Source organism: Dipodomys merriami, unplaced genomic scaffold (assembly GCF_024711535.1).
Source record: "Dipodomys merriami isolate MVZ:Mamm:240054 unplaced genomic scaffold, mDipMer1.0.p SCAF_100, whole genome shotgun sequence".
In the NCBI taxonomy this organism is placed as follows: domain Eukaryota; kingdom Metazoa; phylum Chordata; class Mammalia; order Rodentia; family Heteromyidae; genus Dipodomys; species Dipodomys merriami.
Window position 1 is genome coordinate 1,916,982 of NW_027202272.1, and position 72,089 is coordinate 1,989,070.

Sequence of the window (72,089 nt, forward strand, 5' to 3'; positions counted from 1 at the left end):
TGCCAACCTTTCTAACAAATATATATATACTTCCTTCAACTTTGAGAGATGAGCTAAGTACCTAACGATGCCTCAGATATATAATCCTAACTACTCAGGAAGGTGAATTGTGAAGATTGTGGCTCAAAGCCAGCCTGAAACTTGTCCCCTCAGGAGCAAGTTGTATGACAGCTGTCCTTGAGAAGAACGGAGGCCTTTTTGCCATGTCATTGCTGGAACAAGATATTGGATAATGTGTCCATCAAGAATGAAGGCTTTTGGATAGTGTCTCCATAGAAGCAATTTATGAGACTCAGAGGTCCTCTAGAAGTCAGAGGACTTTTACCACTCTCCTAGTAGTTTCAGGAAAGGCATAATAATGAACAGAGCAACCTAGAGCCCACATGGAGTCCTTAGCAGCAGTCTTTGAAACCTATGGGATAAAGTATCAATGCTGGCAAGCTATGATTGGTCCACTTTTTCTCTGACCTCACTGGCCCAGACTCTGATTGGTCCATTTCCTCTATGATGTCACAATGCCAGGCTGTGATAGCTCCATTTGAGAGGTCATGCAGAGTTTATAGGAAGCCAATGTGCTCCAACCTATGTTAACATCTCTAGGAACTCTTGATTGGTGACCCACTGGATTGACTCAAAGCTAAATTCATGATTTTTTTTGGCTGGGGGGGGGCGGGTTGTCATTTGGATTTTGGTATTTCGTTTTACTTTTTCTGGGGTTTTAATTATTTTATTTAGTTAATTTTAGGTAGACTTGCTACCTGCCATCATTTCAGAAGGATGGAAGAATACAGCGAATACAAAGAATAATCCTCCAGATCCTGGAAGGAGGAGATAATCAAACAATACCAGATGAAAGAGCTCATCGACCATGGTACCAATGGCAAGTGAAGCTGGCCCATCCTTGCCTCACACACATGGAAGTGGCAGTTAAAATACTCCTGAAGGGAGAGTTCTCCAGTCATCAGATAAAGAATGAGATGGACATTTTTAATACGGTTTGGCACAGCACATCATCAGTTTGTACCAGGGGATGGAGAAGGAAGAGTATGTGTATCTCATCATGGAACTTGCTGGTAGGGGATACCTCCTGGGGTGGATCTGAATATCCTGCTGCCTATATGAGGATGACACCAAGAAGCTTTTCACACAAATTGTAAGTGCTGTTCACTACCCACACCAGAACAGAATCACACACTGAGACCTTAAGTCCAACAACATCCTGTTGGATACCGAAGGCAATATGAAGGTCAGTGGTTTGTTCTGAGCATCTAGTTCACCCTGGGGCATTTGCTATTGAATGTATGTGCTGCTGTGCTTTTCCACCCCACTAAATTTTCCTGGAAGAAAGAAATGATGGCTGGGTGTAAGTGGCTCACATCTTTAATCCTAGCTATTCAGGTGGCTGAGATATGAGGATCATGGTTCAAATCCAGCCCAGGCTGGTTCTACCCTCGAGCAGGCTCATACTGATACCAAAGACTAATTTGAGGAGCAGATGGCAGTTGATAGAGGTGACTAGCAAAATAGTTACCACTCTTCTCAGAACAAGCTGCTCAATGTCACCCAGGACCAGAGCAGTTCCAGACAAAGGGGAGGAGAGCCCTAATTGATATCAAAGATAACTTCACTTGAAAGCCAGAAGGCACTCTTACTGAGATGGGAGATATTTCTAGGTAGTCTACTAAAAAAAAGTTGTAAGTGGGATCCTAGAATGAAGATCAAAACACTGTTTGCCCAGCAACACCCATAGTCCAGCCAAGAAGACAGGTGAATCAACTGCCGTAGGTTTCCTCAGGAGAGATTCCAGCCAAGGGGCATCTTGCAGTGAAAACTGAACGTTGTAGTTATCAAAGCATGTAATTCTTGTGCATTGTATCAGTTCTTTGCACGTACAAAACTACTTGACTTACACTTGAGCTACACCCTAGTTATTACAAATATAGTTTTTTTTATTCTATGTTATTCTTTAAGATGCAGTCTCATGTAGCCAAGTCTGATCTTAACTTCATAATTCTATTGCCTAGTCTCCCAAATGTTGGGATTACAGGTGTGTACCTCTATGTTATCCATCATACTATTACCTGCATGTTTCCTTAAGTTTTAATACTTTATTTTATCCCTTGCAAGTACTGTGGTTTTGATTAAGATGCTGGTGCTGGGCAAGCAAGTACTCTACCCCTTGACTCCTGTCTCCAGCCATTGCTCTTCATTTTACTTTAGATGAGCTCTTATAGTATTATTTTTTGTATTGTGTTTATTTTCTTGGGTCAGAATTAGACTGTGATTGTAATGTGTTTTCCTGATCAGAAGCCTTTTTTGTCTTTGTATATGATTTGTAAATATAATTTTTCTTATTAAAAAGAAGGTGGCCAGGAACAGGTGGCTCATGCCTGTAATCTTAGCTACTCAGGAGGCTGTGCTCTGAGGATCATGGTTCAAAGCCAGCCCAGCAGGAAAGTCCGTGAGACTCCTATCTCCAATAAACCACTCAGAAAACCGGAAGTGGCTGTGGCTCAAGCAGGAGAGCGCTCGCCTTGAGATGAAGAGTGCAGGGACAGCACCCAAGTCCAGAATTCAAGACCCACGACCGACCAAAATAAATAAATAAATAAATAGAAAATGCACAGAGGTGTTACAATATATGTCATTTTAAAATTCAAAACCTTATTTTAAAAGAATAAAAATGCATATAATCATTAAAATTTATCTGTAGAATAAAAATGACTACCAGATTACATGTTTTTGGAGGGTGTGTCAGTGGCACACTGTGTCAGCTCTAGACAATGCTACATAGTTCCTGGCCTGAATTGCCTAAATAAAAACAAGTAAAAAGTAAAATAAATGATACTTTAGGGCACAGCTGTGGAAGATTTGAAATATTCTTGTATATTTTATTGACCTTTTGTACATTTTTGTGCTGATGAAAAGTGATATATCAATTATGGTAGAATTTGACACAGTCTTCTAACATAACAGAGCATTACCTCATTACCGAGCAATTCCCTTGTTCATTGCATAACCAAAACAACTGAAGAGAAAAAACTAATAGCTCATATGCCAATGATAACAGCAAATTTCACAATAGAAGTTGGAAATACCTGGAGTGTCTATCAGATGAACAGGTTTATAAAATATGAGGTATGCATAAATGGATTATGACTTATCCACAAAAAGGCTGCAATTAATATATGTCTGTCACGGATGGACACAAAAAAGAATCTACTATTTATGTGAAACATATTGGCTAAACCATTTCATAAGAGAAAATGGAAGATTAAAATTTCTGGGAGAGGTCATTGGGGTGATTGTTACTCAATGATTGTGTGGATTGCATCATCATTGAAAACATAGTTCACAAAAGAGGTAATGGTTACAAAGCAGTGTGGATATAATTAATGTCACTGAATTTTATACTTGCCTAGCAAGCATGAGGCCAAGCGTTCAACCCCCAGCACATCCAAAAATGCTAAATCTTCCTTCTGTTTCCTACCTTGAGTGGTAGATGCTTTTCTACTTTTGATTGTATTCCTCAGAGGATCTCTGGTGGCTCTCTGATGTTTAGTCATGCTTTACAGATAATCCATTATTTGAACATTATTTCTGAGTTTTAAAGGAAACCTCCTATATTAAAATGATCGCAATGCCTGCAGTTCTAATTCAAGAGGCTAAAACAAGAAGACCCTTACACAGTCTAGTCTGCATAGAGAGGTCATGTCTAAATCCCCACTGTAGCTGCTGAAACTGGAGGGACAATTATTTGTAAGCAATTACAAGTGAGAGATAAGTTTCTGATCACATTATATTTTGGTCATATCAGCTTGTATTTAATATTTACATGAATTTAAAAAAATTTTCCATTTTACCTTACTCTTAGTATGTCATTTTGAAGCTTTGTACTATGTTCTTGTTTGCTACATTTAAAAAGAAACATAGTTTTCCTTTGTATCATATTAAACATTGTTTTTGATTTTTTCTATATTGCAACTATTTATTTTTCACAGTTTTTATGTTTTTTTCTGCATGTAGGGACTGCTTCATTCTTTTGAAAATTATCAGGTAAAGCCCAGCACAACTAAGGAGGCTGAAATCTGAGGATCTTGGTTTGAAGCCAGTCAGTCTGAACTTTAGCCTTGAGTAAAACAGGGAAAGTTCAAGCCATAGTACTGGTAATTACACAAACAAGTCTCTTGGACTTTCTTGCTTGGGCTGGCTTTGAACTGCAGCCCTTAGATTTCAGCCTCCTGGGTAGTTGGGACTCACAGGCATGAGCAAACAACTGCTGACTTATTTTAATTTTTTGTTGTTGTTTTTCATGGGGCTTAAACTCTGGGCTTAGGTGCTGTCCTCGTGCTCTTCCCCTCAAGGCAAGAACTCTACAGCTTGAGCCATAGAACCACTTTCAGTTTTCTGGTGGTTTATTAGAGATAAGAGTCTCACAGACTTTCCTGCCCAGGCTGGCTTGGAACTGTGATGCTCAGACCTCAGCCTCCTGAGTAGTTAGGATTACAGGCATGAGCCACTGGTGCCTGGCTTATTTTAATATTTTTAACCAGCTATTTCTTGCTTTCAAATTCAATAATTTTATTTTGTCCAGTAGACCTGATCTTTGGGACACATTGCTGTTTCTTAGTAGTTTTGAAGGGGGGTAGGGGTTGAACTCTCGGTATGGGTGCTGTCTTTGTACACTTCAGCTTAAGGCAAATGCTATACCAGTTCACCCACAGAGCAACTTCAGGTTTTATGGCTGGTGGTTAATTGGAGCTAAGAGTCTCATGAACTTTCCTGACCAGGCTGGCTTTGAACCGTGATCTTCATATCTCAGCCTCCTGAGTAGCTAAGATTACAGGATAGAGCCAGCAATGCCCTTCTGTTTCCTAGCTTTTTGACTCAAGTATCATGTTTTACAACTTCAACCACAGCTCCACTTGTAGCTTTTTTTGTTTATTGGACATAAGTTTCTAATGTACTTTTCTGGGCAGTCTGGCTTCAAACCATTATCCTCAGATTTCAGCTTCCTGAGGTGCTCCAATTATACACATGAACCACAAACCCATTGGTCATTTAAAAATATTAATATGTTTTTTCCACTTTTTAAAAATTTCCTTGCTTTTTATTTTTGTGTATGTTCTAGTCCTGGGGCTACAAATCAGGGCCTGGATACAATGCCAGAGGTTTTTCTTCTGCTAGTGGCTTATCACATGAGCCAAAGTATAGCCTGTGGTTATAATGGTTTTGTCTTGGTGCTTGAACTAGAAAGTGGGTGCTGTACTAGAAAGTGATTGCCCAGTTTGCATCTTGGGTCACAGCTCAACTCTAGTTTTTGGTTTTTGTTTTAATTGTTGGTAGTTAATAGGAGATGAAACTTATGCAAAGCCCATCATGTATCAATTGGCTGAAATCTGAGGATCATGATTCAAAGCCAACCAGGGCAGGAAAGCCCATGAGAATCTTAGCTCCAATTAATCACTGGAACCTGGGAGGTGTAGAGTTCTATTCTTGAACAAAACAGCATAAGTTCAAGACACAAGATAGCACACAGATGCACACACAGAGAAAGTGTCATGAAATTTCTTGCGTGGGCTAGCTTTGAACCATGATTCTCAGATTTCAGCCTCTTACCATCCTCTATCCTTTGAAAATTTTATTGGTCCTGTGGCTTGACCTCTGACTCTGGGGCCTATGTCGTAGCTTTTACACTCAAGGATTTTTACAGCTCAAGGATTTGTGCTGTTTAGCTGGGGATAAGAATCTCAAGCACGTTCTTTCCTAGGTTGACTTGTCTCTGCAATCCTCAGTTATCAGCCTCTTGTGTAGTAAGGATTACACATCTGACCAGCAACATTTGGGTCATTTTAAAACTTTAATATGTGCTTGCTACTACCTTTTTTCTTTTTTTTTCATTTTTGCTTGTCCTGGGAGTAGAAATTGAAGGTCAGATGTTGTCTCACAGCATATATGGGACCAAACATAATATTTGGCTTTTAGGGGGAGGTTAATTGTAGAATTAAATGTAAGAATCATGTAAATGTAAGAATCATGTAGAGTTAGGCCAGAATCAGGAGGCTGAAAATTGAGGAAAGTCCATGACACTCTTTTCTCCAATTAACCACTAAAATCTGAGAGTAGTCAATCATTGAGCAAAATAGTGCGAGTTCAAGCACCAGGACTGGCACACACACACACACACACACACACACACACACACACACACACACACACACACACACACACACACACACACACACATCTTATGAACACCTGAGCTGAGCTTTAAACAGTATCCTCAAATTTCAGCCTTAGTATCTAGAATTACAAATATGAGCCACCAATGATTGGCTCAGCGAAACCTCTGTTACTTCATCTCTTCTACCCTTCTTTTCATTTATTTCGTTGTTTTTGTGTGTGTTGTTCCTGGAGCTTGAACTCATGCAAGGCCTGGCCTTATTCAGGAGGCTGAAATCTGTCCATCATGGTTTGAAAGCAGCCTCAGCAGGAAAATCCATGAAATTCTTATCTCTAATCAATCAACAAAAACCTATCCCCACTGTGGCCACCACACACAAAACAGTCTCCTGGAATTTTTTCATTGGGTTTGCCTTTACACAGGATCTTATATTTCAGCCTCCTGCATTTCTAGAATTACAGACCTGAGCCAACAGTCTTGGGTTCTTTACTTCCAACCATTTAATTTTATTATTGTGATCCTGAGGCTGGATCTCTGAGCCAGGGCATTGTTTCAATAGGTTTTTTGTTTAAGGCTGGTGCTTTACAACTACAACCACAGCTTGATTTCTGGCGTTTTTTGCTGGTTAGTTGCAGACTTGTGTACTTCGCTGTCCACGCTGGCTATGAACAACTTTCAGATTTCAGCGTTCTGAGTCATAGGATTACACATATTGACCAAAAATTCACTCATGGCTCATTTTGAAATTGTAATTGGATTTTCTCAGTTTTTCTTCTTTTTATTAATCCTGGGGCTTGAACTCAGGCATTGGACACTGCCCCTGAACTTCTGATACTCAAGGTGAGAACTCTACTACTTGACCACAATGCCACTTCCAGCCTTTTTATTTATGAGGTACTGAGGAAACAAACCCAGGGATTTAAACATGATAGGCAAGCATTCTGTCACTAAGCCACATTTCCAGCCATTCTTTCACCTTTTTATTTGTAATTTTTATTTCCTTGTGTCCTACGTCCTAGGTCCTAGGTCTAAAAATCTGCCCATGTACAGTTCCAGAAGATTTTATTCAAGATTAGCACACCAACGCATGAGCCACCGCACAACTTGTGGCTATTAGTTTTTGTTTTGTTTTAAGTAGCTACTTAGAGTTGAGTCAATGAATTCTCCTACCTGGGCTGGTTTTCTACTGTGATCCTCACATTTTAGCCTCCTGAGTGGCTACCATCATAGGTGTGTGCCACCTATGCTTGGATCATTTTAAACTCTGAAATTGGCTCTTCTAACTTCTCTACATTTATTTATTTTATTCCTTTTTGTGTGTTGGTCTTGAAGTTAATATCAAGGTCTGAATGCTGTCCCAGAAATTATTTTCTCATTTCTGCCATTGGAGCCACAGCTCAATCACCAGGTTTTATTTTTCATCCTTTTGGTGATTAATTGGAAATAAGAATCTCATGTAAAGCCCAGCAAGACACAGGAGGCTGAAATCTGAGGATTGAAGTTGAAGCCATCCTGGACAGGAAAGTGCATGAGACTCTTCTCATCAACTAACTACAAAGCCTCTAGGAGTGATAGAGCTGCTACACAAATTAAAGCCACAGTTTGGCATTCACAGTATAAAAGCTCCATGGACTTTCCTGTTTGGACTGGACTTAAAATGTATCTTCAGACTTCAGCTTTCTGAATAGTTAAAATAATAAGCAGGAACCACTAGCCCCAGGCTTATTTTTAAATCTCAAATGGTCATTTCTTCTCTCAGTTTTGTCTTTGGTCGACTTTGGGCTGAATTATGGACCAGGGAACTGTTTCCCAGGTTTTTCACCAAATTTCAGTAGTTTATAACTACTCTCACACCTTCATTTCCACCTTTTGCTGGGTAGTGGGGGAAAAGAATTTCAATGACTTTTCTGTCCAGGTTGGCTTTGAGCTGTGATCCACATATTTCATCTTTCTGAGTAGCTATGAATATACGCATAAACCAACAACCCATGGCTCACTTTGAAACCAATACTTTCACTTTCTCCCATCTTTTATAATTTGTGCACTTTATTCTTTATTTTTGTAAGTGTCTGTGCTAGGCCATCAGCACCAGGGCATGTGTGCTGTCCCAGAGCTTTCTGTTTAAGGCTAGAACTCTACCATATGTGCCAGAGCACAGCTAGTGGCATATTTTTGGAGACAAATGAGACATGAGAGTCTCATAGATTCTCCTACCTGGGCTTGCCTTCAACTGTGATCCTAAGATTTCATCCTCTTGAGTAGCTGATAGATCATCAGTGAGCAACCAATGCTTGATTTATTTAAACCTCTGTCATTGGATCTTCCTTCTGCACTTCTCCCCTCTTTTCTTTAATTCTTCTGTGATTGTCCTGGGGATTGAACTCAGGGCCTGGTTGCTGTCCCAGAAATTGATTGCCCAGTTCTGCCACTTGTGCCATAACTCCATTCCCAGTTTCTTTTCTTTTCTTTTTGACAATTAATTGGAGATAAGAGTCTGAGAAAAAGCCTAGCATAAATCAAGCCAGCCTGGGAAGGAAAGTCCATGAGACAATGACCTCCAATTAACCACTGATTAGCTGGGAATGGTAGAGCTCTATCCTTGAACAAAGCAGCACAAGTTCAAGGATGGCACACACAAGCCGCAAGATGGCACACAGATGCAAACACACAGAGAAAATCTCATGGATTTTCTTGCTTGTGTTAACTTTAAACTGTGATCCTCATATTTCAGTTCCTCTTCTTCCACTGCCCTTTTTATTTATTGTTTTTTTGTAATTTTTAGGGGTCATGCAGCTTGACCTCTGGCTCTGGGAATTATTTCTTAGCTTTTTAACTAAAAGCTGCTGCTTTACCACCTCAGTTGCAGTTCAGGGCTTTGTGCTAGTTAGCTGGGAAAAGCATCTCAAGCACATTCCTGCCCATGCTGACTTGATACCACAATCCTCAGATGTCAGTTTCTTATGTAGTTAGGATTATACACAGGACCAACAACCCTTGTGTCATTTTAAAACTTTAATATATGCTTACCTCTACCTACTGTTGTTTACTTTTTATTTTTTACATGTGTGTGCTGTTCCTGGGCCTACAAATTGGGGCTCATATTCTGTCTCAGAAGTTTTTATTCAAGGTTATCCTCTATTACATGAGACATACCATAACTTTTGGGCCCTTTTTGGTGGGGGGAAGATTAATTACAGACAAGATTTTCGTGGACTCTTCTGCCAGAGCTGGCCACGAACCATCATCCTCAGCTATAAGCCACTTGAATAACTAGTAAAACATGTATCAGCCACAAATGCTTGATTTATTTAAGACTTTGTCACTCACTCTTCCTTGGTTACTTCTACTCTTCTTTATTTCTTCTGTGCATGTCCTGAGGCTTGAACTAAGGGTTTAGGTGCAATCCCAGAAAATATTTGCCCAGTTCTGCCACTTAAGCCAAAGCTCAACTTACAGCTGAATCAGGTGGCTGAAATCTGAGGACCATGTTTCAAAGCAGCCTGCACAGGAAATCCATGACACTTTTATCTCCAATGCACCACCCAAAATCTGGGAATGCTAGGACACAAACACACACACATCACACATACAAACACACACACACACAAACATACAACACACATGCACATACACATACACCCAAAGTCTCCTGGACTTTGCTTCTTGGGCTGCCTTGAAACTTGATCCTCATATTTCTGCCTCATGAGAAGGCCTAGAGCCATGATCAACAAGCACCAGGTTTATGTTTAAATTTACAATTGGCCTTTCTTCTCTTCTCCTACAATTTTTTAGCACCAGGAATTAATCTCTGGGTCAGCAAACAGGTTTTTTTTTAGCTTTTCCGCCAAATACAGTGCTTTACAACTACAATCATATCTACACTGGGTAGATGGGGGTAAGAGTTGCATTTACATTCTTGCCCAGTCTAGCTTTGAACCTTGATCAACTAGGAATACACATATGAACAAAAACCCATGCTCATTTTGAAACTTTACTTTTCTCTTTTCCCATCATTTTTAGTTTGTGCTTTTTTGTTTTTTGAAATGTGTGTAGAGGACTTCAACTTAGGGCTTAGGTGCTGTTCCAAGATTTCTGTTTGAGACTACCACTCAACAGCATGAGCCAAAGTACATATTGTAGCTTATTTTTGGTGGCAAATTATATATATATATGACTCTCCTGCCTGGGATGGTCATGAACCGTGATCCTTAGATATCATCCTCCTGAGTACCTCGTATAGCATGTGTTATACCAAAAGTACTTCTCAAAAATAAAAGAAAGGAAAAGGAAAAAGATGAAAGGGAGAATAAACCATTCCAACCAAATATTTCATGGGCAATTTTGTCAAAGAAAATACCTTCTTTTTTTTTTTCCTTATTGGCAGGTATCAAACCCGGAATATTGCCCATTGTAAACAAGTCCTTTACTACTTGAGTATGTCCCAAGCCTTTTTATTCACATGGTGTTTTTTAGTTTGTTTGGTTGGTAGTTTTTATTTTGTTTTTTTTTTCTTTTTCTTTTCATTTTTTGCAAGGATAGACCATGTTTAGCTAAGGTTAGTCTTCTACTTGTGATCCTCCTGTTTTCATCTCCTGAGTAGCTGAAATAATTGGTATATACCACCTCACCCAATGTAGCTCATATTTTACTACTAGAGAAATTTTAAAAAAGAAGAAGCACCTCCTAATTATCTTCATAATCGCCATGACAAAAATGAGAATGTATTTATAGTAATTTTATTCATGAAGAGAAAGGCAAAAAATCCTAAACAAAAGAGATTATGTATCGAAATGTAGGACCATTTATATTAATCCTTTTTCCCTCTTTCCTATGTGTGTGTTTTCCTGAAGATATAACACCAGCTTCACCAATGATAATCAAGTTATTCTAACACCAAGCTGCAACCCCACTTACATAGATAAAATTTAGAAAACCTAATGTAATTTATCACACTGAGAAACGAAGAAATCCCATATATTCATCTGAACAGATGATGATACAAAAGTATTTAATATTTTTAATATTACTGAAAACTCTAAAACTGAAGGAAAATAGCTTTAGCGTATGTAGAATATCTATCAAACTCATACACTGTTTTCTTTATTTAGCTGACGTATTTTTGATGTAATCAAGAGATAAATTTGTTTTCAGTGATGAATAGGATGACACATTTGATGTTTTAACGAAGAAGAAGAAGAAGAAGGAGAAGAAGAAGAAGAAGAAGAAGAAGAAGAAGAAGAAGAAGAAGAAGAAGAAGAAGAAGAAGAAGAAGAAGAAGAAGAAGAAGAAGAAAGAAAGAAAGAAAGAAAGAAAGAAAGAAAGAAAGAAAGAAAGAAAGAAAGAAAGAAAGAAAGAAAGAAGGAGGAGGAGGAGGAGGAAGGAGGAGGAGGAGGAAGGGGGAGGAGGAGGAGGAGGAGGAGAAGGAGGAGGAGGAGAAAGGAGGAGAAGGAGGAGGAGCTGGAGGAGGAGCTGGAGGAGGAGGCTGAGAAGGAGGAGGAGGAGGAGGAGGAGGAGGAGGAGAGAAGAAGAAGAAGAAGAAGAAGAAGAAGAAGAAGAAGAAGAAGAAGAAGAAGAAGAAGAAGAAGAAGAAGAAGAAGAAGAAGAAGAAGATCACAATGGAAGGAAAACACTAATTTGTAAGCAAGATGACATGGTAGTCTTCATAAAAATTCAAACATGTTTACAGGTATACACTAATAACTTTTCAGTAAGTTGGTTTAACATGAAGTCAACCAATGAAGAAATAAAAAAAAAATCTCTGCAAGGAATTTGTAGCTCAGTGGCAGAATATTTGCCTATTATATGTGAAGGGACCTTGATAAATCTCATGCAAAATTCAATACAGAACAAAAATTTAAAAAAAAATAATGAAGGAAGGACAATAACGCACAGGGTTTGGGGCAAGTAAGTGGTTTACTTCCAAAATAGAAGTAGCAGCAGATGATTTTGGTGGCACATACTTGGAATCAAAACTTCCATTTCTTTGGTGGTTCAAATGTTCAAGGCCAATCAGCTAAAAAGCACAACAAATAAACAGGAGGACGAGGAGGACCATGAGAGAAGAAAAAAATAGAGATCTGAAACAAATTAAACTTCATCTGGATGGTGGAAAGAAGTCTGTCAACTATATTGTTTTCTTTAAAATAAGTTTCTACCTTTTACACCATATGAGGACACAGCAACAATTGAGCACATTAAAACTGGTGAAGCCGACCTCTCTGTACCTTGAATTTTCTAAGTTCTAGGTCTTGTCCTTCAGAGTATCTGTTGACTACAAATAACTTGCTCTAAGCTATTGGACCTGGTCTTAAGGAGTTTTGTTATAGCATCACAATGGAATTGAAACACCCAGATACACCTTTTTCCCTAAAGGAAATACTCTTCCTGTAGCTGTAGGAAATACGGATGTATTTGATAGTCAGAGAGTTCAAGCTGAGGGCCTCCAATTTGCTAGGCAGTGGTTCAACCATATAAGTCCCCTACTCCAGCCCTTTTCCTTCACTTTGAACATATCAACAAACTGCCTTATGTATTTCAAGCTTTCTGCTGTTGACTATCTGATAAGAAACTATCATGGGTATGATGATGCTCTATTTTCTCTCACTCCTATAGATGTTAGTAACCCAATCCATGGTGCTGTATGGCATAGGGCATTTTGACATTATCAGAAGATTCTGAAGCGATACCATTATTCTTTTGACACCAGTCACTCCAGGTTTAAACAAAAAAGTTATTGAATATCTTGAGTAAATTGAAGAGGTCTTTAAAAGCCAAAAGTTAGAGCAGCTTTTCAGATTATGAATGGTATGTAGCATCCTACTAGATTTAATTTCTAAGTGAGAAAACAGCAGCTTGCATGACCTAACCTAAGCCAAAAACATTCTTGGTCTTAGTTTCTTTGCATTTTAATGTAAATAACAAAAGTGCCAGTTTATTGATGTATAAGAGGACTCTTCATATTTAAATATTGTCAAAATTCACTGAGTTGAATAGAAAACATGCTTAATTTATATTAAAGTAGTAATGTGTTATCATTAATACATGGATGTATTGTATTAGTAAATACTGAAAAGGAAAAACTTATTTCTACAGAGGATTCATCTTGGCAATAGTCATTTTATAGGAGGCTAATACTACCTACCTTCTTTCAACCACATGCTATTGTTGAGTGTGATATTGTTTTAGCTCTACTCAAGAGCTATGGGGCTCATGTTGTATTTCATTAAGAAAACACCAAAAAAGCCAGAAGTGCAGATGTGACTCCAGTGCTTGAGCACTAGCCTTGAGCTGAAGAGCTGAGGGACAGCGCCCAGGCCCAGAATTCAGTCCCCACGACTGACCAAAAAGAAAAAGAAAAAGAAAACACCAAAGTGCATAACGATCTTATAACTTTTTAAAGACCAGAAATGACCTTTGTGTGGTCCTAACAATAACTCAAGTCCATAAAAAATAAGGACTTTAATATTATTTTAAGCTGGTGTGCAAGGGGGTTATAAGTAAACAAATATGGACATCTCATATGCCTTAATTACTTCTTTGAATTATTGTCAAGTTAAAAAATATCTGGATCCACTTTACTGAACTTTTCCAATTGGACACTCTGTCATGTGCCCCTTTCTTCTAGAAATACGTAGGAATCTATTTTGTTTTTTGATTGTTGGAGCAAGCTCCAAAACCTACACATGTGGTGAATGGAAGCCACTGGTGGGTATATGTTTGGTTCCTGAACATGGCCAGGGATCTAGCAGGAGCAGGCCTAAGGACATGGATTGTACTCAAGGACAATGTCTAATGGCTGATGTCCCCCTGGGAGCAAACCCTAGGACCTGGCAGCCACCAAGGACACAAGGCATTGGCTGATTCCCTTGCACTTCTTGCAACACTGCCATGGCAGCAGCAGTGGCATCCTATTCTACCCTCGCATCCCTGTGGAAAGCTTGGCAATAGTCCTCCAGGCTCAACACTAAAAGAGCCAGTGGGCTCATGCCAAGCTGTGATTGGTCTATTTCAGCAAGTGTAAACAGTCTCGGCAGTGTATTACAGTGCTGGAAGTTCCTGGTTACCTGCTTGACTCAGTGCTACGTTGACAATTGTGTGTGTGTGTGTGTGTGTGTGTGTGTGTGTGTGTGTGTGTGTGTGTGTGTGTGTGTAGTTTTGGGGGGGGCAGTGGGAACTTTGTGTTGTTTGGGTTTGGGTATTTCCTTTTGGTTATTGCTCTGGGGTTTTTATTTTCTTAGTTAAGTTTAGGTAGATTTACTACTTACCATCCTAGCAGAAAGATGGGAGAACACAGTTAATTATTCTTAAACTCTTTAGAGGAGGAGACCTTAATTGAACAATACATTATGAAGAAGATCACTGGCTATGGCAGGAAGAGATTTTCATTGAATAATACAGTGTGAATGCGCTCGTTGGCTATGGAAGGAGGAGGTTTTCACTGAACAATACAGTATGAAGGAGATCATTTGCTATGGTAGCTATCCATATGTAAATTTGACCTAGCACTACCTCATAAACCTCAAAGTGGTAGTGATGGGAGAGTTCAACAATTGTCAGATCAAAATTGAGATGGATATTATTAAGACTTCCTATCACGCACACATGATTAGGTCATACCAAGTGAGGGAGAAGGATGAGCACCAATACTTGGTAATGGAACTGGCCACCCAGAGACCTCCTGAGATAAATGTGAAAATCATAAGTTGTTAAAGCAGACTGTGTGTATTGTGCATTACTTTAATGAAGATAGAAATGAACACGGAGACCTTAAACAAAATAACCTCCTGTTGGATGACAAATGCAATGTGAAGGTCAATGACTTTGGCATGAGCACAAGGATTACCCAAGGGCAGTTGCTGAAGGACATATTTGGTACCTTGATTTTGTCCCTATAAAATATTCCTGCAGGACTGGGAAGGTGGCTCAGTGGCAGAGCGCTTGACTTGCATGCATGAGGCCCTGGGTTAGATTTCTTAGCACCACATAAGCAGAAAAAAAGCCAGAAGTGGTGCTGTAACTCAAGTAGTAGAGTGCTAGCCTTGAGCTGAAGAGCTGAGGGACAGCTCTCAGGCCCAGAGGTCAGGCCCCACGACTGGAACCCCCCCCAAAAAATATTCCTGTATGAAAACTACAATGTCTGCAAAGTAGACATCTGGTGCTTGGGAGTCATCTTTTGTATTTTATGGAGATGGTGAGTTTCCCATTTGAATACATGAATTTTAGCCAGATACAGGTAATTGTCTTGGAGGTCATGTACATTGCTCCATTTACCTGTATCCAAAAGGACAAAATAACATCTTGACACTGTAAAGTGCAGACCCAAAGCAGAGGCACAGTATAGAACAAATAATGGAGACTAGCTCAACCAAGTTGAGGAATATTTCCTATGTCTTGATGAGCCACTATGTAATGAGCTGAACCCTATTATTCTTGCACTCATGTGTGACATGGGTTACAGCCTGTTTGATACCCACAAATCAATATTGGACAGGACGTTCAGTGAAATCATGGCCATCTATTTTTTTATTAAAAATGACTTAAAGTAGCATGCCAGCAGCAAAATTAAGTCAATGCCTTCAATTGTTCCAGTATGCCCGTCTCCTGTTCCTCTACAATGGAGAACCTGTTTTCCTGCCTGTCATCTGAATTTCAATTGTCCAATGATGACAAACAAACAATACTGAAGAGAATTGCCACTCTTCCATCCATTCTCTTCTGCTTCCTGCAGAAGAACTCCCGTTCCAGCATGATCACACACAATGAATCTATGGTTGCCTTTAGTTCCTCTTTCTTCCTGAGGAACAATGAGAGATGCTGGTAAGAGGAAAAAGCCCTTCCCTTTAGGTAGCTGGACAATAAGATCACAAATTCTATCTCAAATGAGAGACAGGATTGGAGGAGGGTTGCTATCAGGATAGGTACCACTATTTGCAGAACATAATGCCATGTGCAGGCCTAAAAATAACATTCACAGATTACAAAGAAGTTTTTTTTTTTTTTTCCAGAAAAAGTGTTCAGAGCCCTTTCATAACAAAACAACAGTACCAGTTCTTCAATTCAATTTCACGCTGGGGAATTCCACTTTGAATCCTTATCTACAAACTTGGACACTTCATCTAACAATCATTCATCATTTTGGATGACATTGACAATACCCATTGTTCATATAGGCATTTTAGTACTTTAAATTTTGGAGAAAAAAGGTCTAGGATGGGTCAAAAATTAAGGTTTTCCTTTTTGGTCAAAGATTTACCTTTTTAGACTACAACCCACATAGTATTTAAAGAAAGGATGGATATGGGAGGAAATCGTGCAGTTCTTAGTTGTTTTCAAGTATACTTATTGAATCTTTCAGCTACTGAACCTGCTTAATTTGTGAGGTATACACACACACAAAAACACACACACATACACACATATATATGCATAGTATGCATGTATTTCACAAATATATTACATATTAAATATATCATATAATATTTTATATGTAAAATATACACAATTTTGGAGATGGTATTTCATGGAATTCTCCGCCTTTGCTTTAAGACAATATTCTCCTCATCTCAACTTCCTAAGAAGCTAGGATTATAGACCGGGGCTAGGTAAAAAGATTTCCTTTAAAATGCTGCAGAGAACCTGTCTTTAACTACCAAGAAACAGCAAGATACCAAGATAATAGAATGACAAAGTGAAATAGAACACTTCATTCACTGGAAAACTTTCAAAATTTATTTTAGACAAAAATTAGAGTCAGTGTTAAGATCTATCCTTGAAAAACATTAATAAAAAATTAAAGACATATATAGATCCCAGTTGGAAGTGTGGAAGTAAGAGGAAGGCCCATCAGTTCAAGGCCTAGTACTGGTCCATAACCATACATTAAATGAAAATTAAATTTGTAAGCTAGAACTTGTTTTTTATCTTTTGTGTTCAGAGGAATGTCAGCATTATGTGTAAACAGACTGCTATACAAGGAATCCTTCTGGGTAATACAGTAGTTATTAAATGGCTCTGTGTAGACATTCAGCTTTCTAATGATTTTCTTACATAAATCAATCAATATTAATTAAGTGCCATGAAGAATGCTAAACCTCAATTTTGTGCCCATCTCCATCCTTGTTCTCCCTATTGCCCAGCAGTTTCTGTCACAGTCAGCATAACTGTAGCTGGCACATGGAACAGACATGGACTCGATGGATCCTAACTGTGATATGATCCCAAATATAGCAAATACCAGATTCAATGAAATCCAAGCAGCTGTTCAAGGTGCCTAGTTGTATGAATGTCATCAGCTTCCAATGGTCTCACCTGTCTCTGCCAGAAGCCTGTTAATGGCCTGTTATCATCAAAGCTCACACTGAAGTTTAACTTCTCAATGTAGCAGTGTCATGAGGTGAAACCTTTAATAGAGGATTCTGTCATAAATGCATTAATGCCATCTCATTAACTCTCAAGGGACTAACATGATCACTGTTAGCAGTTGTAAAAAGCACTGTAAGCCCCTTACTCACTCTCATTCTAGAACATGCCATGATTCCGAGATCCTACATGATGTGATGCACCTAGGGGCCTTGTCACATGCACTACTATGCTATTTAGAGTTTCCAGCCAACACTATTATGAATGATATAGACCTCTTATTCCCTATGAAGTAAGGAATAAGAAGTATTCCTTATGAAGTAAGCTTCGGGTTTTTGTTAAATCATGACAAATGGGCTGAGATGCTATAGTTTAATGTCTTTTCCATAGAACTGAGTATAAAACTGAAGGCCTTTCACTTACTAGGCCGATATTTTACCACTTGAGCCCTCCAGGGTTCCAACCCTTTTTTCTTTTACAGTTTGCTTTCCATATAGGGTCTTGTGCTAACTTCACTCAAGCCAGCCGCAGAATCCAATCCTCCTATACCTCTGCCTCTCAGTAGCTGGGATTATGGGCCTGTAATAGCACAATTTGCCAATTAAGAAGGCACTATTCTTTTGGGGAAAGATGATACAGACCACTGAGTTGCATGTGTGTGTATGTATTCATGGAAATTGGTGATTTATTTAGTACTGAGGGTGAATATTCCTGGATGATCTGTATTCTTAATTCCTTTCACACCAAAGAAATTGCTTCTCTGGATGCTAGTGAATCACAGCTGTCATCCTAGCTCCTCAGAATGCTGAGATTTGAGGATCATATTTTGAAGCCAGGTGAACCAGGAAAAGTCCATGACACGCTTATCTTCATTTAAACACCAAAAAATCACAAGTGGAGCTGTGGTTTAAGTAATAGAGTACTAGCCTTGAGGAAGAAAAATAGAAATAACAACTGTGCTCTGATCAAGTTTCAGGACCAGCACCCACACAAAATCTCCAGATAGCACTTGGGCTATTACAATGAGCTTTTGTGCTATTGCAAGACACAATGAGATGTACAAGTCGTTATGTTGTAAAATTAACTTCACAACTTAGGTGAGGGGAGGAGGGGGAGCAGAGGATTCGGTGGGGGGACAGGGGAAGGATGGGAAGGGATGGGAAGAGGAAACAAAGGAGGAGGCTACAATGCTTGATAAGAAATGTACTCAATATCTTGCCCATGTAATTGTAACCCCTCTGTACAATATTTTCACAATTGAAAAAAGAGAAAAAAGACACAATTATACATAATGAATTATCTCTACAGGACAGTTGCACTATAAAATTCTAGTATTACTTCATAACATAAGTTCTTTCTGGATCATCTTTTTGCTCCATTGTTTCTCTGAGAATGATGTCTTGATTTGGAAATAGAGGTGAAAAATTCAGTGATGAATTTGGCCTCTGGATCCTACCCTCATCCATTATTGACATGTTCTCTCTTTTTATTTTTTGGCAGTCCTGGGGCATAAACTAAGGGTCTGGGGCATAAACTAAGAAGGCTGAGCTTCTTTTTTGCTCAAGGCTAGCACCATCCCACTTGAGCCACAACACCACTTCCAGCTTTTTCTCTTTATGTGGTACTGAGTAATTGAACACTGGCCTTCATGCACGCTAGGCAAGCACTCTACCACCAATCTACATTCCCAAATGTTCTCTTTAAAAAATGTCTTACCTGTTTACCTCTGTCCCATTTCTGCAGCCACTGCCAGTGCTCTTGAACCTATTTGTTTAACTCTTAACTGCCTTTCATTCACTGTAACAGGCAAATTATTTTCTATTCCATTGAAAGAATTATCTTTCACTTTTTTTTTAATTGTATTTTATTTTATTTGAGAACATACTGTACAGAGGGGCTACAATTACATGGGCAGGATAATGCATACATTTCTTACCAAGCATTGCAGCCTCCTCCTTTGTTTACACTTCACTTCCCTTCCTCGCCTCCCCCCTCCCGCCACCCAATTTTACCCCCCTCCCCCCACCCAATTATATCCCCCTCCCCCCCACACCGACATTGTAAAGCTGGTTTTGACATGACATTTTGTACTTCTCATTGTTGCAACAGGTCCACCTGAATCCTTAAACGACTTGTTTGTCCCCATCTCCTCCACATGTTATAATGACATCAAATATAGTGAAAGCAGGGGTTAAATTGTGGGGGAGGGACATACAAAGCAACAAAGAAATAATCTTATAAATGCGTTAGAAACACATGAATGAAAGAAACGAAAACATTAAAATACATATTTAAGGGTTCATTTTCCTAACATCACATTATCTGACCTTTTCTGCTTGACTCATACCTATACTAGATATTGCAAAGAAGGGAAACCATGGGACCTATGCTTCTTTGGGCCTGGCTTACTTCACTTAATATAATTTTTTCCAAACCTTTCCATTTCCTAACAAATGGGGAAATGTCATTCTTTCTGATGGAGGCATAGAATTCCATTGTGTATATATACCACATTTTCTTGATCCATTCATCTACTGAGGGGCATCTGGGTTGGTTCCATATCTTAGCTATGGTAAATAATGCTGCAATAAACATATTTGTGCTCATAGCTATAGTGTGGTCTTGTTTGTAAACATTTGGGTAAATGCCCAAAAGTGGGATTGCTGGATCATAGGGGAGATCTATGTGAAGTCTTTTGAGGAACCTCCATACTGCTTTCCAAAGTGGTTGAACAAGTTTACATTCCCACCAACAATGAAGTAAGGTTCCTTTCTGTCCACATCCCCTCCAGCATCTGTTGTTGTTAGAGTTCTTGATTTTTGCTGTTCTAACTGGAGTGAGGTGATATCTCAATGTTGTTTTGATTTGCATTTCTTTTATGGCTAGGGATGTTGAACATTTCTTCATGTGTCTATTGGCCATCCTTCTTTCTTCTTCAGAGAAGCTTCTCTTTAAGTCTTTCGCCCACTTATTTATTGGGCAGTTGTTTCTTTGAGGATTTGTTGTTGGGTGGTTTAATTTTTTGAGTTCCAAGTATATTTTAGATATGAGACCCTTGTACGTTGTATGGCTAGTAAAGATCTTCTCCCAATCCGTGGGCTTTCTATTGATCTTGCCAGCTATGTCATTTGCCCTGCAGAAGCTCTGCAATCTTATGCAATCCCATTTGTCGAACCTTTCTTTGATTTGTTGTGCTTCCGGGTCTCTATTCAGAAAATTTCGACCTGTGCCAAGGAGACCTAGGGTTTCTCTATTTCCATCCTTTAATGTTTTCAGAGTGTCTGCTTTGAGTTCAAGGTCTTTGATCCATTTGGAGTTGATTCTGGTGCAGGGTGATATATAAGGATCTAGCTTTAGTTTTCTACATGTAGTTAACCAATTTTGCCAGCACCATTTACTGAAGAGGCTGTCTTTCTTCCATTCTATTGTTTTAGCTTCCTTATCGAAGATTAGATGGCTATAGGTCTGTAGGTTCATTTCTGGGTTTTCATTTCTATTCCATTGGTCCTGAGGTCTGTTCTTATGCCAATACCAAGCTGTTTTGATTAATATGGCTTTATAGTAGAGTTTGAAATTTGGTATTGATATTCCTCCAGCAGTGTTCTTTCCGTTGAGGAGCGTTTTTGCTATTCGGGGTCTTTTATTGTGTCATATGTATTTTTGGATTGCCTCCTCTATTTCCTTGAAGAATGAGGGTGGAATTTTGATAGGTATTGAGTTGAATTTGTAGATAGCCTAGGGAAGTATTGCCATTTTCACGATGTTAATCTTGCCAATCCAGGAGCATGGGAGGTTTTGCCATTTTTTAAGTTCTGTGTTGATTTCCTTTTTCAAGATTTTAAAGTTTTCATCATAGAGGTCCTTCACTTCTTTGGTTAAGTTAATTCCTAGGTATTTTATTTTTTGTGGGGCTATTACAAATGGAGTTGCTTTCTTAATTTCAGCCACACTTTTCTCATTGTTGGCATATAGAAAAGCCATTGATTTTTGGGGGTTAATTTTATAACCTGCTACTTTGCCAAAATTTTGAATCAGCTTGAGTAATTTGGGAGTGGAGTCTATTGGATTCTTTAAGTACAGGATCATGTCATCTGCAAAGAGGGAGAGTTTTATTTCTTCTTTCCCTATTTGGATCCCCTTTATGTCTGCATCTTGTCTTATTGCTGTAGCTAGGCATTCTAATACTAGATTGAAGAGAAGTGGAGAGAGTGGGCATCCTTGTCTTGTTCCTGAGTTAAGGGGAAATGGCTTTAGTTTTTCACCATTGAGTATAATGCTGGCTGTAGGTTGGTCATATACAGCCTTTATTGTATTGAGGAATGTTCCATGGATTCCTAATTTTTCCAGAACCTTCATCATAAAGGGGTGTTGGATCTTGTCAAATGCTTTTTCTGCATCTATTGAGATGACCATGTGGTTCTTATTCTTGCTTCTGTTGATGTGGTGAATAATATTAATTGATTTGCGTATATTGAACCAGCTTTGCATCCCTGAAATGAATCCTGTTTGATCATGGTGTATGATTTTTTGGATGAATTGTTGAAGTCGATTGGCCAAATTTTGTTGAGAAGTTTTGCATCAATGTTCATCAAAGAAATGGGTCTATAGTTCTCTTTCTTTGATGAGTCCCTGCCTGGTTTTGGGATGAGGGTTATGATGGCTTCATAGAATGTGTTCGGTAGTGAGCTTTCTCTTTCAATTTCATTGAATAGTTGGAGGAGTATTGGTGTGAGCTCTCCTTTGAAGGCCTTGTAAAATTCCGCTGTAAAAACATCTGGTCCTGGACTTTTCTTAGCTGGGAGGTCTCTTATTGCTGTTTCTATTTCAATGCTTCATATGGGCCTGTTAAGCTGGTTTAACTCATCTTGGTTTAGTTTTGGCATGTCAATATTTGCTAGGAAAAGGTCCATTTCTGTCAAGTTCTCAAACTTATTAGCATAAAGTTTTGAGAAGTATTCCCTTATAATGTTCTGAATCTTGGTTGTTTCCGTGGTGATGTTTCCATTCTCATCTCTGAGTTTATTAATTTGGGTGTGTTCTCTCCTTTTTCTGATAAGGTTTGCTAAGGGTCTGTCAATTTTGTTAAGTTTTTCGAAGAACCAACTCTTTGTTTTGTTCATTCTTTCTATAGTTTTTTTGGATTCTAGTTCATTTAATTCTGATTTAATTTTGATTATTTCTTTCCGTCTACTGGATTGGGGTTTATCTTGCTGCTCTTTTTCAAGGAGGTTTAGATGTGTCATTAAATTGCTAGTTTCCGATCTCTCCAATTGTTGATGTAGGAGCTCAGAGCTATAAACTTGCCTCTGAGTAATGCCTTTGCTGTGTCCCAGAGGAGCTGGTAATTTGTGTGTTCATTTTTTTGAATACCATGAACATTTGAATTTCCTTTCTACTCTCTTCCATGACCCACTCATGATTCAGCAGTGTGTTGTTCAGCCTCCATGTGATACCGGACTTTCTTTGGTGGCTTTTGGTGTTGAGTTCTAATTTTATTCCCTTGTGGTCAGAGAGAATGCAAGGTATAACTTCAATATTTCTGAATTTAGACAAGTTTGCTTTGTGGCCTAAAATGTGGTCTATTTTAGAAAACGTTCCATGTGCTGCTGAAAAGAACGTGTATTCTAATGCTGCTGGGTGAAATGTTCGGTAAATGTCTGTTAAGTCTAGTTGATCTATGCAGCTGTTTAGATCTGCGGTTTCTCTGTTGAGTTTTTGCCGAGTTGATCTATCTAGTGGGGAGAGTGTTGTGTTAAAATCCCCAACAATTAATGTCTTTGGATCTATATGGGATTTGAGGGAAAGTAGTGTTTCTTGGACAAATTTGGGTGCTCCATTGTTTGGCGAATAGATATTTAGAATTGTAATATCCTCCTGAAGGAGAGATCCTTTAATTAGTATGTAGCGACCTTCTTTATCTCTTCTCACGAATTTTAATTTGAAGTCTATTTTATCTGATATTAGGATTGCAACTCCCGCCTGTTTATGAGGGCCGTTTGCTTGGTAGATTTTGTTCCAGCCTTTAACCTTGAAAATATGTTTGTTTTTACGGGCAAGATGTGACTCCTGCCGACAGCAGATAGAAGGGTCTTGTTTTTTAATCCAACTAGACAGTCTATGTCGCTTAATTGGAGAGTTCAGTCCGTTAAGGTTAAGAGATAGGACTGAGAGGTATTTGGGAGTTCCTGCCATGTTATCCACCTTCTTGGGGGCTGTGAAAACTGGGTTCTTCCTAAGGTTCTTGGATTCTCAGTTTGGGTGCAGTTTCTTGGCCTTTGTTGCGTTCTTGTTGGTTTTCTATGTGTAGGACATCTTTAAGAATCTTTTGCAGGGCTGGTTTGGTGGAGATGTATTGTTTCAATTTTTCTTTGCTATGGAAGGTTTTTATTTGGCCTTCAGTTATGAAGGAGAGTTTAGCTGGGTCCAGTATTCTTGGTTGATAGTTGTTTGTTTTTAGGGCATGGCATACGTCATTCCAGGCTCTTCTTGCTTTGATTGTCTCTGCTGAGAAATCTTAGGTAATTCTAATTGGTTTCCCTTTATAGGTGATTAACCTTTTCTCCTTGACAGCTTTAAGGATCTTTTCCTTGGTCTGGGTTGATCCTGTGTGGATTATAATGTGACGGTGGGATGTCCTATTCTGGTCTGGTCTACTTGAATTTCTAAAAGCTTCTTCTATCTGAATAGGCCTATCTTTTTGTATGTTTGGGAAGTTCTCTGCTAGGATCCTGTTAAACAAATTTCCTAGACCATTAATTTCTGTTTCTAGGTGCTCCTCTACACCCATTATCCGTAGATTGGGCCTTCTGATGGTGTCTTTCAGGTGTTGGATAGATCTATCATATTTCTTGGACTTGTCTTGGATGGTTGTATGTTCTTTCTCTATAATATCTAGGCTGTCTTCAATCCCTGAGATTCGATCTTCTGCATGGTCTAACCTGCTGTCAAGACTCTCTACTTTGTTTTTTATCTCTTTTCCTTCTAATTGGTCAGCTTTGATGGCTTCAAGTTCTTTGTTGAAGCTCTGTTTTAGGTCTTGTATGAATTTCTTTACTTCCTTAATTTGGTGTTCAGTGTTTCTTCTCAAATCACTTAGTTGAATGCTTATGGTTTCTTTGGACTCCCATTCCTTCTGTTGGGTTCCATTCAGCATTCCCTTTGTGGTCTCCCTGACTTCCTTCAGCTCTTTGTTAATGGATTCCATGAATGCCTTTAGTGATCTTTGTGTATTCTCTACCTGGTCTCTTAATTCGTGAATTACTCTTTGATTAGTTTCCTCCCTTCTGTGGGATTCCTGCAGTTCTCTTTGAGTGTTCTCAGCCTGCTCACGCCATTCCTCCCTTTCTCTTTGAGTGTTCTCAAGTGGTTCACGCAAATCCTGTATCAGTTTTTGAGAAGCTTCCTTATGCTTATGATATTCCTGTATAAACTTCTGGGATGCCTCCTCTCTCTCCCTTTCACGCTCATACAGAGTCCTTTGTACATTGTCAAACTTTTCATTTATCATGTTTGCTATTAGTGTTTGTAGAGCTATTTGGGAACTCTCCTCTGGATTATTCTTTATCTGTTCTAATCCCTGATTATCAAGGTTGGGAATTGAGATACCCGAATTTGCCATTTTTCTTGTTTTTTTCCGGCTTACTCGGCCCATTTGAGATAAAGATTGCACCAGTTTTGTGCTAGAACACTATCTTAAGGCAACCATCAACCAAAGTTTGCATTTGTACAGTCAATAGTCCACAGATACAATCTAGTTCAACAGATACATCTATTCAACATCAAACGACTATATGTTAAAGGACTTCGAACCGCAGAAAAGAATTTGGAAAGCCAGAAATTATTAGGATTAGGGAGAGATGTGGGTAAAAAATAGGAATAGATTGGTGTGGGGAGGCACAGGGAGAGTTAACTATGTCCTAATCACAGTGCAGGAAATGGGTTGGGTAGGATGCAAGTAGAGAGAGAGAGAGAAAAAGAAGAGAAGGAAAGGGGAATAAAGAGAGACCAGAAAAAGAATAGAAACGTAAAAATTAATGTTATTATAGAGGTTAAAAGACCGTCTATTTAGAGAGGAATGTGAATATGTTCAGAGAAGGGGAGGGACATAGAGGAGATGTGAAAAGCTTTAAGGATGGGAAAGGGGGAAGAAAAGATCAGAAGTTCAGTAGAGCTAGATAAAAAACAAAAAGATAATTAAGAAAGAAAGAAAAAGAGAAAGAAGATAAGAAAAGAAAGGAAAACTCTCATTCACGTATTCCTAAAATAAAAATTATAAGATGAGAAAAAAAAAGTTACTGGAAAACAATTATTTTTTCAGAAGAAGCAAAGATTAAAGATTAATAAAAGTTTTAGAAGGGAAAAAAAATATATATATGGTAACAAAAAACAAGCAAAAAAAGAAAAGAAGAAGAAGAAAAAAAAAGTCTTTTGATTTTTTTTTTTTGGGGGGGAGGAGTGGGAAGAATCCTGTATCTCCCTTTTGTCTGTAACCAGTCTCTTGTTGGAGTCTCTGGTCAGCTTGAGGTCCTGTGGCTTGACTGGTTTCTTAAGTCGGTTGGTTGGAAGAGGCAGAAAAATGCTCTGCTTTACCCAAGATTTTGAGATCCCCCTCCCAGGTTAGTTTTCTGGGACGGTGGTCTGCTTTGAGAGTTACAAAAGAGGGGGATTTGGTGATGAGGCTAGGTTCTGGGTAGAGTTGAGGCCTTTCAACAAACAATAGCTTTTCCCTGGGGCTATTTTGTGATAAAGCTCACAGCGCCCAGCCTGGAGCCATTCTCAGGGTTTCTGTTTTTCAATTGAGTGTGGTGGCTGCTAGTGGGAGGGGCATCCTCTGGCTCTGGTTACCCAGTGAGGCAAGGCACTCCGATGGCTGGCGCCTGAGCTGGGTGACTTTTCCCTGGATGGAGCTGAGTCTGGCAGGTCACTTCGCCGTTAAGTTCTTGTGACCTGCTAAATGACTCATTTTATTCCAAGGGCTGAGGTGGAGCTAGCAGCTCCTCCGAGCTTTGTCGGTATCCAAGATGGAGATCACCGGTGCTGGGGGGGAGGGGTGGCCTTCCTTCCTCTGCTCCCTGAGGAGTGAGGACGTCGGGCTTGTACTCACGCCGAGTCTTGGATCCTGGGTCGTCTCTGGTCTGCAAACAGCAGGATGAAGGTGTTCGCTCCTTTTCGGTTCTTGTTGGTGTTGAGTAGAATCCGCTCATCCGCTGCGTCTGGCTCCTTCGTCCCCGACTCTCTGTGTCTCAAGTATGACTCCTCGGCAGTGGTCGCCGCCGCGACCCCGCCGCCGGAGCGGCAGCTGATGCATTTCCTTGGCTTCCCCTCTCTTGTCTAACTCTCTGTCCTGTGATGGCACACTTGGTGTGATTCTCTGGCTTAGGACTGTTGACTGGAACTCTAAAACTACTTTCTATGCGAGAGCTTGTTCAGATTCCATCTTCTCCTCCGCCATCTTCCCGGAACTCTCTCTTTCACTTTCTTAAACTGCACACTTGATCAGCTAAAATCAAACAACAACTCAATATTACCAGTGTTTGAAATTGAAGACACATAGAATAATCAACAGCTAATAATAAATAGCTAATAATCTACCGAAGTCAATGCACAACAACCCAGATGCTTGCCAAGTCTTTTATTTTTCGCTAACCCTACAATATGCTCTGGTAGATAACAAATTTAAAGTCTACAGATATAATTAGTTCCCACAAGAGTTGGTTATGAGTTACTTCCAAGGAGTGAGTGCAAATTAAGGACTTTCTAGAAGTCAGTAACAGAGTGAATGAAACACTAAGGAGGATATATTTGTCAAGAAATCATGGGAGTATTTAGGAGCTGACAACAGTGGCTGTATGATAGGTGACCAGACAGCAGAAACCACAATCTTAGAGCTAGAGGACCTAAATCCTCCCAGGCATCCTTTAAGTTTGGAATAGGTCCACACATTTCATAAGAGACTATAGCCTGGTGGCCCCCTGCTAAAAACTGAGCAACTGCTACAGAAAAACCACATGCAAACTACTAGCCCAAACTTGTAGCCTACAAAAGTTGGTATACAGTGAGTAAACATTAGATTTCTGGTATCTTGCCACACAACATGACAAAAACATCTCTCAGAATGCTGGTGGCTGACATGTGTAATCCCAGCTACATAGGAATCTGAGATCTGAGGATCAAGATTCAAAGGAATCTCAAGCAGCAATGTCTATGATACTCATATTGACAATAAATAGAAAAAAATACTGGAAATGAGTATGGCACAATACCCTAAGTTGAAGCCCAAGTACCAACATACACACATACACAAAAACACACATTGAAAAATGAAAACATTTGTTAAAAACAACCTGGTATTTTCTTTGCTGTGTGTAAAACTTTAACATGTCTTAAACTTTTCCTTGTGCTTGAAGAAATTTATTAAAATTCTATAACTACACAAGTACACAAATGTGTTGACCATACACATTTTATATACTATATTGCAATTTTTACTGCAAACAGAGGACCTTTCCTACTAATTTAATCTAATTATTGGAGAAACAATCTCATATCTTGATATTTCTCACAATACCTTAGTTGGAATTAAACATAATGTTCTTAATTAATCAAAAGGAAAAACGTACACTATATCTAAAAGGACATTCAATTGAAATCAATTGATTGCAGCACTTAAAAATATTTTATGCTGGGGCTGGGAAGGTGGCTCAGTGGTAGAGCACTTGCCTTGCATGCCTGAGGCCCTGGGTTCGATTCCTCAGCACCACATAAGCAAAAAGAAGAAAAAAGCCAGAAGTGGCGCTGTGGCTCAAGTGGTAGAGCGCTAGCCTTGAGCTGAAGAGCTGAGGGACAGTGCCCAGGCCCAGAAGTTCAGGCTCCACGACCGGACCCCCCCCAAAAAATTTTATGCCAAATGACTACAAGATTCTGATTAAAACTGAAAATTTTGAAGTGTTCTCAATTTCTGCTTCATTTAGACAAAGTACTTAAAGATGTCTTTGATTTTCCATAAAGATATCGTATCCAAAAATTTTCTATATTGTAGAAATTAGTTAACTATAGGCTACCTATAAATTCACATAGATGTTTCTCAATTCACTAGAGCAAAAGAACTATAAATTCTGAACTACGTCTATAAATATCCCATGAAATTATCTAGAACATTCCACTTTTCTCAGAACAATGAAAGCTGCCAACAAACTCGCTAATAGTGAGAGAAGAAAAAAGAGCATGTTTGTGATGGCTGAAATTTTACAAAAGACTTATTCGCATATGGGTACACACACAAAGCCATACAATGTTCAAGTTTACCTGGTAAGAAAAAGAACTCACCCCACAGAGAGAGAAAGACAATTGGCAGGAGGAAGATAGACTGAAGAATTACCTGAAGGCATATCTTCTCACGTTTCCATCCATTTGCTTTGTGGAGTTTTCCTGGTGTCCCATTTCTCACTAAGTCAGACCTCAGGCATCCCAGCGGAATCACTGGCACCCAGGACTCAGGTAACACCATTACTCTGCTCTCCCTGTGCAAAAACCACCAACTAAATGAAAAAGAAAGCAAAGTGGATTTCAGGGTCACATAAAAAAGAACCACACACACACACACACACACACACACACACACACACACACAGAACCACCTGCTTGGAGAGAAAGAAAACGTGTGTGTGTTTGTGTGTGTGTGTGTGTGTGTGTGTGTGTGTGTGTGTGTGTGTGTGTGTGTGTGTGTGTGTGTGTGTGTGTGTGTGTGGTTTGTGTGTTGGTAGTGGTACTTAAACCCAGGACTTGGGAACTATCCTTTAGGTACTACCCTTTAGCTTTTTTGCTCAAGGCCAGTGCTCTACCACTTGAACCACACTTCACTTTTAGCGTTTTAGTCATGAAGACAAGAGTATCGTAATGTTTCCTACCCAGGCTTGCTTTGAACCTTGATTCTTATATCTCAGCCTCCTAATAGCCAGAATTACATTAATGAATGGCATCTGTGACAGACCAATGTATTGACTTCAAACCCCAATACCAGCCCAAAAACCAAAAGCAAAACCAAACTTTATAGCATATAAATATACTGATATCATATTAAACAAATAGAATGAAATGTGGAGATCTTGGTAAAGGATATCAGAGAATGATTATCATTATTAGTTTTTCTGGCTTAAAAAAACCTAAAATTACTTTTGTAAAAGTAAAATAACTACAGAAACCCCTGGTACCAAGGTATATGTTTCAAATAAAACACCTGTGGAGAACAAATTGAAAATGCAGAGGAAAACTAAGAATTTTAGAATTAAGTGATTGCTACACAGAAAGTATACATGATCATCTGTACCTTCAAACTCTTTCAAATAGGCTACATTACTGACACAAAAACTGTTCTTCTTCTCATTACTTCTCATTTAAAAAACAAGTCTACTTTATTCTCTTTAGGAATGCTTTGAATATTTGATTCACTTTTCCCAAAATGTCACTAAAGAAACTCAGTCTTTCAACAACTCCAAAGTTTTTACCTTAGCATTTAAATAATTATGTCATGTATCTTCTTTGGGTTGGGAGTATCAGAACAACTTTTAACTTGTTCTTTTAACTTGTTTGGAAGGTGTATTTTCACAAAGGAGGACAGGGAAACACTTAGTAGATCACCTGATTTAAATGTAAGTGGCTAAAGCTACCAGGACAACTATGTTTATTGCAGCATTATTTACCATAGCTAAGATATGGAACCAACCCAGTTGCTCCTCAGTAGATGAATCTATCAAAACAATGTGATAGACATACATATATATATCTATATATAATGGAATTCTATGCCTCCATCAGAAATACTGATATTGTCCCATTTGTTAGAAAATAGAAAGACTTGGAAAAATTATATTAAGTGAAGTAAGCCAGGAGCTAAGTAACATAGGTCTCATGTTTTTCCTTATTTGCAATAGCTAGTATATATCTTGGACAAGCAGAAGTAGTCAAAAGCTATGTACATATGACCATATAAGATGATGTTAAGCAAAATTAACCCCAAGATAGGACACACGTGGTTTTTTTCTTTCTTGCTATAGTTTTAAAGGTATTTATAATATACTATGTGATTTTTTATTTCTTTGGTATGTTCTTCCCCCATGGTATAACCTCTGTTTTCACTCTGCTGATTCTGGTGCCCTGCATCTTATATATACATTTTTCTAATTTGGGGAGGGGAATGGAAAAAAAAACTAAAATGCTTAAATATGGATACCGATTAACCCATTGTAACAATAAGAGGTACAAGACACTAAATCGAAAACGAACTTTACAACTTTGCGCGTGGGGGAGGGAATGGAAGAATTAGGAAGGTGGGTAGGGAAAGGATGGTAGGGGATAAACAATGCAGGGGATAAAAATGCTCCGTAGGAAATGTAGTCATTACCTTACTCATGTATCTGTAATCCCTCTGTACAGTATCTTTACAATAAAAATATATTTTACTAAAAGAAAAACAATAAATTTAAGTGCTAACTTACTCAAGCGGCTGAGATCTGAGGACAATGGTTTAAAACCAGCTCAGGCAGGAAAGATAGAGACTCTTATCTCTAACTGAAAACCAAAAAGCTGGAAGATGTGACTCAAGTGGGAAGGTGCTAACCTTGAATAAGCAAAAATCGGGGGTGGGGACAGAGGACACCACACAGAGCCTAGCTTCAAACCCAGTGACCACCACACATATACACAAAATTCTAACTAACAGCAATTCATATATACATCATCTGAACTGCCTAATTGGAAATATGCATAAGAATCTAAAAATATTTCATTTTAAGAAATACATTTTAATACATTTTTACTGTAAAAATACTGTATATAGGTGTTACAGTTACATGAGAAAGGAAATGAGTACATTTCCTATTAAGCGTTGTTGCTTCCTTCTTTGTTTTTCCCCTACCATCCCTTCCCTTCCACCTCTACAACTACACTCCTCCTCCCTCCCCCACCTAAATTGTAAAGTTCGTTTTTCTACATAGTGTCTTGTACATCTCATTGTTACAATGGATCAACCTGAATCACTATTTAAGCATTTTGTTTTTTTCCTCCCCTCCCAGGGCACTGGCATCAAATACAGTGAAAATAGGGGTAATACTGTAGGGAAGGAGCATACAAAGAAACAAAAAAATCACATGGTACATTATAAATATGTTAGAAAAAATCGCAAGGGAATAAAACAACCTTTGTCGCTATCTTGGGGTCTTAACACGTCTTATCTGGTCATAAGAAATACATTAAAAAAAAAGAAATACATCAACACAAATTTTTATATTTGCAAAATCCACTATTATTTGGGAACATGATATAATGTTTGAAAACTAAGCAAATAAAGGTTGATCCAAATATACATACACCTCTTTCAATTGCACACTTGTAATTTTCCCTTGGATTTTAAGAACAAGATAGTGTTGTTTACATCCTAATGAAAACCAGATGACCCAACTAGTCACAAACACATCAAGATAACAAACAAGGAATGTGTAAGAACTATTTTTTTGGAATCCTTGCTGAATGGTCTAATTTTCGATTTCATTGTAATTTCCCTTTCAGTACAATATGTAATTGGGAATTACAGAATTCCAACCTGTAAGTTTAATGTTTGGGATTTTGTGTTTCTCTCTCTCTCTCTCTCTCTCTCTCTCTCTCTCTCTCTCTCTCTCTCTCTCTCTCTCTCTCTCTCTCTCTCTCTCTCTCTCTCTCTCTCTCTCTCTCTCTCTCTCTCTCTCTCTCTCTCTCTCTCTATTTAGGATTGTGCCCATAAATACTAAAGCATTATTTCTATAGTTTTGTAGTGTCATATATATATTTTTCTGAATAGAAAAATTAATAAACTATGTTCAATAAGAGATCCAAATGAGTTTTGTTATGTATTTGATCACCAAGGACTTCAATTATGCAAAAATATTTGGTACATTACATATATTTATACCCATGTAACTGCTGCTGTTTACAAGTATTCTGTAGTTTTTCCCAACATTTTCAATCATGGTTAGAAATTGTACATAGTTGCCAAGCACCAGTGGGTCACGCCTATAATCCTAGCTACTCATGAGGCTGAGAGAAAAGATTGCGGTTCAAAACCAGCCCATGCAGTAAAGTCCATGAGACTCTTATCTGCAATTAACCACCTGAAAACCAGAAGTGGCACTGTGGCTCAAGTTGTAGAGCACCAGCCTTAAGCTGAATCGCTGAGGGACAGTGCCTTCATCCAGAGTTCAAGCCCCAAGACCATAAAAACAAAAACAAACACAAAATTTCTTTAATATGGTCAAAACAGAGATAATAATTCTGGGAATATATTGGCTGGCATAGTTAATTCTTCCTTAAGCAAAAGTACTTTGTGTTTGGATTTAGAAACCCTATTATTAGATCATTTTTCCATAATATCATTTTGGTGCAAGTTAAAGTGTTTGGGCTAAAAAAAGGAAGCTTTGTGATTGTTATGAAAATTTGTCATAAAGCATCACTGCAACTGAAGAGTGATCTCTTTTTTGGTGAAGTTCTTCACATGACTCAATGATTAAGTCGTCTAAGATGACATACATTCACTCACAACCTTTCAACAAATCAAAGCAGTCAGACTGAGCATGGTGGTTATTACTAGTTTGGAATGTAGTATGCAAGATGGAATAGCAGGAACCTGAGGGGAGGCTTCAGACCACAGCAACTCACTTGGGTTGAACTAATGTCCCTGATGAATTGATGTTGAAGCCCTCACCACTAAGTTTCCAAGGTTATGCTGTAGGAAAATCCCTTCCCTGCAACAGCTGTATAGTGAGGGAAAGCCTGTCTTATCAAGTTCTACCAATATATTTGTTTCTAGACCATGACTATATATAGCTAGATTAATCAAAACCTAAAAATCTGAAACATTCCAGTATGCTGGAATAAACTTTTCTTTCCATCCTACATTCAGATGTAGGGAGAATTTAAAAAGACGTTCTGGGGCTGGGTTATACTTAAGTGAGAGTATTTGCCTAGCTAATTAAACATCCTAGGTTCAATCATCAATAACACAAAGGAAGAGACAATATCAGATAGGTGGCAAAGCCCAAAAAGTGGAAAGTAATTCAAGTAAAACTCCTGAAATACGGACAGATTCTCCTGGTATGTGTCAGGGAAGTTAGAAGAAGAAAGGCCACCCCCTTCACCTGCCATAGCTACCAAGTGTGTTAGAACTGGACCAATAAAACCTCAGTCAATCAACACTGAAGAAACAAAACCATAAAGGTTGTGGTTTGCTGCAGGGTATTGAGGGAGGCAGGAGGGAGAATTGGGAGAAGGAAGACTGATAATGCCAGCAGCAACATAGGTAAAATCGTCAGAGGCATTATCTTGTGTAGAACTTGGAGAGATGTACATGGGACACAGGAGCAATTCCATTGACATACAGCTGGTGTATGTTAAAATGAACCTTTGTCAAACTCTACTATAAAGCCATAGTAATCAAAACAGCTTGGTATTGGCATAAGAACAGACCTCAGGAACAATGGAATAGAATTGAAAACCCAGAAATGAACCTGCAGACCTATAGCCATCTAATATTCGATAAGGAAGCTAAAACAATAGAATGGAAGAAAGACAGCCTCTTCAGTAAATGATGCTGGCAAAATTGGTTAACTACATGTAGAAAACTAAAGCTAGATCCTTATATATCACCCTGCACCAGAATCAACTCCAAATGGATCAAAGACCTTGAACTCAAAGCAGACACTCTGAAAACATTACAGGATGGAATAGGAGAAACCCTAGGTCTCCTTGGCTCAGGTCGAAATTTTCTGAATAGAGACCCGGAAGCACAACAAATCAAAGAAAGGTTGGACAAATGGGATTGCATAAGATTGCAGAGCTTCTGCAGGGCAAATGACATAGCTGGCAAGATCAATAGAAAGCCCACCGATTGGGAGAAGATCTTTACTAGCCATACAACGTACAAGGGTCTCATATCTAAAATATACTTGGAACTCAAAAAATTAAACCACCCAACAACAAATCCTCAAAGAAACAACTGCCCAATAAATAAGTGGGCGAAAGACTTAAAGAGAAGCTTCTCTGAAGAAGAAAGAAGGATGGCCAATAGACACATGATGAAATGTTCAACATCCCTAGCCATAAAAGAAATGCAAATCAAAACAACATTGAGATATCACCTCACTCCAGTTAGAACAGCAAAAATCAAGAACTCTAACAACAACAGATGCTGGAGGGGATGTGGACAGAAAGGAACCTTACTTCATTGTTGGTGGGAATGTAAACTTGTTCAACCACTTTGGAAAGCAGTATGGAGATTCCTTAAAAGTCTTCACATAGATCTCCCCTATGATCCAGCAATCCCACTTTTGGGCATTTACCCAAATGTTTACAAACAAGACCACACTAAAGCTACCAGCACAACTATGTTTATTGCAGCATTATTTACCATAGCTAAGATATGGAACCAACCCAGATGCCCCTCAGTAGATGAATGGATCAAGAAAATGTGGTATATATACACAATGGAATTCTATGCCTCCATCAGAAAGAATGACATTTCCCCATTTGTTAGGAAATGGAAAGGTTTGGAAAAAATTATATTAAGTGAAGTAAGCCAGGCCCAAAGAAGCATAGGTCTCATGGTTTCCCTTATTTGCAATATCTAGTATAGGTATGAGTCAAGCGGAAAAGCTCAGATAATGTGATGTTAGGAAAATGAACCCTTAAATATGTATTTTAATGCTTTCGTTTCTTTCATTCATGTGTTTCTAACGCATTTATAAGATTATTTCTTTGTTGCTTTGTATGTCCCTCCCCCACAGTTTAACCCCTGCTTTCACTATATTTGATGTCAGTATAACATGTGGAGGAGATGGGGACAAACAAGTCGTTTAAGGATTCAGGTGGACCTGTTGCAACAATGAGAAGTACAAAATGTCATGTCAAAACCAACTTTACAATGTCGGTGTGGGGGGTGGAGGGGGGTATGATTGGGTGGGGGGAGGGGGGAGGCTGGGAAGGGAGGTGAAGGGTAAACAAAGGAGGAGGCTGCAATGCTTGGTAAGAAATGTATGCATTATCCTGCCCATGTAATTGTAGCCCCTCTGTACAGTATGTTCTCAAATAAAATAAAATTAATTTAAAAAAAATGAACCTTTGCAAGCTAACATCTCAATTGATAGACATATACCTTCAGTCAGAATATATGTATGGATATATCCAAAAATAGGAAGAAAGTAATACCACAGAGCATAAACAGTTCAACTTGAGCAAAGTATTGGTCCCAGCTAATACACCAGAATGCTGCTTCCTTACCTCCCTTCCGTGTATTCTCTGGATATGGTTATAATGTGTATGGCTTGGAAGTGAACTAAAGATAACTGGTGCTGGGTAGAAGAACCTTATTTTTTATTATGGAAGCTTGCTATTTTTATAACATGGTAATTGGATTTAACACAATCAAAGTACCATAGTAACTGATCTCCCCTTCCTGGATGAATGAGCAAATATTAATGATTAAATATTAATAACAGCATCCTTGTACATATCGAAATGACACTGCCTGGCTGCTTTGGCATCTCCCTCTATGGAGCTCTCACCATTCAAACGTAACAGATTTGGTAAAATATTGTTAGGTTGAGATTTACTTGCCTTCATTCAGTCATCCAGTGATTGTGGGATATGTTTTTTGTTTTGTTGTTTTGATTTTTTTCCCTTCCTGCTCCCGTGCCTCCATTTTCAAATGATTTATAGCTGAAGATCAATAAGAGGATGAGTACTTAGAACTGTCCCACTGATGGAAGGAAATATTCATGTGAATGTACACACCAAAGCACAAAACCCTTAATCCTCCTTTTGGTTCCTTCAGAGAGAAGGCTGTTGGGAACATACTTGCCTTGAAAGGGGCCATCTGGCCATGGTACCTGGACTGACAGGGACCAAGAAGATGGAGGACTAGGAGGTGAAGAACAATAAGCCTTTGGGCAGGGAATTTTTGTAGCACCTAGAAGCTGTGTTCAAGCCCCAGCACTAGAAGAAGAAAGAGGTAAAGAAACGGAAGAGGAAAAAACAAGGACCTAGTGTTTGAGTGCATTTACATATTACCTATGCCTCATGGGTAAAGGTGATATGAGTCTGTAACGCCAGATGTGGCCCATTCTAACTTCCTGTCTTCACAATAAACCTCTTCTCAGGTGCCAGAGGATTATGCTCCTTCCAGGTGAATAGTTAGAGTTCCTTTCTTCTAGTCTAAATTGTGGGGCATGGGAACTCTAACCTGCTAGGCTTAACCCCGACAGAGCACAGATGAGCATAGTACATGGAGAGAGACATACTTGACAGCCCTATTTCCAGTTAAGTGTGCCCAACCCCTTTCCTTGATCCCCTCTGCTAGGCTCCTTGTCCCATACTTCCCCCTCATCAGCCCACCTCCCGCCCCCACCTGCTGGCCCATGGTCACCCCGTGTTTCCTAAGCCCACCACCATGCTATGTGCCCTACTACCACTTTTGGATTGGACTGCTTCTTGAGGCCAGATACCCCCTCATAGCTGCATCCATTCTCCTGACCCAATCATCTCACAGCCAAACTTTTACCTCCACCCCACCTTTCTGGCCCCACCCCTTCCGGCCCCACCCCTTCTGGCCCCACTGCTTTCTCTTCACTGCCTGGCCCAGTCCTTCCCGTGGAAACACTTGCATGGGATGGGAAATGTGTACTTGCCCAGCACTCACTACACAATGCTAGTTGCCAGAATATTCTGAACATGAGCTATAGCTGCCACAGAGAAGGAAGGCCCAGGTCAGAGTCAGTCCCTCCTACCTGCCTGGCTAAGGCCTGGACAGCCCCAGGGCTCTCTGTTTTACCTGAGTTCACTGGCAGTTGCAGGGATGGAGATGCAGACATTGCCTCAATCTCCTCAACCAGTGCTGCATCTTCCTGAGGGATCTTCAGCTTCACTATCTGGATCTCCATCCTTCTATTGAGTGTGGGCCCAGCCACAGATAATATCCCATGAGGACTGTGATTTGATGTTACAGAGCCCCCTCTCCTAACCCACTCTCTTTTTCATTTTCTTCTCTGCTCCCCTGTGGGAGCCTCCCATCTAAGCTCAGTTTCAACTGAAGTTTGCCCATACACTCTTCCTGGGCCCCAATATCCCCTGCCAGGTTCCCCCTTCCACCACCACCAGGCCCACCCACATCCTATGCTCTTCATCACACTGCCCACCCATACTCCATTCTCTGGCCCTCCATTGTCCCACAAACTTTCGTTGGGTTAGAGATGTGTGGACCCAGTTGCCAAAGACAACCCTAGAAAACCCAGTTCCAGGGTAATAGCGCCTCACTCCCACCAATCTCCTCTTCCCCACACCTGTTGTTCTGAACCTCACCCTAATCCCGGCCCTGCCCCTCTCAGTGTAAGAAGTTTCATGGGTGAGGGGATGTAGCTCCTCCATTGATGGAAGATAGGAGCTTAGAGTTCACTCCATCCCCTCATGGTCATGGTCTCAGTAGTCACCGTTTCTATGAAGCAACTGATGGAGGGATTGGAGCTGAGGAAGCTGCCACCTTTCCCACCTCTGCATCTGTTCAGGGACGTGGTCCTCCAGGGCCTCTTAGGCTTCACCAGCCAGCCAACTTCCAATTAAAAGGTCAGTGTGGAGTCAACTGCTGGAGCCATCACCAAAGACCCAGATTCAATGTAAGTGAGTGTTCTCCTCTCACCCCCCTCCATTGCCCTTTACTCCATTCTCTCCTGTGCCCCCCAGCAGGAGCCGTCCCTGGGACAGGGTTCTTAAATGTTAAGTGGGCTGAACCCTTCTTCTTCTCTTCCTTTCTATTGCTAGGTTCTCCACCCATGTCCCTCTTCCTCACTACCCCCTACCACCCCCTTCCTCACCCCATGCTTCCCCTTCCCCCAACCAATTGTTTCCCCTGCCCACCCCAAACCATGCTTCCTCATCCTAGGGGCTCCCCTATTCTTTACTTTCCCCACACCATCCCCCATCCCTTGCTTCCCCTGCCACCCATTCCCACCTGCCCCCCATCCCTGCCCCTCCTGAGTGAAGGGATGTGTGTGGCATGCACATAGGTAGGCGATGCAATTGGACTGAACCAAGATAAAACAGTCATTGGAGAAGGAAATCAGGGAATCAGAGTCTTCCCTGTCCACCATTCCACCTTGTAGCATGCTTAGTTGTTCAGTTCCACCGCATCTGCTGGTACTGGAGTTAATGTTGCTGCCTTTTCAACAACACCATGGGGTACCACCACTTTACTGATCAGTGTGGGCCCATCTGCAGGAGCCATCACTGGACAGCCCTGGATCAAGGTAAATGGGGCCTAATTCATCCCAGCTTTTCCCTTCTCCCTGCCCATCCTTATCCCCACTCACTTCAGACCCTGGTGTCCCGCCCACTCTTCCCCTCCCTGTCCACCTCCTGGCTCAACCCCTCCTGTGAGAACATGATTGGGTGAGGGGATATGTGTGTGTGTCAACTCACAACACACAGAAGTGGTACCAGACTGGTCTGAACCCAGTTGTGAAGGCCACAGACTCTGGATAAATTCATATTAATATTACTGAAATTTATATCCCAATATAAGCAACATAGGTATTTTAAGGAATTGATCATTAAAGCCTTAGATACCTAATGGATGAAGAATGGAGTGTGCTCCACCTCCACTCCCAGCAATGGCTTGTAGAGCTCCAGGGTTCCTTGTTTTCTCCATTTCCACTGGCATTTATGGGACTGGAGATGCAGTCCTTGCCTCCCTCTCTCAACAGATTTTATGCCTGCCACAGCCACTTGGTAAGCCTCAGGGATCTTCAGCTATACTATATGAACTTCCTGCTCAGTGTGCACTCACCTGTGACAGCCATCCTCAGAGGACCCCACGAGGTAAGTGAGACCCCTGTCCTTGATTCTTTGTTTTTCCATTTTTACCTCTGACCCTTGTGGCAGCCATTCCAGGACAGCCCTGTTTTGAGATGATTTGGTCCCACCCCCTCTCCCAAACTCCCATACCACCTGCCAAGCCTCCCTTCCACCAGTTTGAGCTGGACATATGCTATAGCAGGTGCCAGAGAAAGAAGGCTGAGGATGGGATCTTCCCCACCTCCTCTCTTGGCTATGGCCTGTTTAGCTGAAGGTTATGGGGGTTATGTGTATTCACAATATGTTATTGGCTGCTTCATGCCAATTCACAATACCCTGACAGTATCCTCAAACTTGACATTCAAGTCAAACTCCATGAATTTATCCTACTATTCCAAATTACTAAAATTTACTGGACCTAGAAACCAAAAAAATAAAATCCACCTTGCTATTTTAGTAGCAATAGACATCATGAAAATAGATTTCCAGCTTTTGCTGGGTAGTTGGAGATAGGAATTTCAATCACTTTCCTACTCAGGCTAGCTTTGAGTTGTGATCCTCATATGTCAACTTTCTGATTAGCTAGTAATACACACATAAACCAATAACCAATGGCTCATTTGGAAACTATAATTTTCTCTTTCTCCCATCAATGATTTATTTATTTATTTATTATATTATTGTGAAAATATCATACAGTGGGGTTACAATTACATGGGCAAGATAGTGAGTACGTTTCTTATCAAGCATTTCTGCCTCCTCCTGTGTTTCTCCATACCATCCCTTCCCCTCTCCACCGCCACACTCCCAAACCTCCACACCCCCCTACCACCAGTCCTCGACCTCTCATCCCCCACCGCACCAAAGTCATAAAGTTCATTTTTCAAAATAACGTGTTGTACATCTCATTGTTGTAATAGGTTCACCTGTAACCCTATTCAAACAATTTGTTTTTTCCCTTCACAAATTATATCAACATCAAATACAGAGATATCAGGGCTTATAACATGGGGGAGGTACATACAAAGCAACAAATAAATCATCTTATAAAAATGTTAGAAAAACTAGCAAGAAATAAAAATCATTTGCGTCCTTATCTTGGGGTTCATTTCACCTAACATCAACTTATCTGACCATTTCTGGTTGTCTCAGACATATATTAGTTATTGCAATTAAGGGAAACCATGGGACCTGTGTTTCTTTGGGCCTGGCTTACTTCACTTAATATAATTTATTCCAAGTCTTTCCATGTACTAACAAATGGGGCACTGCATTCTTTTTGATGGAGGCATAGAATTCCATTGTATAACGGGAAACAAAGGAGGAGGCAATAATGCTTGATAAGAAATGTACTCATTACCTTGCCCATGTACTTGTAACCCCTCTGTACGGTATTTTCACAATAAAAAAATAAAAAGAATAAAAAAAGACTTACAGAGAAACTTGTCTGAAGAGGAAAGTAGGATGGCCAATAGACACATTTAGAAATGCTCAACATCCCTAGCCATAAAAGAAATGAAAATCAAAACAACATTGACAATCGACCTAACCCCAATCACAATGGCTATAATCAAGAACTCAAAAACAATAGATGCTGGAGGGGATTTGGACCAAAGAAACCCTACTGCATTGTTGGTGGGAGTGTAAACTTGTTCAACCACTTTGGAAAGCATTATGGAGGTTCCTCCAAAGACTTCACATAGAGCTACCCTATGACCCAGCAATCCCACTTTTGGGCATTTACCCAAATGATCACATCCAAGACCATACTAAAGCTACCAGCACAGCTATGTTTATTGCACCATTATTTACCATATCTAAGATATGGAACCAACCTAGATGCCCTTCAGTAGATGAATGGATAAATCACACTTTTGCATGTAATTTATCATCTTAAGGAGAGTCTGCTTCTACATCTTTCATCCTATATGACAAACCCTTATTTTTTGTTTCTCTGTTTGCTGAATAAACGTATTCCTGGAAATAGGATACTCACAGCAAATCTGGGTTTAAATTCCACTTTTTACATTTCAAATATAATAAAAACTTTGTTTTTACTAGTCGTTTTCTAAAACTGAGTGATGTTCGTGCACACTGATATTTTGGTGCCTTTAAGTAAATTGAGACTTGATGTGGTAGTTTTCGTGTCTAATTGACTTATCCATTAGATTATTCATTTATAAACATGTGCATTGCAGTTTTTATTCATTTATTTATTTATTTTGTTGGTCTTGGGGCTTGAACTATGGGCTTGGGTGCTATCCCTCACCTCTTCAGCTCAATGAGAACTCACTGCTGCTTGAGCCACAGCACGATTTCCGGCTTTCTAGTGGTTTATTGGAGATAAGCGTCTCACAGACTCTCCTACCCAGGATGGCTTTGATCTCAGCCTATTGAGTACCTAAGATTACAGGCGTGATCAACTTACACTCGGCTTTTTAAAATTTATTTGTATAAAATAGTCCCCAAGGATTTACTTCAAATTGATAATGGGAGAGTTTTTCTTCCTGTTCCAAACTTTATATTTATTTCAGGAAAAGCACTAGAAATACATGTTGTTTACTTGAGCAACATAAAAGATGGAAACATATTTCTAAAGAGAATGGATTTATTGATTAAAACATAGAAAAGAGTAAAATTATCAGGTTTCAAGCTTGGTACTACATAAATTTCATGAGAATGTAGCTCATGATGAGAATCAGAGATAAATTCATATTAATATTACAGAGATTTACATCACAATAAGAGCAATATAGGTATATTAAGGAATTGGTCATTCAAAGCCCTAGATACCTAATGGATGAAGAATGGAATTCAAACAAGTAGAGGTAAGCAATTTAACATGCACCTATTATGACTGTATAGTACAAATATGAAAGAAATGGAGCTTTTTCCTTTCTGAAGAAGAAAGTTTAGCAAGTAAGTTCAATGTAAGGCATCAGTTGAAATGAATCTAAAGTCTTTTACTCCAAGATATCCAGAGTACTCTACTCATCTTCTGAAAAGTAAATAAGTAATTATATTAATTACCTTTGCTTAATATTAATTTACTTGTAGCAAATAGGTTAAAATGTCTGTTCTCTTTCTTTCAATGTAGTAACATACATTTCATATTCTTTCTCTCTTCATACAAGCCTGACATCACTATTTCAAAGTAACACAAACAGAAAAACAAAAATCACCTGGCACAATAATCACAAATCCTAAATTATGTGAAAAAACCTATAATATAAAAATTAAGGGGCTGGGAAGGTGGCTCAGTGGTAGAGTGCTTATCTTGCATTCCTGAGGCCCTGAGTTTGAATACTCAGCACCACATAAGCAAAAAGAAAAAAGCCAGAAGTGGCAATGTGGCTCAAGTTATAGAGCACTAGCCTTGAGCTGAAGAGCTGATAGACAGTGCCCAGTCCTAGAGTTCAGGCCCCACGACTGGAACCTCCCCCCCAAAAATGAAACCTGGTGGTTCCACGAAGATGGACGAGAAGCTGGAGGCTAAACAAGCTCTCACATAGAAAGCAGTTTTAGTGTTCCCGTGAACAGTCCTAGGCCAAAGATTTACACTAAGTGTGCCACCATAGTACAGAGAGTTTGGCTAGAGAGGGAAAATGCAGGCAAGGAGACAGATCTGAGCACTTGCCAGCAGTCATGGTTGAAGCAGCAGTGGTGGCAACCATACTCGTCATACATACAATACAGAAAGTCCCGGACAAAGGTGCCAGATAGAGCGAGCAAGTGCATTCTACACAATATCAGCAAGAACTGACAAGGAGCAGATATCTTCATCCTGCAGATAGCAGACCAGAGATTACCCAGGAACCAAGACTCCGGGTGTGAGTAGAACCCTGACATCCTTACTCCTTCTCAGGGAGCAGAAGAGGGAAGGCCACTCCTCCAACGCCACAACTTAAGATCTCCATCTTTTTGTGTGTGTGAGAATACCATACAGAGGAGTTACAATTACATGGGCAAGATAATGAGTACATTTCTTATCAAGCATTGTTGTCTCCTTTTGTTTCCCCTTACCATCCCTTCCCATACTCTTCCCCCCCCAACGTTCCCCTTAACACCTACCGAAGTTGTTAAGTTCGTTTTTTGACATAACAACTTGTACATCTCATTGTTGCAATGGGTCCACCTGCATGCATAGCTAAACAATTTGTTTTTACCCTTCCCCTCCACAAATTATACCAACATCAAATACAGTGAAAGCATAGGTTATAGTATGGGGGAGGGACATAAAAAACAACAAAGAAATCATCTTATAAATATGTTAGAAACATTTGCATGAAAGAAAAAAAAACATTTGAATAGTTATCTTGGGGTTCATTTCTGTAACATCAACTTATCTGAACTTTTCTGCTTGACTCAGACATATACTAGATATTGCAAATAAGGCAAACCATGGGACCTATGTTTCTTTGGGCCTGGCTTACCTCACATAATATAATTTTTTCCAAATCTTTCCATTTCCTAACAAATGGGGTAATATCATTCTTTCTGATGGAGGCATAGAATTCCATTATGGATATATAACACATTTTCTAGATCCATTCATCTACTGAGGTGCATCTAGGTTGGTTTCATACCTTAGCTGTGGTAAATAATGCTGCAATAAACACAGTCATGCTGGTAGCTTTACTGTGGTCTTGTTTGTGATCATTTGGGTAAATGCCCAAAAGTGGGATTGCTGGATCATAGGGGAGCTCTATGTGGAGTCTTCTGAGGAACCTCAATACTACTTTCCAAAGTGGTTGACCAAGTTTACACTCCCACCCACAATGGAGTATGGTTCCATTCTGTCCACATCCCCTTCAGCATCTGTTGTTATTAGAGTTCTTGATTATAGCGATTCTAACTGGGGTGAGGTGGTATCTCAATGTTGTTTTGATTTGCATTTCTTTTTTGGCTAGAGAGGTTGAATATTTCTTCATGTGTCTACTGGCCATCCTTCTTTCTTCTTCAGAGAAGTTTCTCTTTAAGTCTTTTCTGTATGCCAAAAATGAGAGAAGTGTTGCTGAAATCAGGAAAACAATTACATTCAGAATAGCAACAAAAAAATAAAATACCAAGGAATTAACTTAACCAAAGAAGTGAAGGACCTCTATGATGAAAACTTTAAAAACCTGAAAAAGGAATTCAGAACAGAACTTAGGAAGTGGCAAAAACTCCCATGCTTGTTCCTGGATTGGAAAAATCAACATTGTGAAAATGGCAATACTTCCCAAGGCTATCTACAAATTCAGTGCAATACTTGTCAATATTCCAACCGCATTCTTCAAGGAAATAGAAGAAGCAATCCAAAAATTCATATGTTACAATAAAAGACCCTGAATAGCAAAAAAAATCCTTAACAGAAAGAACAGTGCTGGAGGAATATCAATACCAAATATCAAACTCGAACAATGGGATAGAATTGAAAACCTAAAAATGAACCTAAAGACCTATAGTTATCTAATCTTCAATAAGGGAGCTAAAAAAAATAGAATAGAAGAAAGACAGCCTCATCAGTAAATTGTGCTTGCAAAATTGGTTAACTACTTTTAGAAAACTAAAGCTAGATCCTTATATATCACCCTGCACCAGAATCAACTCCAAATGGATCAATGTCAAAGCAGATACTCTGAAAACATTACAGAATGGAATTGGAGAAACCCTAGGTCTCCTTGGCACAGGCTGAAATTTTCTTAATAGAGACCCAGAAACACAACAAATCAAAGAAAGGTTGGACAAATGGGATTGTTTCATATGTAAAACATACCTGGAACTTAAAAAACTAAATCCCCCAAAAACAAATCTTCAAAGAAACAAGATCTCCATCTTGATGGAAATCTAGCTAGCTGTCAGGCTGAGCAGCTAGCTTCAACTCAGGCCTTGGAAGAAAACAAAAGAGTCATTTAGCAAGTCACAGGAACCTGACCTGACCTGCCATAATCAGCTCTACCTAGGGGAAAGTAACCAAGCCCAGGCAGTAGAAGCTCCTCCTCCTCAGGAGTCGCTTTCTTCACTGTGTAAACAGAGCCAGAGGCTGCCCCTCCCTACAGCATATTAGACAATTAAAGGAAATTCAGTAAACATAAACCCTGACAATGGCTCCAGGCTGGGCTCTGTGAGTGTCTTAGAAGCTAGCCCCCCAAGGAAAACCTATACCTTGCTGAAAGGCCTCAACTCTACCCAGAACCAAGCCTAAACACAGCATCTCCCAACTAGAGGAGAGAGCCATCTTCCTGTTTTGTGATACTCAAAGCAGATCTCCCTCCCACTGCACTAGCCTGGGAGGAGGATTACAAAATCCTGGGTAAAGCAGAGCATTTTTCTGCCTGCTCAGACAAACTGACTTAAGAAACCAATCAAAGCACGTGAAAACCAAACACCATAGCAGACCAGAGACTCAACCAAGAGAGTTGATACAGACAAAAGTGAGAAACAGGATCTTCCCCTCCACCTCCCCCGATAAAAAAACAAATCAAAGAACTATTTTTTACCTATTTTTTATTTTCAATTTTTTAAAAATTGTTTTCTATTAATCTTTTATTTTTCCTCTTAAAATTTTTATTAAGGTGTATATGTATGTGTGCTGTTTTTGTCTCTACTGACCTTTCAGTCCTTTTTTTTTTCTTTCTCATTTTCTTCATTTTTCTTCTCTTTTGTCCTTTTGTGCGCGACTTAATTGCTGTTCTGCTCATCCTCAGATATATCCGTCGTCAATTATTACACCTTATCTACCATACTGTACACACTTAATACAGAAATTTATTACTCAATTCAAATACTCTCAGGCTTAAATTCCTTAGTAGCAGTATTATATCTTTATGCCTATATAATTTTTTAAGAATGAGATGTACAAGTCATTATGTGGAAAAAGGAACTTTAGAATTTTGGTGGGTGGAAGGTTTGGGTGGGGGGGTGGGAGGAGGATGGGAAGGGATGGGAATGGGAAACAAAGGAGGAGGCTACAATGCTTGATAAGAAATGTACTCATTATCTTGCCCATGTAATTGTAACCCCTCTGTACAGTATTTTCACAATAAAAAAAAAGAATTTTTATTTTTTAGTTTTTCAAGTGTCCTTTTAATCCCACTCCTCCTCTCATCCTATCCTCATACTCTCAATTTCACCTTTAAAATTAGATAATCTTCAAGTTTCAATTTTTAAATTAATTTTTTGTTTTTCCATTTTTTCTCGTCTCTTTTTTTCTCTCTCCTATCATTCTGTCCAGCATATTTCCCTCTTTGAGATTTGGACTTGGTTAATTTCACTCTCTTTGGCATTTCCCGATCCATTTAATCCTAATTTTCACCAAATTTCTCCCTAAACATAATAATTTCTGGTTTGCCAAATTTTCCTTCCTGCTCTTAGCCCATTAATCCATAGTTGTTTGATGTTGAATAGATTTTATCTGTTAAACTAGATTGTATCTGCAGCCTTTTCACTGTGCAACTATAGGACTCTGGTTGATGCTTGCCTTAAAATAGTTTTCTAGCACAAAATTGGTGTTACTTTCATACCAAATGGGCAGAAAAATCCGGAAAAATGGCAAATCCGGGTATCTCCACTCCAATTCATGGTAATCAGGTGACAGAACAAATAATGAATAATCCAGAGGAGAGTTCCCAAAAAGCTGTACAAACAATACTGGTAAAGATGGTGAATGTAAAGATCGAAAACCTTCAAAGACTGAGTGTGAGCCTGATAGGGAGAGAGAGGATGCAAACCAAAGATCAAAACAGCAATGTCTTAAGTGTGAGGAAGCTACTCAATGAGTGATTCAGGAATTGCATGAGCAGGTTGAGAACACTCAAAGAGAAATAAATGAATTGTGTAAGCAGGCTGAGAACATTCAAAGTGATAGATAAGGATTGCGTGAGCAGGCTGAGAACAGTCAAAAAGAACTATAGGAATTGCTTGAACATGAGGAAGCTAATCAAAGAGTAATACAGGAATTGCGAGAGCGGGATGAGAATAGACAAAGATCGATAGAGGAAATCATGTAATACATAAGCAGACAACTGAAAAAATTCAGGGAGACCACAAAAAGAATGATTAATGGAACCACACAGAAGGAATAAAAGTCCAAGGAAACCATAAACAATCAACTAAGTGATTTGAGAATAAACACGGAACATCAAAGTAAAGAAGTAAAAAAATTATACAAGATCCAAAAAAAGCTCCAACAAAGAATTGGAAGCCATCAAAACTAAAGCCATTTCCTCTTAACTCTGGAACAAAACAAGGATGTCCACTCTCTCCACTTCTCTTCAATGAAGTATTAGAATGTCTAGCTACAACAATAAGCCAAGATGCAAACATAAAGAGTATCCAAATAGAGAAAGAAGAAGTAAAACTCTCCCCCTTTGCAGATGACATGATCTTGTATTTAAAAAATCCCATAGACTCCACTCCCAAATTACTCAAGCTGATTCAAAATTTGGCAAAGTAGCAGAGTGTAAAATTGACCTCCAAAAATCGATGGCTTTCTGTATGCCAACAATGAGAAAAGTGGGGCTGAAATTAGGAAAGCACCTCCATTTGTAATAGCCCCACAAAAAATAAAATACCTAGTAATTAACTTAACTAAAGAAGTGAAGGACCTCTATGATGAAAACTTTAAAAGCTTGAAAAAGGATATCAAACCTGAACTAAGAAAATGGCAAAAACTCCTATGCTCCTGGATTAGAAAGATCAACATCGTGAAAATGGCAATACTTCCCTAGGCTATCTACAAATTCAATGCGATACCTATCAAAATTCCAAACTCATTCTTCAAGGAAATAGAAGAGACAATCCAAAAATTCATATGGAACAATAAAAGACCCCAAATAGCAAAAATGCTCCTCAACGGAAAGAACACTGCTGGAGGAATATCAATACCAAATTTCAAACTCTACTATAAAGCCATAGAAAACAAAATAGCTTGGTACTGGCACAAGAACAGACCTCGGGACCAATGGAATAGAATTGAAAACCCAGAAATGAACCTACAGACATATAGCCATCTAATCTTCGATAAGGGAGCTCAAAAAATAGAATGGAAGAAAGACAGCCTGTTCAGTAAATGGTTCTGGCAAAATTGGTTAATTACTTGTAGAAAACTAAAGCTAGATCCTTATATATCACCCTGCACCAAAATCAACTCCAAAATGGATCAAAGACCTCAGAGTCAAAGCAGACACTCTGAGAACATTACAGGATGGAATAGGAGAAACCCTAGGTCTTGTTGGCACAGGCTGAAATTTTCTTAATAAAGACACAGAAACACGACAAATCAAAGAAAGGTTGGACAAATGGGGTTGCTTGAAGTTGCAGAGTTTCTGCATGGCAAATGACATAGCTAGAAGATCAATAGAAAGCCCACGTAGAAAATCTTCACTAGCCATAAAACGGACTAGGGTCTCATATCTAAAATGTACTTGGAACTCATAATATTAAATTCCCCAACAGGAAATCCTCAAAGAAACAACTCCCCAATAAATAAGAGGTCTAAAGACTTAAAGAGTTCTTGTTTATAGCTATTCTAACTGGGGTGAGGTGGTATCTCAATGTTGTTTTGTTTTCCATTCCTTTTACAGCTAGGGAGGGTGAGCATTTCTTCATGTGTCTATTGGTCATCCTTCTTTCTTCTTCAGAGAAGTTTCTCTTCAAGTCTTTAGGCCACTTATTTACTGGGCAGTTGTTTCTTTGATGATTTGTTGTTGGGGGATTTAATTTTTTTAGTTGCAAGTATATTTTATATATGAGGCCCTTGTCCGTTGTATGGCTAGTGAAGATCTTCTCCCTATCTGTGGGCTTTCTATTGATCTTGCTAGCTATGTCCTTTGCTATGCAGAAGCTCTGCAACTTCATGCAATCCCATTTGTCCAACCTTTCTTTGATTTGTTGTATTCGGGACTCAATTAAGAAAATTTTGGATGTGGTTCCGGGAAGATGGAGGAGGAGAAGCTGGAATCTGAACAAGCATTCGCATAGAAAGCAGTTTTAGAGTTCCAGTGAACAGTCCTAAGCCAGAGAATCACACCAAGTGTGCCATCATAGGACAGAGAGTTAGTCAAGAGAAGGGAAGCCAAGGAGACACATCTGAGCGCCTGCAGGGTCGCGGCGGTGACCACCACCTCGGGGTCATACCTGAGACACAGAGAGTCCGGGACAAAGGAGCCAGACGCAGCGGACGAGCAGATTCTACTCAACACCAACAGGACCGACAAGGCGTGGACATCTTCATCCTGCAGTTTGCAGACCAGAGCGACCCAGGATCCAAGACTCGGCGTGAGTACAAGCCCGACGTCCTCACGCCTTCTCAGGGAGCAGAGGAGGGAAGGCCACCCCTCCCCCCCAGCACCAGTGATCTCCATGTTGGATACCGACAAAGCTCGGAGGAGCTGCTAGCTCCATCTCAGGCCTTGGAACAAAACGAGTCATTTAGCAGGTCACAAGAACTTAACGGTGAAGTGACCTGCCAGACTCAGCTCCATCCAGGGAAAAGTCACCCAGCTCAGGCGCCAGCCATTGGAGTGGCTTGCCTCACAGGGTAACCAGAGCCAGAGGCTGCCCCTCCCTCTAGCAGCCACCACACTCAATTGAAAAACAGAAACCCTGAGAATGGCTCCAGGCTGGGCGCTGTGAGCTTTATCACAAAATAGCCCCAGGGAAAAGCTATTTTTTGTTGAAAGGCCTCAACTCTACCCAGAACCTAGCCTCATCACCGCATCCCCCTCTTTTGCGATTCTCAAAGCAGATCACCCTTCCAGAAAACTAACCTGGGAGGGGGATCTCAAAATCTTGGGTAAAGCAGAGCATTTTTCTGCCTCTTCCAACCAACCGACTTAAGAAACCAATCAAGCCACAGGACCTCAAGCTGACCAGAGACTCCAACAAGAGACTGGTTACAGACAAAAGGGAGATACAGGATTCTTCCCACCCCTCCCCCCCCAAAAAAAATCAAAAGTCATTTTTTTCTTTTTTTTTTTCTTCTTCTTCTTTTATTTTTTTCGTTTGTTTTTTTGTTACCTTATATATATATACATAAATTTTTTTCTCTTCTAAAACTTTTATTAATCTTTAATTTTTGCCTCTTCTGAAAAAATAATTGTTTTCCAGTAACGTTTTTTTTTTCTCCTCTTATAATTTTTATTTTAGGAATATGTGAATGAGCGTTTTCCTTTCTTTTCTTGTCTTCTTTCTTTCTTAATTATCTTTTTGTTTTTTGTCTAGCTCTACTGAACTTTTGATCTTTTCTTCTCCCCTTCCCATCCTTAAAGTTTTTCACATCTCCTCTATGTCCCTCCCTTTCTCTAAACATATTCACATTCCTCTCTAAGTAGATGGTCTTTTAATCTCTATAAGAAAATTAACTTTTACATTTCTATTTTTTTTCTGGTCTCTTTTCATTCCCCTTTCCGTCTCTTCTTTTTCTCTCTCTCTCTACTTGCATCCTACCCAACCCATTTCCTGCATTGTGATTAGGACATAGTTGACTCTCCCTGTGCCTCCCCACACCAATCTATTCCTATTTTTTACCCACATCTATCCCTAATCCTAATAATTTCTGGCTTTCCAAATTCTTTTCTGCAGTTCGAAGTCCTTTAACATATAGTTGTTTGATGTTGAATAGATGTATCTGTTGAACTAGATTGTATCTGTTGACTATTGACTGTACAAACGCAAACTTTGGTTGATGGTTGCCTTCAGATAGTGCTCTAGCACAAAACTGGTGCTATCTTCATCTCAAATGAGCAGAGTAAGCTGGAAAAACAAAAGAAAAATGGCAAATTCGGGCATCTCAATTCCCAAACTTGATAATCAGGGATTAGAACAGATAAAGAATAATCCAGAGGAGAGTTCCAAAATTGCTCTACAATCACTACTAGCAAACATGATAAATGAGAATTTTGACAATGTACAAAGGACTCTGTATGAGCGTGATAGGGAGAGAGAGTAGGCATCCCAGAAGTTTACACAGGAATATCATAAGCGTGAGGAAGCTACTCAAACTCTGTTACAGGATTTGCGTGAACAACTTGAGAATACTCAAAGAGAATGGGAGGAATGGCGTGAGCAGGCTGAGAACACTCAAAGAGAACTGCAGGAATCCCACGAATGGGAAGAAAGAGAACTGCAGGAATCCCACAGACGGGAGGAAGCTAATCAAAGAGTAATTCAGGAATTGAGAGACCAGGTAGAGAATACACAAAGATGAAGTCAGGGAGACCACAAAAGGAATGCTGAATGGAACCCAACAGAAGGAATGGGAGTCCAAAGAAACCATAAACAATCAACAAAGTGATTTGAGAACAAACATTGAACACCAAATTAAGGAAGTAAAGAAATTCATAGAAGACCTAAAACAAAGCTTCAACAAAGAACTTGAAGCCATCAAAGCTGACCAATTAGAAGGAAAAGAGATAAAAAACAAAGTAGAGAGTCTTGACAGCAGGTTAGACCATGCAGAAGATCGAATCTCAGGGATTTAAGACAGCCTAGATATTATAGAGAAAGAACATACAACCATCCAAGACAAGTCCAAGAAATATGAGAGGTCTATCCAAAACCTGGAAGACACCATCAGAAGGCCCAGTCGAAGGACAATGGGTGTAGAGGAGCACCTAGAAAGAGAAGTTAATGGTCTAGGAAATTTGTTTAACAGGATTCTAGCAGAGAACTTCCCAAACATACAAAAAGATAGGCCTATTCAGATACAAGAAGCTTTTAGAACCTCAAATAGACCAGACCAGAATAGGACATCCCACTGTCACATTTTAATCCACACAGGATCAACCCAGACCAAGGAAAAGATCCTTAAAGCTGTCAAGGAGAAAAGGTTAATCACCTATAAAGGGAAACCAATTAGAATCACCTCAGATTTCTCAGCAGAGACAATCAAAGCAAGAAGAGCCTGGAATGACTTATGCCATGCCCTAAAAACAAACAACTATCAACCAAGAATACTGGACCCAGCTAAACTCTCCTTCATAACTGAAGGCCAAATAAAAACCTTCCATAGCAAAGAAAAATTGAAACAATTCATCTCCACCAAACCAGCCTTACAAAAGATTCTTAAACATGTCCTACACATAGAAAACCAACAAGACCGCAAGAAAGGCCAAGAAACTGCACCCAAACTGAGAATCCAAGAACCTTAGGAAGAACACAGTTTTCGCAGCCCCCAAGAAGGTAGATAACATGGCAGGAACTCCCAAATACCTCTCAGTCCTATCTCTTAACGTTAACAGACTGAACTCTCCAATTAAGCGACACAGACTCTCTAGTTGGATTAAAAAACAAGACCCTTCTATCTGCTGCCTTCAGGAGTCACATCTTGCCCGTAAAAACAAACACATTTTCAATGTTAAAGGCTGGAACAAAATCTACCAATCAAACAGCCCCCATAAAAAGGCGGGAGTTGCAATCCTAATATCAGATAAAATAGACTTCAAATTAAAATTCGTGAGAAGAGATAAAGAAGGTCGCTACATACTAATTAAAGGATCTCTCCTTAAGGAGGATATTACAATTCTAAATATCTATTCGCCAAAAAAAGGAGCACCCAAATTTATCAAAGAAACACTACTTTCCCTCAAATCCCATATAGATCCAAAGGCATTAATTGTTGGGAATTTTAACACACCACTCTCCCCACTAGATAGATCAACTGGTCAAAAACTCAACAGAGAAACCGCAGATCTAAACAGCTTCATAGATCAACTAGACTTAACAGACATTTACCGAACATTTCACCCAGCAGCCTCAGAATACACGTTCTTCTCAGCAGCACATGGAACGTTTCCTAAAATAGACCACATTTTAGGCCACAAAGCAAACTTGTCTAAATTCAGAAACATTGAAGTTATACCTTGCATTCTCTCTGACCACAAGGGAATAAAATTAGAACTCAACACCAAAAGCCACCAAAGAAAGTCCGGTATTACATGGAGGCTGAACAACACACTGCTGAATCATGCGTGGGTCATGGAAGAGATTAGAAAGGAAATTCAAATGTTCATGCTATTCAACAAAAATGAACACACAAATTACCAGCTCCTCTGGGACACACCAAAGGCAGTACTCAGAGGCAAGTTTATAGCTCTGAGCTCTTACATCAACAAATTGGAGAGATCGGAAACTAACAATTTAATGACACATCTAAACCTCTTTGAAAAAGAGCAGCAGAGATAAACCCCAATCCAGTAGACGGAAAGAAATAATCAAAATTAAATCAGAATTAAATGATTTAGAATCTACAAAAACTATAGAAAGTATCAACAAAACAAAGAGTTGGTTCTTCGAAAAACTTAACAAAATTGACAGACCCTTAGCAAAACTTATCAGAAAAAGGAGAGAACACACCCAAATTAATAAACTCAGAGATGAGAACGGAAACATCACCACGGAAACAACCAAGATTCAGAACATTATAAGGGAATACTTCTCAAAACTTTATGCTAATAAGTTCAACAACTTGACAGAAATGGACCTTTTCCTAGCAAATATTGACATGCCAAAACTAAACCAAGATGAGTTAAACCAGCTTAACAGGCCCATATCAAGCATTGAAATAGAAACAGCAATAAGAGACCTCCCAGCTAAGAAAAGTCCAGGACCAGATGGTTTTACAGCGGAATTTTACAAGGCCTTCAAAGCAGAGCTCACACCAATACTCTTCCAACTCTTCAATGAAATTGAAAGAGAAAGCTCACTACGGAACACATTCTATGAAGCCATCATAACCCTCATCCCAAAACCAGGCAGGGACTCATCAAAGAAAGAGAACTATAGACCCATTTCTTTGATGAACATTGATGCAAAACTTCTCAACAAAATTTTGGCCAATTGACTTCAACAATTCATCCAAAAAATCATACACCATGATCAAACATAATTCATTTCAGGGATGCAAAGCTGATTTAATATAAACAAATCAATTAATATTATTCATCACATCAACAGGAGCAAGTATAAGAACCACATGGTTATCTCAATAGATGCAGAAAAAGCATTCGATAAGATCCAACACCCCTTTATGATGAAGGTTTTGGAAAAATTAGGAATCCATGGAACATTCCTCAATACAATAAAGGCTGTATATGACAAACCTACAGCCAGCATTATACTCAATGATGAAAAAGTAAAGCTATTTCCTCTTAACTCAGGAACAAGACAAGGATGCCCACTCTCTCCACTTCTCTTCAATCTAGTATTAGAATGCCTAGCTATAGCAATAAGACAAGATGCAGACATAAAGGGGATCCAAATAAGGAAAGAAGAAATAAAACTCTCCCTCTTTGCAGATGACATGATCTTGTATTTAAAGAATCCCATAGACTCCACTCCCAAATTACTCAAGCTGATTCAAAACTTGGGCAACGTAGCAGGTTATAAAATTAACCCCCAAAAATCAATGGCTTTTCTGTATGCCAACAATGAGAAAAGTGTGGCTGAAATTAGGAAAGCAACTCCATTTGTAATAGCCCCACAAAAAAATAAAATACCTTGGAATTAACTTAACTAAAGAAGTGAAGGACCTCTATGATGAAAACTTTTAAGTCTTGAAAAAGGAAATCAACACAGAACTTAAAAAATGACAAAACCTCCCATGCTCCTGGAATGGAAAGATTAACATCGTGAAAATGGCAATACTTCCCAAGGCAATCTACAAATTCAACGCGATACCTATCAAAATTCCACCCTCATTCTTCAAGGAAGTAGAAGAGGCAATCCAAAAATTCATATGGAACAATAAAAGACCCCGAATAGCAAAAACGCTCCTCAACGGAAAGAACACTGCTGGAGGAATATCAATACCAATTTTCGAACTCTACTATAAAGCCATAGTAATAAAAAAAAGCTTGGTATTGGCATAAGAACAGACCTCAGGACCAATGGAATAGAATTGAAAACTCAGAAATGAACCTAGAGACCTTTAGCCATCTAATCTTAGATAAGGAAGCTAAAACAATAGAATGGAAGAAAGACAGCCTCTTCAGTAAATGATGCTGGCAAAATTGGTTAACTACATGTAGAAAACTAAAGCTAGATCCTTATATATCACCCTGCACCAGAATCAACTCCAAATGGATCAAAGACCTTGAACTCAAAGCAGACACTCTGAAAACATTACAGGATGGAATAGGAGAAACCCTAGGTCTCCTTGGCTCAGGCCGAAATTTTCTTAATAGAGACCCGGAAGCACAACAAATCAAAGAAAGGTTGGACAAATGGGATTGCATAAGGTTGCAGAGCTTCTGCAGGGCAAATGACAAAGCTAGCAAGATCAATAGAAAGCCCACCGATTGGCAGAAGATCTTTACTAGCCATACAACGGACAAGGGTCTCATATCTAAAATATACTTGGAACTCAAAAAATTAAACCACCCAACAACAAATCCTCAAAGAAACAACTGCCCAATAAATAAGTGGGCGAAAGACTTAAAGAGAAGCTTCTCTGAAGAAGAAAGAAGGATGGCCAATAGACACATGATGAAATGTTCAACATCCCTAGCCATAAAAGAAATGCAAATCAAAACAACATTGAGATTTCACCTCACTCCAGTTAGAATAGCAAAAATCAAGAACTCTAACAACAACAGATGCTGGAGGGGATGTGGAGAGAAAGGAACCTTACTTCATTGTTGGTGGGAATGTAAACTTGTTCAACCACTTTGGAAAGCAGTATGGAGGTTCCTCAAAAGATCCAGCAATCCCACTTTTGGGCATTTACCCAAATATATACAAACAAGACTACACTAAAGCTACCAGCACACCTATGTTTATTGCAGCATTATTTACCATAGCTAAGATATGGAACCAACCCAGATGCCCCTCAGTAGATGCATGGATCAAGAAAATGTGGTATATATACACAATGGAATTCTATGCCTCCATCAGAAAATATGACATTTCCCCATTTGTTAGGAAATGGAAAGGTTTGGAAAAAATTATATTAAGTGAAGTAAGCCAGGCCCAAAGAAACATAGGTCCCATGGTTTCCCTTATTTGCAATATCTAGTATAGGTATGAGTCAAGCTTAAAAGTCAGATAATATGATGTTAGGAAAATGAACCTTTAAATACGTATTTTAATGTTTTCGTTTCTTTCATGCATGTGTTTCTAACGCATTTATAAGATTATTTCTTTGTTGCTTTGTATGTCCCTCCCACACAGTGTAACCCCCGCTTTCACTATATTTGATGTCAGTATAACATGTGGAGGAGATGGGGACAAACAATTCGTTTAAGGATTCAGGTGGACCTGTTACTACAATGAGTACAAAATGTCATGTCAAAACCAGGTTTACAATGTCGGTGTGTGTGGGGGGAGGGGGTATGTTTGCTTGGGGGGGAGGGGAGGCTGGGAAGTGAGGTGAAGTGTAAACAAAGGAGTAGGCTGAAATGCTTGGTAAGAAATGTATGCATTATCCTGCCCATGTAATTGTAACCCCTCTGTACAGTATGTTCACAAATAAAATAAAATAATATTAAAAAGAAAAAAAGAAAATTTCGGCCTGAGCCAAGGAGACCTATGGTTTCTCCTTTTCCATCCTGTAATGTTTTCAGAATGTCTGCTTTGACTCCGAGGTCTTTGATCCATTTGGAATTGATTTTAGTACAGGGTGATATATAAGGATCTAGCTTTAGTTTTCTACAAGTAGTTTACCAATTTTGCCAACACCATTTACTGAACAGGCTGTCTTTCTTCCATTCTATTATTTTAGCTCCCTTATCGAAGACTACTTGGTTATAGGTCTGTAGGTTCATTTCTTTCTTTCTTTAATTTTATTTTATTTGTGAATATATTGTACAGAGGGGTTACAATTACGTGGGCAAGATAATGCATACATTTCTTACCAAGCATTGCAGCCTCCTTCTTTGTTTACCCTTCACCTCCCTTCCCAGCCTCCTCCCTCCCTCCAATCCTTCTCTACCCCCCGCTCCCCCCCACCATCATTGTAAAGCTCCTTTTTGACATGACAATTTTTACTTCTCATTGTTGCAACAGGTCCACCTGAATCCTTAAATGACTGTTTTTCCCCATCTCCTCCATAATTTATACTGATATCAAATTTATTGAAAGCAGGGGTTATACTGTGGTGGAGGGACATACAAAGCAACAAAGAAATAAACTTATAAATGCGTTAGAAACACATGCATGAAAGAAAAAAAACATTAAAATACCTAAGGATTCATTTTCCTAACATCACATTATCTGACTTTTTCCGCTTGACTCATACATATACTAGATATTGCAAATAAGGGAAACCAGGGGACCTGTGTTTCTTTGTGCCTGGCTTACTTCACTTAATGTAATTTTTTCCAAGTTTTTCCATTTCCTAACAAATGGGGCAATGTCATTCTTTCTGATGGATCATAGAATTCCATTGTGTATATATAACACATTTTCTTGATCCATTCATCTACTGAGGGGCATCTGGGTTGGTTCCAGATCTTAGCTATGGTAAATAATGCTGCAATAAACATAGTTGTGCTGGTAGCTTTAGTGTGGTCTTGTTTGTAAACATTTGCGTAAATGCCCAAAAGTTGGATTGCTGGGTCTTGTAATTTTCTAAATAAAAAATAATATGAGATTTGGGAGCCAGTGGCTGCTGCCTCTAATCCTCGCTACTCAGGAGGCTGATTTCTGAGGATTGCAGTTGGAAGCTAGACTGGACAAAGAAGTATGTGAGACTCTTGAGATTCTTATTTCCAATTAACCATTAAAAAACCAGAGGTGGGGTTGCAGTTCAAGGGGTAGAACTCTAGCTTTGAGTAAAAAGCTCAGCGACAAAACACAATCGCTGATTTCTAGGCTCAGGATGGAACAAAAAAAGATAATATTATCTGCAAAAAAGATAATTACACTCCTTCCTATCAACACAGAGATTGACATTTCTATTGTCAAATTGATTTTCCTTGCAAATCTAGTTCCTGCAACTTACAAGTGGTGACAGTAGATATGGTACCCTTGTTGCTGATTTTAGGAGAAAAGTATATGTGGTTTCACCATTAAGTAGGACACACACACACACACACACACACACACACACACACACACACACACACACACTAGCCTAAATGTGAAAAAAAACAAGAATGATAAATGATTGGTGAGTTGAGAGATAACAAGGAATGTAAATTTGGAGGCAAATGAAATTGATATCTGTGATGGTTAATCTTGAGGATGAGCTTCAATGGGATTGATTTGATTTGGTTTAGATGCGCCCAGCTAATAATTAAAGCATAACTCTGGGTGTGTTTGGTGGGTTTCCATAACAGATTAACCGAAGCAGATATCCCTCCTGCACATGGGTGGCACCATCCGGTATGCTGGCTTTCCATACGGAGTTAATGAAGAGAAAAGAGAATCTTCCCATCGAAGCACTCCCTTTCCCTATCTTACCCCTCCCCATGCTCCATGTCCTCCATGTTCTTCTCTGCCATTAATGCCTGAAATCTATGACACTGAGCAAAATAACTTCCTAGGATATTTCTGTCAAATATTTTGTCATAGCAAGAAAAAAATACATGGCTAACACACAACCGAATCTTCCACTTGTACTCCTTGTTTTATTGATTGACTGATTGATTTAGCCATACCTGGAACTGGAACTCATTGGTTGAGCTCTGTCCCTGAGCCAAATTGTGCTCAATCAAGGGTAGTGTTCTACCCCTTGAGCAACAATGCCATTTCCAGCTATTTTGAGTACTTTATTAGACTTGAGAGTCTCAGAGACTTCTCTGCCCAGGCTGGGTTGAACCACTATCCACAGATCTTAGCCTTCTAAGTAGCTAGGATTACAGGCTTGAGCTGCTGGTGCCTGGCCACATTCTACCGTTTCTTCTTCCTTCTTCTTGATTCTTCCTCCTGGCCCCTCCCAAACTTCCTCCTCCACACCATGCTAAATAAGTATAGGCTTTACTATTGAGCTGTACACCCAGCCATAGGCTGCCATCTTTACTCAATGAAATAAACAGCTGACATCAATGGGTTGCTGAGTATATGCTAGGCACCAACCCACCTTTTTCTTTGTGAACTTGGTAATAAACCTATGAGATAGGTAATCATTATCTTAGTCTTACAGACCAGGCTACTGGAACAAAACCAATGATTTGCCAGGGCCAAAAACACAAACTTTTAATCCCGGCCCAACAAACCTCTCAATCCAACTTCAGTAGTGAAGATGAGACTCAAACCCAGGCACTCTCTTCATTAGACAGAGCCTGTACTTAATCACACCTGTGGGTGTTTTTGATTCCTTGCTACAGGAATGTGAGGGTAGGGGATAACAAAGGCAACACACTAATGGAGTATTATTTGAGGGTGAGATTTGCCATTGGAAAGACCAGGATAAAAGACCCAGCTCCAGCATTTACTAACGTGTGACATCATAGACAAGTCATTTTAATTTGTTGCCTGTTTTTCTATATCTGGAAAATGGAGATAATCAGAATGCCTTCCTTCATAAAGGAGCAGGTTCCCAGCAAGGTGTAATTGGCTCACACCTGAAATCCTAACTACTAAAGAGATTGAGATCAGAAGATCAAGGTTCATGGCCAGTCTGAGCAGTAAAGTCTGTGATACTTTATTTCCAATTAATCACCAGAAAACCAAAAGTAGTGTAGTAATGAAAACTGGTAGAATGCTAGCCTTAAATAGAAGAACTCAGGTACAGAGCCTGGGACCCAAATGCAAGCCTGACAACCAAAACCACCAACAACAAAAGAGCAAGTTCCAATCATTTCTTTAAGATAGTATAATAAGCTTTAAATCTGATGATTGAAGTTCAAATCCAGCCCAGGCAGCTAAATCTGAGAGTTTTATCTCCAATTAACTTAAAAAGAGCCAGAAGTACAGATGTGGCTCAAATGATAGAGGGCCAATTACAGGTAGCCACCCACTGCCTTTGCTCCAACCTGTCATAAGCCCAGCACAAGTGGCTCAACAGCAGATATTTGTTCGTGGGAAACTGAAGGAGTGAACACTATAAGGGCCCTCGCTTCCTGCTATCTTTTCTTGTCCAGGCCCTCCCTGGCTGTATTGTTATCTATTCTCTCATCCTGGGAAAATAACCATAGCATAAAATGTGTCATCTCAACCAGTTACAATTGTACACTTCAGTGGCTTTAAGTACATTCAAATTTTCATGTACCCTCTCTGATACCAACTTCTAGAACTTTCTCAGAATCCAACCTGAAATTAAGCACTTATTAAAGAGCACCTTCCATCCATCCCTTTCCACAGTCTCAGGAAACCCACCATTCTACTTCCTGTCTCACAATTTGACTGTGGCAGATCTCCTGTGACTAGAGTCATGATATTCTAGTGATAGTGGTAGTAATGGTGTGTATGTGCATGTGCTTATATGTGTGCATGTGTGTGTGTGTTTGTGTGTTCATGCTCATGCACACACAGTTTTATTGCTTGTACTAGGTCCTGGGCACCATCCGTTGGTTTTTTTGCTTAAGGCTAGCACTCTGCCACTGGTACCATAATTCCACATCAGTTTTTTGAGATAGTTAATTGGAGATGAGTCTCATAAAGCTTCAGTCCTCAGCTCTAAGCTTCCTGAATAGCTAGAATTACAGCCATGAGCGAACAACTCACGGCTAGAGATGGTGAATTTTAACACATTAATTCTGCTAGCATGTAGTGCCTCATGTTTTAGTCAAACATCAATGTAAATGTTGCTGTGAAAAGACTTTTGGAAGCAGGGGTTATACTGTGGGGAAGGGACATACAAAGCAACAAAGTAATCATCTTATAAAGCTGTTAGAAATAATCGCAAGGAAGAAAAAACATTTGAATCTTTATCTTGGGGTTCATTTCGCCTAACATCAATTTATCTGACCGTTTCTGCTTATGTCAGACATATACTATTTGTTGCATATAAGGGAACCCTTGGGACCTATGTTTCTTTGGGTCTGGCTTACTTCACTTAATATAATTTTTTCCAAGTCTTTCCATTTCCTAACAAATAAAAAACAAATTGTTTAAATAGGGATACAGGTGGACCCATTGCAACAATGAGATATAAAAGTCGTTATGGAGAAAAACAAACTTTACATCTTTGGAGGGAGGGGGGATTAAGGGTCGGTGGGTGGGAGATGGGAAGGGATGGTAAGGGGAAACAAAGGAAGAGGCAACAATGTTTGATAAGAAATGTATTCATTACCTAGCCCAAGTAATTGTAACCCTTCTGTACAGTATTTTTGCAATAAAAAAGGAAAGAAATTAAAAAATTTTTGGATGTGATTACCATTTTAATCACATGGGTAAATTTCAAAAGATAAATTTAAATAATTTTAAACTTGGAGTAAAGAAGATTTATTATGGCCTGGGAATGTGGCTTAGTGTTAGAGTGCTAGCCTAGCATGCATGAATCTCTGGGTTTGATTCCTCAATACCGCATGAACAAAACCTAGAAGTTACTCTGTGGCTCAAGTGGTAGAGCACTGTCCTTGAGCAAAAGCAGCTCACTGACAGTGCGCAGGACCTGAGGTCAAGCCCCAGAACTGGCAAAAAACAAAAACATAACAAAACAAAGCAAAAAAAGATGATTACCCTTCCTAAATAGAATGGGCTTTGTCCAATGATTTGATGAATTTCAAAATTTGAGTATCCTCACTTAACTGCAGTATAGAAATTCTGAGTCTCCATCTACAGGCTGAATGATGCAAAAATTTTCTCTTGCTTGAGATATCAGGCCTGATATCCCCCAATCAACACATACACATATGTGTATACATACATGCATGTGTACATATGTGTGGACACATTTTATATATGTGTATATAGATATACACACATATACATATACACACAAGTTTATAGTGGGGAGGCTTGAACTCAGGGTTTAGACACTTTCCCTTAGCTTATTCTGCTTGAGACTAGTACTTACCTCTTGAGCCACACACACCTTCAGGTCCAGGTTTTTGTTGGTGTGTGGGAGATAGTCTTGGGTGAAGGTTATGAGCCTTTTTTTTGTTTTTATTTTTTGGTGCCAGTACCAGAGCTTGAACTCAAGATCTGGGCACTGTCCCTTAGATATTTCACTCAAAACTAACACTCTATAACTTGGGCTACAGCTCCATTGCAGGCATTTTAGTGGTTAATCGGAGATCATGGCTGTAAACCATGATCCTCAGACCTCAGCCTCCTGAGTAACTAAGATTACAAGCATGAGATACCAGCACCTGCCTCAGAAAGTATTCTTATGTTTACTATTTGCATTTTGAGCTGTGTGGCTCTAGTCAGTGGCTTAATCTCTCTGAATACCATTTTCTGATATGTGAATGAAGTTTAAGAAAGAACATCAATAATAATAAATACTCCATGGGGTGGGTATGGACATTTGATGGGGTAAAAATAAAATAAATGAAACCTTCATGTCTCAATACAGGAGTTGTTAGTAATCAATATTTATTATTTGTCATTATTATTTGGCCTGACCTTGATTTGAGAAGCCTTATAAGGTGCAGGGCAGAGAAGAGAAGTCCCACTGCAGCCTCTTCCCTGCCCCATCTCACTGGCTTTCTTTGAGGTCACTAGAGGCCCACAGCCTTGATAAATGTCCTAGCCCTATATGTTATGACTTGCTGGCAGATTTGAATTTGACTTTAATCACTCGTGCTCTGGCTGTGATTTTGAGGAAAATGGCTAAATACTGTTGTTGCCAATGGGGAGATAGCAGCCCATTCTATACTCTGGTCATTGAAGACTCCCCAAAACAATAGAGGGAGGGAGGGAGAGAGAAGGAGAGGGCTGGCAGAATCTGTGCTGGACCAGGACTGTCAAATGGGATAGAGAGACCCACCCTATACCCATTGAGGGGGCTCCCTTTCTTTTCCTGGAGTGCTGGTGATGTAGGTATTTTTTAGATGATAGGATAGAAGGATCAGAGTAGTCATGTCACTGAAAGGATCTGATTTCAAGGAATGGATACCCATGTCTTACTCTTCTTGCCATGAGAGGTCCTTGATGTCCTCGGGTTCCTAGTCTTTACAAATGAAGCAAAGGCTAGATCTTCAGTCCCAAGGCCCAGGGAGGATTCAATAGGCCTGAACTCAAGCACAGCATGGACTCTGTGGGGGGAATCTGACTGTCAGCACCAGCCAAGGATGTGTGGTTAAAAAACTATGCCTCCTGGTTGTCTGTAGGTTCCCGGATACCCAGAAGTTTCTATTTCACTCAACTCTTGAACTAGATCATTCCTTCCTTCCCTTTCTCCTTCTATCCCCTCCCTCTCTTTTTTGTCTTCTTTGGACTTGATCACAGGGCCTGTGTCTGAGCTTTTTCGCTCAAAGCTAACTCTCTACCACTTTGCGACACAGTTCCACTACTGGTTTGCTTTTACATATCTGAGCCACTAATGCCATAATTCTTCTCTCCCTCTTTCCTTCTCCTCCTGCCCCTACTCCCTTTCTTTCTTTCTCTTTCTTTCATTTTGTGTTTGTCCTATGGTCTGAAAAGAGGGCTTGGGCACTGTTTCTGAGCTCTTCATTCAACGCTAAAATTCTACCACTTGGGCCACAGCCCCACTTCCAGATTCTTACAGTCTTCCCTGCCCAGGCTGGCTTTGAATAGCAATCCTCAGATCTCAGCCTCTTCACCAGCTAGAATTAAAGGTGTGAGTCACCATCACCTGGCTTACTTTTTCTTTTCAAAAGCTTTCATCACAGGCAGAGTAGTTAGTGCTGTAATGAAGCACCAGCCAGACTCTGTAATAAGGACATACAAGTCTCAACTGGCCTAGGGTCAAACATTATTAAAACCAATTCACACTGAGGAATCCAGGTAAGACAGATTTACCCAGAAGGGTGAAGAATCTATGCCTGATGCCAATAGTTACATCTAGACTCCTAGTTACTGAGGAGGCTGAGATCTGAGAACCATGCATGATTCAAAGTCAGCCTGGGCAGAAAAGTCTGTGAGAGTCATCTCCAATGAAGAACTAAAGACCAAGAAGTGGAGCTTTGGTTCAAGTGGTACAGTGTGCCAACCTTGAGAATAAAAGCTAAGGGACAGAACCCAGACTCGAAGTTCAAACCCTAGGATTGGTGCACACACACACACACACACACACACACACACACACACACACACACACACACACACACACACACACACACACACCACAGAATGCCTGTAACCTGTTTGTCTCTTGGTCCACAGGTTTATTCCCAAAAAAAGTAGTGGGACAGGGGCATGGATTTGAGGTCTGAGTCCACTGACACACCAGGAATTTTCCTCCTCTGTAATATGGAAATAAGCATACCTGACTTATATGGTTGTTGGGAGCATTAGATGAGCTAACAAAAAGGAGTGTATGTGTGTTTGAGTGTGTGTGTATGTGTGTGTATTTGTTTGTTTGTGTGTGTGTGTGTGTGTGTGTGTGTGTGTGTGTGTGTGCCATTCCTAGGGCTGTCCCTGAGCTTTTTTGCTCAAGGCTAGCACTCTACCACTTGGGACACTGGTCCACTTCAAGTTTTTTTGATGTTTAATTGGAGATAAAAGTGTCATGGACTTTTCTACCCAGTGCTGGCATTGAACCACAACCATATATTGCTAGCCTCCTGAGTAGTTAGGATTACACATGTGAACCACTGGCTTCAACTATAATGAGGTTTTAATGAAGGGGAGCTGGTTATATTCTTCAGTTCCTATTTGATGGTGACCTCCCCTGAGATCCCTAACATGGAATCAAAAGATGGGGCTCTGCCTTCAAGGAACCAGGATGAGTCAAAAACAGCCAAGCAATGTTGCATTGACATACAGCCCGGTCTTATTTCTACTCACAACATGAGATTAAGGTGAGTCATTAGGAGCTTCTTTTCTTCCTGTGAGGGACACTGCTCAGACACACTTACAAGAGCACTGACAAAGAAAATGAACGTAGACTTCAAACTGATTGCAGCTTCTACATATATTGTAATCATGTGATTGTACCTAGCCTTGAAATGAACAGAAATGTATAAGTCTATCATGTTGCATGTGCTGATGTTGTAGGTTGGCAGACATGTATGTCAGCAACTGCTCACAAGTGTTTTAGACCCATGGATGATGACTTGCTTTATCATTAAAAAAAGTTTTAAACTGGTAGTGCAGAGTAGGACTTGAATTCAGGGGCTGGGCCCTGTCCCTTTGCTATTTTTACTCAAGGCTAGTGCTTTACCACTTGAGCCACAGCTCCATTTACCTGCTCAGGCTGGCTTTGAACCGCAATCCCCACCTCTTAGCCTCCTGAGTAGCTAGTATTACAAGTGTCAGCCAACAGTGCCCAGCTGACACATAAATGTCTTTTGTTTAGTGACCTAGGAAGATGGCTCAGTGATAGAGTATTTGCTTCTCATGCATGAAGCCCTGGGTTTGATTCCTCAACACCACATGAACAGACAAAGATAGAAATGGTGCTGTGGCACAAGTGGTGGAGCATTCGCCTTGAGCTTAAAGAGCTGAAGGACAGTGCCAGAGTTCAATCCCCATCACTAACAAAAAATATTTTGTTTACATATGGTGGAGTTCCTTTCAATGTATATACTATTTTAGATAAATATGAAGAAGCACTTAAGCACCTTACATTGTATAAAGATAAAAGTTATGTATTTCTGGGAAGAAAGTCATTAACTTACATTATGTAATGGTGTGTGTGAGGCACCAAACGGTCTCTACATCTTTGTCATTCTCCTGAAATTTGCCTTGGGTGCAGTGCAATGTTCAATGCTCAGACCATCTCAATAGACACATTTAGCATTTGTCAAAAATGACAAATCCCAGAGTGGTACTGGTGGCTCACAGTTATAATCCAATCATGAGGTTTGCAATGCGAGGATTGCGTTTATAAGCCAGCCTGGGCAGGCAAATCTGAGTCTCTTACGATTAAATAACAATGAAAAACTTGAAAAACAAAAAATGGAAGAAGCCAAATCACCAGTGGCTCACGCCTGTAATCCTAACTACACAAGTGGGAGATCTAAGGACCACAGTTCAAAGCCAGACCAGGCAGGAAAGTCCATGAGACTCTTTAGTTATTGTTGTTGTTGGGTCTGGTCCTGGGGCCTGAACTCTGGGTCTGAGCACTGTTCCTTATCTCTTCAGCTCAAGGCTATCTCTCTACCACTTGAGCCACATTGCCACTTCTGGCTTTTTTCTTTTTGCTTATGTGGTACTGAGGAATAGAATCCAGGGCCTCTTGAATGCAAGGCAAGCCCTCTACCACTGAGCCACTTTCCAAGCCCTCCATGAGACTCTTATCTCCAATAAATCACTAGAAAACCAGAAATGGCACTGTGGCTCAAGCAGTAAAGTGCTGTCTTTGAACTGAAAACCTCAGGGACAGCGCCCAAGCTCAGAGTTCAAGCCCCATGACCGACCAAAAACAAACAAACAAATAAAGGATCCCTTGTAGGAAAGTCTGTAAGACACTTATCTCCAATGAATCACCAAAATGCCAGAAGTAGAGATGTGGATCAGGTGGTAGAGCACTGGTCATGAGTGATAAAAACTAAGAGACAGAACCCAGGCCCTGAGTTTAAGACTGAAGATCTGAAAACACACACAAACACACACACACACACACACACACACACACACACACACACACACACACACACACACACAGGAAGAAAAATTGCTATTTTAGTCCAAATGCACGTACAGATGTGCAGGTACATAAGTTTCAAAGAGGCAGAATCAAATATGATCACAGTTTGGAATACCAAAAAATACCATGTCCCATCAGTTCCTGGCAGAGAAGGAAGGCATGTGGCATTCCACCCTCAGGGAACTGCTCTTGGGGACATTCTGGGAAATCCCTCCACAGGAACACGTCTGGACTACTGGAGAGTCAAAGGTGGCAAATTCCTCAAGAACCAGAAATTCACATTTCACTCCCTCCAAGGGGCCTACAGCTCCAAGAGGGTCTTTGCACTCACTCCCCAATCAACAATACCTAAAATACAGATAGGATGGGGAAGAGTGAATAGGGAGAATTAGTGGGGAGGCCTAGCGTCCCTGTGCAAGTGGTTAAATGGGAAAAGGACTGACCTGAGTAGAGACACAGGATATGCAGGTGGAAGTTAGGGAGGGGAGCAAAGATGATGAGGGCATCAGTCCTACAGGATACAGACATGTGCAGACAGGGTACACTCCAGAAAGAGAATGCTGGAGGAGGTCAGGGGACAGGAGAGGGCAATAGAAAGAACTGATTGTAAAGTATGGTAAGTAGAAATAAGACTTCCATACTGGGGCACCAAGGGCCCTGGGTTCTATTTCTGACTCTACTGAGTGGACAAATCCCTATCCTCGCAGCCTCAATTTACCCCACCTGGGAGAAAAGTAAGAAGAAGCACAGACTGTTCTGGTGCTGCCACTGAGGTCACAGAGGAGGAGAAAGGAGAAGCTGCAGGTTTGAAGTAAACCCAGACAGGGGTGGGAGACTCGGGAGCAGCATTCTCTCAGCACCATACTGAGGCACTCAGTTATCTGCCTCCTAACCCCTCGGGGTGCCATCAGGCTGCCGATTATGGTGCAGAGCCCCAGCCCCACGTTGAGCAGGAAGCATAGGGCTGCCAGTAATAGAGTCACTGCCTGCAGAAGTGACACCTTCTGCTTCTGCACAGCCAGTCAGCCCCACAGGCCCTGTAACCTTGCTCCAAGCCTAGGCACGTCCACATGGTGGCAACAGTAACAACTCAGCAAAAGAGTGTGGCCCAGGCACCAGGCCACTCCACAGCCCACCTTCACTTCTTCTGTTTACAGGCTAGCAACCCAGATGCTACCACTTAGTCACCACCTCAGGGGGGAGTCGCAGCCACCAATCCACAAGTTGGGGACTATGGAGTCCTCACAGTCAAGATTCCCACTTCCACACTTGTTAGACAACGAATATATCTGTTACCTTGGCCTTCTGGAGAGTTCCAGTCTATCTAGGTGTGATGTGTGGGTCTGATATCAGATATATCCCTCCTCAACTGAAATGGTGCATCTTGCTCCTCCATGGCTCCCCCCCTTGCCAAGTGAGGTGAGAAAGAGCCAGAATTGGATTGTTGGGCTATAAGCCGTACGTGCTTGGTGCTAGTGAGCAGGGTGCGTTTTGGTGGTTCAAGTGTACCCCAGGGATCTATCCCTCTTCACAGCCTCCTCTGCGTCTGTGAGCTATCCTTGAGGAGTCGAGCTTCTCAGGCTTTGCAGATACTGCTGGAGCCCTGCCATTGCCCTGCCTCCAAGGTCTCAGACTCCCCACTGCTGTTGGCCAAGGCCTGAGGACACCAAGACCCCAGGATTTCAGTGTCCGCAGCCATGAAATGGGGTCCATGCTGTGATCAGTGTGTACTGTTCCACTAATGGGCCACAGATGTTGGGTGTGCATGCACATATATAAACCAGAGAGCATTGCCTGCTGCCTGTGACATCTGTCTGCCATTTCTACCAAAGTGTTAGGGAGGCAACATGACACTGTCCTCTGGCCTCTTCCTCATGAAGGTACAGTCCCATGCATGTCCTCTGGACACTAAGTGCACGCCGATCCCTTCCAGAAACCTCCAATTTAGTGTTTGTCTCTATCCAACCCCATTAGGCAACCATCAGCCAGCACCAATGTGGGCTAGACCCTGTGCCAGGCTCCAGGAGGATGTGCAGGAAGCCCCAAGCCCTAAGAGTTCAAATGACTGAGGGCTGAAACACTAAACAAACATGGAGTGACCCAAGACAGGCTAATGTGGTGAGGGCTCTGAAGAAAGACTTTCTGCACCACAGAGAATCTGGTCCTCCTGATCCACTGCTCATCCCGAAACTGCTTCTTCCCTGATGCCTTCCTGTCTGCCATGTTCCACATGTGCCCTCTTGATTCTCTTCTTTCCAGCCTGCCACTAATCCTGGTGATTTACAAGCCACAAACATAGATAACTCTCACCTCCCGTTTCTTTTGGTTCCAGGCTGAACAGTAAGGTCAGTATTTCTGACATCATAGCTTGAGTCAATATCTGTAACAAAACTTTGAAGGCTTGGGTCACCTTGGCTTGAATCCACATTCCTGGGGATGACACACAAGAATTAATCAAAATAGGCAGTTTTGGCTCAAACTTGTAATCCTAGCTACTGAGTGTGATATCTGATTTGCTATTCACTGGAAGAAAGTTTATTCTAGCCTCAATCGTTCCTGCGGTAGCTAATTTTCTCTCCTGAGCCCCTTTCCCTTGGTAAAGAAGGATATCCATGGGAACAAAAATGTAAATTCAGAAACATCTTTGCTAAAAGTAAACTTCTCTCTCTCCCTCAAGCTTCCCAGACTGGCACCTTTGCAGTTTATCACAAATTTTGCTGAATGCCACTAACAATTATGATGCTTATCACCAGCTGTACTGAGTTCTTTATTACTCAGGAAGTTGTAATAAACATCATTCCTGTTCAGAAAATTTCAGCGCACTGTCAGAGGCATTGACTCGTGTGTCCCCATCTGAGCTTCTGTGTGGTGTGAGGGTGCATGCTGACATGCATTCTCTCTGGGAAAAGGATTCCCCTTCTTCAACATCAGGGCAAAGGTCCAATGTCCCAAGGCATGTTTGACTCAAGGCTATGATTTGCTTCTGTAACCTTGCTTGCTTGCTTTGGTAAACATCACCTATGTGAAAGCACTTCCTATAAAAATCCCCCCTGAACAACAAACAGGGCTGTTCTCTAGCTCTGTGAGCTGAGGACAGATGGAATAAAGAACTTCCAGCCAAATTGCCTGAGTGCTGTCATATCTTCCTGGGAAATTGGAATACTACAATTTAAATTGGAATACAACACAAGTGGCTAAAATCTGAAGACTAATCTCCATTTGAAGCCAGCCTTACAAGAAGGCCCATGACATGACACTTTTTTCTCCAATAAACTACTCAGAAAAAGAAGAAGTTCTGTGACTCAAGTGATAGAGCACTAGCCCAAAGCATAAAGAGGCTCAGGAACAGCACCCAGGCCCTGAGTCCAGGTGCCAGTACTGGGAAAAACAAATACAACAACAACAACAAAAAAACGGGTAATCAACTCTCCTGTCTTCCTTGTCCTTACTTCTCAGCCTAGTACTGTCTTTGTGTGTTCTGTCACAGTGCTGTTGACCAAGAAGTCCTTTGCACACAGAAAGCCTGCTCTTTCTTACCTGCACTGGCCACATCATTCATTCTCTATTCTCCATTCGATGTTAAACTTTTTTTTGGGGGGGAGGTCCGGTCGTGGGGCCTGAACTCTGGGCCTGGGAGCTGTCCCTCAGCTCTTCAGTTCAAGGCTGGCACTCTACCACTTGAGCCATAGCGCCACTTCCGGCTTTTTTCTTTTCTTTTTTTTTTAATATTTTATTTTATTTGAGAACATACTTACAGAGGGGTTACAATTACATGGGCAGGATAATGCATACATTTCTTACCAAGCATTGCAGCCTCCTCCTTTGTTTACCCTTCAACGGCTTTTTTCTTTTTGCTTATGTGGTGCTGAGCAATCGAACCCAGGGCCTCAGGCATGCAAGGCAAGCTCTCTACCACTGAGCCACTTTCCCAGCCCCTCTATGTTAAACTTATTTGTTCAAGGCTGATGTTCTATGTTGGGTCTTCGTCCGTCCCACGAAAGATGGATGGGGTCTGAGGAAAGGTAAGTGTGGCGGAAAGGTAAGTGTGGCGCTCGCCCGTTCCCCAGCCCAGGAGATAATCAGACGCAGCGGGGAGCCAAATCCAGCAGGTAGAAAACTCATTTATTAACAGAGAGCAGCCCTTATTAAATATAAAAACGGCGGGTGGCATGGCAAGGGAGGAAGAGGAACCAATCACTGTCAAGGTCACACCCTATCATGCACCTGAGCCTTCATGGGCTGGTTAGGCACTGATCGGAAGATCAATTGGGCTCTGCCCACTCTACTCTCTCCCAGCGCCATCTTGGCTGCCCATGTGCTCTATAGTAAATTGGGCTCTGCCCACTCAACCCCCTCCCAACGCCATCTTTGCTGCCCATATGCTCCACAGTTCTATTGTTGAGTCTCACATCTACTGTATCTCACTTTTTGGAGATAAGAGTTTCAGCAACATTTCTTTCTAGTCTGGCTTCAAGCCTCCATCCTCAGTTCTCAGCCCTATAAGTAGCTAGTTTTATAAGTGTGGGCCACTGGTAGCCAGCAAATTTGACTATGTTTTGGTACCTTATATATGTAGAATCATAAATATAGTTTTTATTTTTAATATGGTTTATTTCACAGTATTTTAAAGATTCATTCTTGTTGTAGCATGGTCAGAATGTCATTCCTTTTTAAGATTGAATAATATTCCCTTGGCTGGTTATACCACATTTTGTTTACCCATCAAGAGACATTTGGTTTTCTACCTTTCTACTACTGTGTATAATGTCATGAATAACATTATTATCTTTTACATTGTTCACACTGTTGTAAAAACATGCCAGAGACATCCTTTTATAATAAACTGAGGTGAATCCCCCTGTGGCTTTCCTTCATATTAACTATCAAAGAGAAAACTTAAAGCCAGTGAGGCTCATATGGAGTGACCAACTTAAATATTTTTCATCCTATTTACAAGGATATTGCTGTATTCCTATATAAATAAATATCCAGCCAGGTACTGGTGGCTCATGCCTGTAATCCTAGCTACTCAGGAGGCTGAGATCTGAGGATTGCCAGGTTGGGCAGGAAAGACTGTGAAACTCTTATCTCAAATTATCC